Genomic DNA, 60948 nt, shown 5'->3' with positions numbered 1-60948 from the left:
AAAACATTCGGACCGGCGCGCGGGGCGTATGCAGTGAGGCTGCATTAGACCCGCGCAAAAGTGGAGTTTTTGTTTATGTCTTCGCTTTTCTGATGCCGGTGGGCTGCTGTGCTCTCGGCTACGCAAATCTTGCGAGCAGAATCAGCGACATCACACTTTTCGGAGTCACCAAAGAGGTAAATTCGGCGTGTATTGTGGATGCGCGCAATGTGCCGAAGAGGCTGGCAGCCAAAGCAGCGACATGGTCTGTTCTTACTCATGACATTTCCCATTCTCGAACTTCTGCTGTTCTCCAAAGCGCAGTCATACCGTCTACATTGGCAGTCCGCGCTAAATCGTGCCATGAAATGATGCTGTTTACCAACCATCTGCTATCACGCAGCACCAGCAGAAATTTGGTCAAGTGAAATAGTGCCGGGGGTGGGGGCAGAGGGAAATTTTCTTGCTGCGAAATATTGTCATGTTTTGAGGAGGTAAGTAGTGTATTAAAAACACAATGAATGCCTAAACTTCTTAGGCGACGCGAAAGAAATGTTTCGACGAAGGATCCGCGATAGCCGCCTGCCGCCAGATCGACAACGACAAGTGTGGTCTTATGGGGGGATCTGTTCAAGACGAACGAAATTCATTGCTTGTAAGTGCAATAAATTTTTACCTTGATCAATTATATTCTGCCTTGAGGATGCGGCAAAACAGAGATGCTTGCCGTGCTCATTGTTGCGGCCTCCCGACGCTGGCGTATGCAGCGGGCGTACAAGGACACTAACTTTAACTATCATGAAATAATGACTACCGAAAATTATTTCAGTGCGCTGTTGCGAGCGATACGCACTAACCATATGTGGCTGCTATGTTACTCTCACAATGACGATGAACCATTTCGCGATTTCACTGGGGAAAAAGGTAACGAAACAATCGGTCAATCATGTAGAGAATGACATCATCGCGATATTTTTATTGGAATAATTTTTGGCTTTTGCTATTCATATTTTTGTTTCGTTGCTGCTCATTTTACTTTTTAATTCTTTCATGCTTTACCTTTCCTTTTTCCCCTCGACATGAAATCATGTGTACGGTACTGTCTCCGGGCGACGCAAAGGGACAAAGAACAGGGAGCGTATACGCTGCCTGAGGCACCACGCTTAGCTTAAGCGGTCCTCGAAAGCAACAATGAATGAGCTTTCCTTGGTATGTGCCCGAACACAAAGAATCTTAAAAAACATCCTTGGAATGCGTCACAACAGCGCCAACCTTCAGAATGACTCGTTTAGGCTGTTCTGTCGCGCACTGCTTATCCGAAAACGTCGCCCTTCAGTTGACCTTACGGTAAACGAAAGTGTTGCGGAGGTTGTAGATGCGGAAAGCTACATGGAGGTGCGACGGCCACAGCTAAGATAGCTAGACCCCCACCTGCAATGTAGGCGGTGAGTGACGGCCCGAACCAACGGCACATCGTTCCTTTCGGGCGCCCCGGCAGGCCGGGCCGTCGGCGCAGACAGACTTCCGGGGGTGACGCGAAGACACGTTCTCCCAACCGCCACCGCACTTTGCGGCCACCAGCAGGCGCCACCCGTCGCGCACGTGCGCTTCGTGACGTCACGGTGTTTACATACAGGGAGAGGTCCATTCGGGGCTTGAAACCTAAGGTACTCCAAAACACATTAAAACGTACCTTTAAAACGTTCTTAGGACGGTCACTAAGTTCGTCGAATCGTGAGTGAGGTAACCTTCTCATGGTTATTTAAGTAAACAAATTACGCCCACCTCCCCTCGCCGGAACCCTGGTGTGATGCGACGCTGAGGGGGGTTCAGGCGCAAGCGGAGAGCAACCGTCGACCGAAAGGCCGCCGGAGAGCGGCACACCGGTTATATGCGCAGCGCGCCCGAAGGAGAGGAGACCGCGGAAGAGAGAGTACTGCACATGCGCCGGCGCCAGTGCGTCTGCCGCGGCTATGACGCAACACAATCCAACACAATCCACTTTAATCCAATCCAAGCCAAGCCAAGCCATTCGAATCCAATCCAATGCCCCTCGGGAGAGAGGGGCATCGGAGAGGAGAGGGGTCGTCAGCGACGGAGAGCACAGCCACAGCTCGCGCGGCGAGGAGAATGGCGGAGGGGCGGACGCCGACGACGACAACGCCGACGACGCCGGATGCAGGGACAAGGCGAGTGAATGAGATGCAGTCACATCTAATATTGCTTTTTCTCGAACAGCAGGAAGTTCCAAAAATTCGCTACAAAATTTTCCACTCGTTTGCCCGTGCTTTCGTTGAATATCTACCGTTCTTTGTGCCACTTCTAAGGTGCATCATCACGTTTAGAGACAACCATTGTCTTTGCATCGTCTGCTCACTGTAAGTGCCCGCACCTGCAGTACACTCATGTGCCGTTACAATCGTCTATGTAAATCTCTTTTAAATGTATCCTATAATGCACCTGCGGAAAGGAATTGTACAAGCTGCTGGCTTCAGCAGCTCCTTTGCGTGTCGCAACTCCACCGTCTAAACGTTTAAACTGTGAGAGTGTACCTGAGTGGTTAATGAAACGCGTTTGCCACTTTTAAATGCAGAGCATTTCAGTAACTCACGATGTCACCCGGGTTGACGTCCGTAGTCCGCATCGCTCCCCCTACACTATATAAAAAAGTAATACTTACCAGCGCCAGGTTTCGATCCCACAACTCTGCGGGCGGAACGCAAGGTACATGATTCTCTAACCACTGCGCCACAAAACCAACACAGAATGGAACGTTATGAACGCGCCTTATATCCTTGACTCATTCAACCGTCGGCCACAGGTGCGCCCTCTCCCCCGCGTCCTCCTCGCCCCCTCTCCGCTCGCAACACCCTCTCTCGCCGCGTTCGGTTCGGGCGCACAACAGGTGGGGACGTGCGCAACACCCTCTCTCGCCGCGTTGGGTTCGCGCTGAGCAACAGTCCGTTCGCGCGCAAGAACAGGTGGGGGCGCTCGCATTGCGCTCTCTCGCCGCGGTCGGTTCGCGCCTAAACCACATTTGTCGTTCGCGCGCGCTCCGGTCGCTAACATCTGTGGCGTGCTCCCCGTTGAGTTCAACAATATCCCCAGGCCTTTTCTCTTCCCTCCTTTGTTAATAAATCACCACCACCCACCACCCGTGATCGTGACGTCAACATCACGCGTTCGTGTGGTGGCGCGATTTCGGCGCTATAACACTCTCTCGCGAGGGGCATTGGATTGGATTCGATTGGATTGGCTTGGCTTGGCTTGGATTGGATTGGATTAAAGTGGATTGTGTTGGATTGTGTTGCGTCATAGCCGCGCCACGTTGCGTCATAGCCGCGGCAGGGGGTTCACGGCACGTTTCACCATCGACTTCATCGACAATGTCTACGCTGGACGACAACAATTACAAGAACAACAACCAATACGTAATCCATACGACTTGCAGGCGTACCCCCCGCGGAAATGCTCTGCATTTGATCGTGCCCCTCGCGAGGGGGATGTTTTAACTGCCGGGCGGTCGCCGCAATTTTGGCCAATTTCCTAAGTAGGTATGCTTGGTTTCACAAACAGGGACGATGGTGGTCGCGATGCACGCACACACGAGCACTCGGCATTTTTGTTCTCACTTTCGTTTTGGCGGCTACAACTAGCATAGCATTCTCTACACGAAACATTGTTTGCAGCAGTACGAGTCTGCGTTCTCCAAAATCGAAGAAGCATTGGCGGAGCACATCGACTGCCGAAAGCGCTTCGCTATAAGCATCGGACGGCTTTGAATCGCGACATCATCGGCAACGTTGGCGAACTTTTTAGATGCGACGCTGAGAGCATCTCTTGTCGGCGGCCCTGCAGAATCCTGCGTGCTTCCGTCTTCGTCGTCGGCGTCGGCGTCCGCACTCTCATCCGCTCACCCCCTCTCCTCTCTGATAGCGAACACTCTCTCGTGAGGGGCATTGGATTGGATTCGATTGGATTGGCTAGGCTTGGTTTGGCTTGGATTGGATTGGATTTGATTGGATTAAAATGGATTGTGTTGCGTCATAGCCGCGGCAGACGCACTGGCACCGGCGCGTGCCCAGGTGAGAGCTAACACTCTCTCTCAACATCTGCGGGTGTGCGGCCCAGCGCGCTCTCACTCCGCCGGTGGGCGGCGCTGCGCGCGGTGCTGCGCATGTGCAGTACTCTCTCTCTCCGCGTTCTCCTCTCCTTCGGGTATGCTGCGCATATAACCGGTGTGCCGCTCTCCGGCGGCCTTTCGGTCGACGGTTGCTCTCCGCTTGCGCTTGAACCCCCCTCGGCGTCGCATCACACCAGGGTTCCCGCGAGGGGAGGTGGGCGTAATGTTTTCCGATTCATTCTGCTTGCACGGGCTGTCACGAATTCGGAACCTGTAGTCCGGGTCAATGGAGTACAGGGAGGTTTACGTAAGACGCGTCTGGGTATAAACCTCGCGGTTCGAAAGAACTCGGAATTAAATTACGAGCATCATAAACAGCAAACTGGCTACACCTAAGGTAAAGTACTAACGCAACTAGAACTTACAAACTAAATTTTTTGCACCCTTTCTGGCCAAAAAAGGGTAGCATAAGTGGAAGAAGGGTGTTGGGAGGCCACGAAACCCTTTTTCTTGAATCTCAACGCCCTTTTCGTAGCTGTACAACCTTTTTGCGTTGAAAAAAGGGTGTTGAACAACTTCAACACCCTTGGTTTTTCGTTGTATGTTAAAAGGGCGTGGAAAAGGTGTTCAGCTCTTAATTAACGCAAACCATGCAAGTGTAATTGCACTGTGAAGTACAAAAGATCCCCTCATACCCTCCTCTACATGTAGTAAAAAATTTTTAAAGCAATAAAACATTGTTCGCGTGCAATGATTGCTCATTTCCATATACGGTGCGCCCACGTGAAACATCAATTTGAACTTTTAAAATTAAAATGACTATGTTTCTATGGCGGAGAGGGTGTTGACCGACTGCAACACACTTGGCTTTCTGTAGGGTGTTGAAAAGGTGGGAAATAGGGGTTCGGTTGCAAGAGAAAAAAACAGCGGAGTTGAAGGTGACCTAGCTTATTCCGGTGTTGTCAAGTTTGGCTACGTTTTCCTAGGCTTTTATAAGATTTGTCAGGTTTTGAAATGTTCTTGCTAGGCTAGGCTAAGTGCTGACGGGTGAGGTCAAGTTTAGCAGTATTTTACAAGGCTGTTCCAGTGTGTACCCCACACTGAAAGACGAGCTGTAGGTCGACCTCCAGCTCTGCTGTTTCTCCAGCCTTGCACAACCAGGCAAGCTGCGCCAATTTTTATTGCGTTTTGGAATCCCAAAAATACTAGTACATTTGAAATGCTATAATAAGAGGTGCGCATACGCACGCACCCCTTGTGCTCGCACTCGAACAGGCCCTTGAAAGCCGGCTTCACTGTTATAATACCCTGTCTGCGGTGGGGCAGCGTTTACAGGCGTTGAAGTTCTTTTTCTTTGTATTTTTTTTGCTAACGCCACCGAAAGTAGCTCAAGCTTAAACATCTTCACGGGTAATAAATTATGCCAATTCATATTGATTCAAACATCGTGAGGTACAAAACATCCTTCCTCTTGTAGAAAATGTTCAGTCCCCTGTGTAAACAGGTACAAAATACCTCCAAAGTTGGAGGTCTCTTGCAACCTTTTTCTCAGTTGGCGGTCTTTTCTTAAACCCTTTCAGCTTGCACCATTTTTTACACCCTTTTTGTTAGTTTCCAACACCATAATGTGTAGCTGTACACCCTTTGGACCCTGCGATACATATGTGGTGCAGGCTGGGAACCTCTTTCCCTCTCACAGTCACCTCCCCTTGTAGGAATACGGGTGTCGTATAATGAACACCCTTCTTGAACGGTGTTGAGATGGCGGAAAATATATGTTTGGGATGTATTAATAATAACTACCTCGCGATTAAAAAGTTTTTGCAAATCCGCATGCTGATTTGTATAAGCTCACATTAAAATGCATCATTACAAAATTAGCGCTAAAAAATCTTCGGGGGGGGGGGGGTCGTTCCCCCTTCAAGACAAAGAGCCACGAGAGGCCCGGACTACGAAACTACCAACCCTGTTCCAGTAGATTACACATACAGCTCACTTTTGTCGCACTATTCTCACACGAGAAAAACATACTCCCTCCCATCTCACAATATCCAACTATCAAGCGTACATATATATCACAGACTTCAAACGGAAGCGGTATACAACCACGCAGTCCTATCTCATATCTCCCCATCCATTTTCCCACTGTCCGATCTGTGACACTCACTACACTACACTACATACCACCTACTCATGCCCCTACCACCCCTATTCCGTCACCTCTCCTTCCCCTGAACAGTGGGAGTCTGCGGTGACCAGCTCAGCACCGGAGCGATAAGACGCCCTGGTACAACGAGTCCTGGATTCAGCAAGGCCCGCGGCCTCCTGGACTTGGGAGGCTGACCTCCATCCCATTACCTCACCCTTCTTACTCAATAAAAGGTTTCTTCCTCCTCGTCCTGGTGAAATGCCGTAAGCCGATCAACACGTCAAAGTGTTTCCACTTACCAAAGTATTGGCCACATGCTAGAATACAACAAATCAACCCCAGAAACATTCAGCTCGAAGATAGAATCCCGTCCCTCGTCCTCGCAGGAGACACGATACCATCGCATTAGGTCGCACCCAATGGAGCCGATTCCACTGTGTGTGACCTAATGCGATGGTACAGCTTCTATGAACGATGTAATAGTGTTCAATGAACAAATAATAACAATAATAAAATAGAGTTTATTCAAAAACATGTATATTGAAATACCCAACTCGCCTATAAGCCAGTTGTTGTTGTTGTTGTAGAACTTTTATTGGGAGAAGAAAGGGGAAGGGGGCAGGGGTGAAAAGAAGCCAGTGGAGCTTGTGTGCGGGGCTGGGCAGCCTCCGCAAATTGAGTTGAACAAGTCAATATAAACCAATGTAAAAGTCATGAAAAGAAAAGAAAAACAGCACGCTGTGCACTAATAATACAAATACGAGGACAAACACAAAAGATCAATTTTTCTGTAGTTACAAAGTTGAACCAGAAAGAAAACCAACAGCAAATTATACAGAGGCCAAACTTCACACATCTATTCAAGGTGCGCTTTCGAGCCCCTCTAGATGACAGACCCTCTGAGGGTAATGCTGTGCTCGCGCCGCCACGTTGCCAATACGTAAGCCATATAGTTATCCAGGTAGATTCACAGTATATGGTTCGTTTATCCACGCACGCACCATGGAATGCTCCAAATACAAAGACAAATCCAGTATTTCCCGCACCACATGGATTCGCCCCATCATTTGGCAGGCACAGAGTAACACCTCCCCACCCACCGGGGTTCTGGACCTTATCTGGAGGTGCTCCGCCTTAATAAATGTACACCACCGTTTTCAGGGCAAGATTACCTCGGCCTACTCACATCGGACCCTCCCGCTCTTGAGTGTGTGGCGGACTACTCAATTGTGAGCGGCCTGTTCAAGGCAGTGGGATGGCTGCGTGTGAACTCGATTTCTCAAACACAAGAAGAAAAAAGCTTCCAAATTTTTCGAATTTTCCTCGAGTACCTAGGCAGTAATCTCTCTCGGTTTAACGACTGATGTTTGGCCGATCCCCTGATTGGGTATGCGCCATTATTTATAAGGAACAACAACAACAGCAAGGTAGGCCGGCTCGGCCAAAGCTTCCTCATTTGTGTAGGATATATCTTTAGCAAACTGGAGCAATGTTTGAATAGATCCAAAATAATTAACTATTCCAACCCCTTCGGCACCTTTTCTTCATTATGTGACTAAGTCGAAACGAGAAAGGGTGTGAGGCCCTGATGAATGAGGGAAAGGATCGTGCGGGCAGGGATTCCTACAGCAAGAAACAAAAGGAATCCCTTCATGCCAAAGGGTAATAATTATACCGGTCTCGTAGGATTCGGGGGTCGAAAATCATTGAGATAATATACTGTCGAAAATCGTTGAGCAGATAAAGACTAATGTTTCTAGCAGTAAAATCATGGTGAGCGTCTGGAAAATTTGAACACTGATTTCCTTTAGATCTAACTTTATATCCACAGTGTTTTTTTAGGGTGCTTGAAAAAGCTGTTAAAATATTTAGGTACCTTACAGAACCAGCGTTCAAAAACTGCTTTCTTGTTTCGGCTGACAGTGCGAGTCGATCGCCTTTCTACTCTTTACATGTCCTTTAGATCTAACTTGCACAAGCCAAGAAAGCACACTATCCTAATTATTTGAAGGGTGCGAGGTAACAACAGCGGTTTACCCGGAATTTCGATTTGGGGGGGGGGGTCAAAATCCTTTTGGAAGGAGGGGGGGGGGGGGCGTGTTGGGGGCCTGGGGGGGGTGTATAAATCCGTGTGTATAAATTCGTGAATTTTTGTTTGGGGGGGGGGGGGGTTGTCCAAATCCTTCTGGGGGGTTGTTAGGGGTGTGTTTGGTGGGGGGGGGGGGGGGTCTGTATAAAACCCTGGGTAACAAGCTGTTTTATATCCGGTGTTCTGGTCTTAGTTTCCAGTTCACCTAGTCTGTCTAGTGTAAAGTGAACATATTCCTCGGACCCCAAAGCGGGACGAGGGAGACATGGGGGAGGGAAGGGAGTGTAAGGAAGAACGTGGCACATAGCTTGAAGGGAATGCAATTTTGTTTTAACTAAAAGATCATACGTTTCGTAGTTCTCTTCGCCTTTGTTCGACGCACAACTATGCGTAATTTGACTATCGGGGGGTGGACGCACTGAAAGCAATTATTTACTTATTCAGCAAACGCAGAAGGGTGTGCTGAATACTTGGTTGGTACACTGTAACCTCAAGAAAATAGCTCAGACATTGGGACTATGCAGATAACGCACTTTTGGCTCTTTCATTCCTCCAGCTTTTCATTAGTGACAGCGGACTTGATAAGCGTTTTCCACATTTCCGGCTGAAGGCGGGGCAAAACACCGTCCCACAAGCAGCCTTCGGGACAGCGGGACCACAGCCGCAAAACCGGGACGTGTCCTGCCTAAATCGGGACGTCTGGTCACTTTAGGAGCACACTACACAGAAACTAAGCCCGAACCACGTGAGCAGTCGGGCTTAGATTCTGGTGAGGGCTGACACCGGCTTTATGAATTATGGTCCAGTTTTCCCTCATGTTAGTTGCAACTGAAACTGCAAATCTTTACTTTTCGGTAATGCAATGAGTAGGTATCGTCGAAAAGAAATTTAAAAAAGGCGCGTGTAGCATTGCCAGGCTACCAGCCATGGAGGAAAGCTACCAGCGTTTTCCCTGTCCATTCAACTGCCACTGCCCACAGAAACAAACAATTTCACTGCTCATTTCACTAGTATCCAAAATCAATGGCAAATAAGGTGTCAACATCCAAACTACCATGTGAACTATTTTATAAGGCGGAAACCCGATGTTGAATACGTAAACGATTTCTGATGAGAATAGTTGGCCAACAACCAGGTTGAAATCGTTGACTGTTGTCGCGGATTGACACTGTGGCGCGGCAGTCGCATAAACCAAACGACGTCAGTTCTGGCAAGAAGCTGGCATCAATTACAAAAATCAGGAGTAACAGTCTTTAAAAACTGATAATACGTGTTGAAATATTTTTATTTAAAAACTGGTTAGTACAATAGCAGGTGTTCCGACTTCCTTTAGCATCCGGCAATGTTTTTTTCAGTTTTCCTTTCACAGTTCCTCAGAAGCCATCGTCATCATTGCCGCGCGGAGTGATACAGTGCTGCGTGACTGCGTTGCTGGTCTGCGTCTGCTTGTTTCTTGCAGCGGCACGCGCTTGTTTTCTGCGATGCTTCGCGATCTACGCCAGTGAAACACGGAAAAGAACTGTAAAGTGTCGCCGGATCGCACTTTGCTGCCAACATGACCCAGTACCTACCGCCGAATCTCTTGGCGCTATTCGCACCTCGAGATCCCATCCCATACTTGCCGCCGACGGACAAGTTGCCCCATGAAAAGACCCAGGGGACGTATACCGGCGTTGCTCAGTTTTTGAATTTATTCGAGGTGAGTACACTGTGTACTGCGAAGGGGACTTAATGCCCCTGTTAAATGGCTCGATCCTTTATTGCTACTGCTTTGCTGAGCGCACGGAGCTGATGCGCGGCCGAAATCGCCGCACATCTGTTAAGCCTACCTCCGCGGCGTGTGATCGCAAAGTCACAAAGTATCTCCCGTACTCTTTGATCAACATTCATTGTTTTCGTAGCGGTCGTATCACACGAACCCCCTGCCGCTCTGCGCAATCAATACGCATTGTGTCCGCGTCGCTAGAAGCCCGCGAAGCCTCTGTAAAAGGCGGAAGTTCTATCCGTTATAGAACTTGCCCCGCTCGAAAAAAATCGGATTAATCTTGTTAAAGAGAGAACTTTTGCCTCTGTTACGGAACTGGTGCTGCTTTGCAAATTTGGATGAACTCCGTGAAGCGCAGCGTGTGATTTTTGCCTAATTTTATTTTTCTTTCTTTAGGATCCAAAAGACACACCACCTCCGACCCGTGTCGAAACCCGAGAAGAGCGAGTGGAAAGAAAGGTAAAGTGTTGCCGGCGTGCCGTGGCTGCTGTTATCCGGTTATCATCAACCGGAAGGTCTTCTCTAGATTCATTGCAGTGAATTGGTTGTAATTTCTGTGTCTCGTTTTTCAGAGAAGAGAGAAGGCAGAACAGGTCGCCTACAAGCTAGAGCAAGACATTGCGCTATGTAAGTGTTTGTCTTTTCTTGTATGTGTTTGTGTATATGTGGGCTTAGGGACCACGTGTGAAGTTCGTTGAAGTGTACTTGATGTAAAACATTTAATGCAAGGTATTTCGACAACCTCGTTTAACTGCAATGTTGGTTCAAGGGAACCTTTCCCGTGCTTAGCTCCCAATAGCTTTGGGGAGCACTTTCGACGATGCAGTGTTGCTTGCCAAGGTGATGCTATGCCAGCCGTTATTGAAACTACAAGGCGCAAACTTCTGCACACCGGTTTCCAGCTCGTTGAAAAGAGAGGGGTCGTGACAAGCTCTAATCTTGATTGCTATTTAAATTGGGATAGCTCTTTGTCTGCTTTTATACTTTGTAACAACACGTCAAGCGTTCCAGAATATACGCAAACTTTAATCGTGCAACTGTCTGTAAAGGCGCCTGTGCTGTGCAGAATTTCGGCAGTTAGTCCCTTGTTCGTTTGCCCTTGAGGGCTTCACTACTAGTGGACTGCCCATGACACAGCACTGTCTCTCACTTGCATGTTCTGGGTCATATGGAGTATGATAGTACTTGTGTACACTGGCATTTTCGTGCATGGTCGCTAGGCAACAAGCTTTCACTACACCTTGTACTAAATGCATTGTGCACAGCTGGACCTTGTGGCATTGGCTAAAGGTGGGCTTCAGGGGTAAGGTATCCGTTTAGTGTAGCTGCCCATACTGTGCTCATACTAAAGGCTGCTACATGTTTGTGCTGCCAAGCAAGCATTACTAAACCTCAAACATTATACTTTGTCCTGGCTTCATGCAGCAACCAGGCTGCCAGCAGGCTTTTGTTGTGATCACTTGGGCATTTTCAGCTGGTTATTGTCAGCACCAGGTTCGTGTCAGTGTTAAAAATTGCTTGGACACATGCTGTCTACCCCTGTAGACAACATGTGTCTCTGGCAGTGTAATTTATAAATCATGGGTGATATACAATACAGGTAATTGCAGGCTGTGTAATTAACATTCATTGCCAGGTTGGTTGCTGGTGCCTAATGAGGCCACTGGAGCAGCTTTAGGTGGTAATCAAGGAATTGGTTGGTGCTGTTAGCTTTTTCATCCACACTTGGCTAGGTCAACTGTGGCTGTTACAAGCAGCTGATAATAACAGTTAACTAGGGCAGTTACAGCTCTTTTAGATGTTCATAGCTTAGCGGAGGTAGCTGTTAATTTAATGCGTGTGCGGTTCTTTTACGCAGTTGTTAGCAACTCCGCTAGTGCAGTTGTTGCCTTTCCTCACTAAAAATACCTTGGCTGTTTTGGGGGGCTTAGCTTCCAAGAGAAATTTTAGCTTTTGTGTCCATGCGTCTTGTGAAGTGCTTAGAGTTGCGCAAAATTTGAATTTTCCTCCATTTGTGCAGGGGACCCGTACAACAATGCAGCGGGCACAATGGACCCGTTCAAGACCCTCTTTGTAGCCAGAATCGTAAGTCGGGCCTCTGATTGCAGACTTTTGTTCTGTGGTGGTATTGTTAAGAAGAATCCTGCTTTTTTGGGTGTGAGGGTGCATTTTATGCCTTAACCGTTCGTGTAGTTGTTCTGGTGCCTGGAAGAGCACCCCCATTACGCAGACACTCTCTATCACCATTTTCACTGTACCAAGCGCTCTCTAACTAGGGTGGTCTTAGAATGAGAGCTGCCAAAAAACGAGCTGGTTGAGAATGACCCACATATGCTTACTGTCTGCTTGCTGCTGATGGGTTTACACAGTCCTTAGTGTTTTTGCTCGTGTATCCATGGTCCGTGAAAGCGGCTTTTCAATGGCAGCACTGCATCCAGTATGTTATTGTTGGTCTTCCTTTTCCCTCAAAGTACCGCGTGTAAAAGTGATTGAACTGCATGTGTGCAATGCCACTGGTTTGATGAAATTGCTGTTATTGCAGTCAAAATTTTATAGACAACAAAATCTGTGCATTGTCATAATAGTATTACATAAGTTTAGCCCTTTCGGCCCTGGCGTCATCATTTGACTGACACAACACGTAATATCCTCTAGTGCCTTAAGAACAAAACGAAAACTGCTAGTTTTCTGTGCAAGGGTTGTTCAATGGTGCCTCTTGCGATAGACATCACCATTGTTGAGTTTTCACGGGGCTCGGTGATATGAAACGGAAGCTTCAGTGGACGCAGGGTGTGACGACAGGGCAGGTGAGGAAACAGAAATTCCGGTTTGTCAAAATGTCTGTAAATCTGTAAATACTTGGGTTACCTGCTTTATATTTTTTAAGTGCGAATGCACTTCTTAAGCGAGCCTGAATCGTCCGCCGCCGTCGTCCGCATAGCAACAGCTGCGGGTGCGCGCGCTCCTCGTCTTCCTCCTCGTCTTCCCTAGCAACGAGGGGAGATGGGCGCGCGCTACTCTCCTCCTCCTCTCTCCGCTCAGTGACTGTGGGTGTTGGGCGCCTCCTCTCCACTTCGGGCGGGAGAGCTCTCGCTCGCGTAGCGGGCGCTCCGCATTCCGACGCATGAGGGCGCTCGTGTAGCCCTCGCCGTAACGGCGGGTGCTACTCTCCTCCTCCTCTCTCCGCTCAGTGACTGCGGGTGTTGGGGGCCTCCTCTCCACTCCAAGATCACGATATCCACCGTAATTGCGCAATCAACAACCGTGCATTCGCACTTACACACTCTCCCCCTCGGGGAAGTGCGAGGGAATTTTTTTGTGTAGTAACAGGATGTCATAGGTTTTACGGCAACAAGAAAAAAATTCTTTTTTACAAGAAAGAAAAATTTTAATTTCCTAATGACCTAAATAATTGTCAGGCCTGTAAATTAGTAAATGCTTGCACTACTAGCATAATTTCTTATTGCTGTGCTTCTGAGATTCAAAGCTGTACGAAAACATGCAGCAAAACAATTTTCGCTTAAAATAAAAAATTGAGGGCTGGTTAGTCAAAAGTACAAAACATGTGTCATCTTTTTTTTTTTTTTTTTTTTCTCCCTTCCTTAGTTTGCAGCTTTTAAACACTTGTTCTCGGCCTGAAATACGTCACCAACCAGCACTGTCCTGTCAAGGCTTCAGTGCAAAAGGTGTTGCACTAGTGGCCTGATTTCAAGCTTCCCTTCCGCCATCTGTGATGATGGCAGCTATCACGGACTTGAACAGGGGTTAAATGAAATTGGGTCACACTAGTGTGACGTTTTTCACCCTGTGAAGCACACTTGTTGCTGAGACAGTGTTCGACCATCTGTCGATTAGGGGCAGACCACCAGCAGAGGTTGAAAGGAAAGCAATAGGGTGGAAAGTGGGATGAGGAGATGGGGGTGGGGGGGGGGTAACATGAGGGGGAAAGTGTATGGGGGGGGCGGGGTTACGACCAGGGGAGAAGGGGAAGTAGGCAACTTCTGTGAAACATACTGCCTTGAAGCGTATTTCCAAATGCTTCGCTGCACAGAGGACCCACATGACATATTTGTTCGTGCAATGGAGAACGGTAATTCAACATTGTCAGTGGCTGCGCCCCAAACCTAAAGCGAGCTAAAACATACCAAATTACCATTATTAACAAAAACAACACGTAGATTTGAGCTTAGTAAAGAAAATTAAATTTAGGAAAAAAAGTTACGCGATGAGAAAAAAAAAAAACCTAAGAGACAGACCCGCTGGGACTCGAACCCAAGGCGGGAGCACCAGTACTCAGTATTTTACATCAAGGCCACAGAGCTCGAACGGTGGGCTCGCTTTAGCAGGAGCTCAAAAGAATAGCGCGCAGTGACATTGCACGTCAAGTGGGTGCTCTGTGCAGCGAAGCGTTTGGAAACGCATGAGTGGGCTCTGGCGTGGAGAGCCTGCCATTCGTGTAGCTGAAGTCGACGCCCACCGCAAAGCAAGGTTTGCTGAGAACCTCAGCGTAACAAAACACTTTCCAGCGGCTCCTTTGAAACGATTTCTCTTGGACAGCGTTTCGAACGTGTGATTGGCTCTTGGCTGCACTTTGAATTCATGTTATGAGAAAGTGTAATTGTCAGCCACTCTTTCTTCTAGCAAACAGATCATACCACCTTGCAATCAGTGACTTTATTTCTTTGAATCTTGATCTTGCAAATTTTCTTCGCTCCTGCTCTGGCTTGAGCCTTTGTAATGGTTAAAGAAATTCTGCACTCATCGACCTGTTCTCGAAAGTAAAGACTAAACTTCCAGTGTCGCCAGCAGTATCACTGGAAACGATTTCCAAGTTAGCCGGATAATTGGGGCAAGTTCCCGCAAAACTGCGCTGTAAAAAGGTGTCGAAAGTGGAGGTCACAAGTTTTATTCTGTGCCAATCCTTTCTGCTGGGCAGTTTCTAAGAAAATTGCATGCACCTGACTTGGAAATTTAAATGTACTCACTGACCACAGCAAGGAAACCACAGTCTCTTTTTTGTTTATTCTTTTTCTTCCCCCTCAATTAGTTTCTCATGCCCGTGGCGCAACAAAGCACACATATATTCGCATATTTCTTGTTGGTGCTTTGAACGGCACGGTGCATGCTCGCACCACCCATGTCAACTGAGCCATGATCTAAGTTGTAAATAAGAGTGGCGAGATTTAAAACCTGAGTGAAGCCATTTTAAACTGGACCACCTAGCATGGGCCCAGGACTGAGCCCAAGCAAAGTTGGCCTAAAGGCCGTTCTACACGGTGCGAATTTACCTGTAAATTCGCATCTGCGGCTCTGCTCGTGCGGCGAAATGATCTATGTTGGCTGGTGCCAAAGCTATGAAAGGAGGACGTTTCAGCCGCAGATACGAACTCGCAGGTAAATTCGCACCATGTAAGCAGTACCTGCTGTCCTAGTGGCCAGAATGCATAAGAGGCCTCTTTTAAGAGGTGGCAAATACCACATCCGGGAGTATACTAGCATATTTGTAGAGTATGCCATACATAGTAAACCTCATTTTATACTTGCTAGGTTAAATGCGATACTTTTATTATTCAATTGCATTGCCCAGTTCATAGCTTTGAACAGCAGCAAGTCAAGCAAACGTGGCCAGTGCAGCCCAAGATACTGCGCCATATAGTTAGCCTCGTGGCAACATGTTTCAGTTCCCGCAAAAAGAAAAGGAGGCAAAGAATATGACTTTGAGGACTTTGTTGTGTGACAACCCAGTGAATACTCTCGACACACCTGTGCGACATGCTCTCGAAGCAGATGGCCCAGCTTTAATTACCACTTGCATCAGACGAAAAATTGAATAGCGCTTTTCGATATAAATTTCTTGGGGCACTTTACGATTGTCGACACATAGTCTCTCTCTCTCCAGCCACCTTCTACCTCCTTGTTATGGGTAAGGTCAAAAGAATAGAACTGGCGATGGAACCCCATCTAGTAATCACACCCTGGGTGGTTTCGAGTTCTGAGGGCCCCGTGCTAGGTCCGGCAGGCAAATGGATAATTGACATGCGACGCTATTTTTTTGTTTTTCCTTTCAGAACTACGACACCTCGGAGTCAAAGCTGCGGCGAGAGTTCGAGGTGTTCGGAGCCATCAAAAAGGTGAGGCAGTGGGGTTTCTGGACCCTGAACGGGGGGGGGGGTCTTTCTTTAACTCTCTCATTACTAGGCCTATTCAAATAGCATCACTGGCAGTCGATGCTTATATTGCCGATTTCAACATCATGTCGTTTCTTGTGCACCCAATGCGCCCCATCGGTTAGTCTAATCCTGTGATGCCCAATGCATCGTATATGATATGCATTGAGTCCCACATACAGTTTGAAAAATGGTTCTCTCTCCATCATAAGCACTCCCGGTGGGTCTACACCGATTAGTATGGGTATATGATACATTATATACCTATTTTGACATGTCAATATACATATACCAACTTTTAAACAGGTATATGCTACATTGTATACCTACATTGTATATGTAGCTAGACATATACGTACTTTTTATGGGTATATGATTCATATTTTAGTTTGACAACCTCGGGAGAAAATTTTTTTTTGCTTTTGTTTCATTGTTTATTGTTTCTTAGTGTTATTTTATCACAATTTATAATGCAATAAAGCATTAGAATTTTTATCTATTGTCATTATTTGGGCATTACAGGGCTAAGCATTATAGGGCTTAGAATCAGCTTAAATTTTCCTGCTCCGGTGACATTGAGAATTTGGACGGCGTTTTTTGCAAGCTGATGTGTGCATGTGTTTTCGCAAAAGGGAGCGTGGCTGCTGCACTTGACAAAATGGCATGCCGCTCGTGCATTTACCATCAAATTTTCTTGATCAAAAGGCTCCTAGAAAGTCAAATAGAGTTATGTGTTCAGCTTTGCAATCTGACAGCGTTGAGAGCTTATAATTACTGGAAAATAGCACCAGCTATTCACTAGTGAGCTTGGTTCGCAGAAAGGATAGTTTTATTGTGCCAGAGCTTATTTCTGAAGGTCCCCTACATGTCTAACAAGCGGAACTGTCATTTTTAGCCAGTTTTCTAGCAGTTTTGGTTTCGTTCTTGCGTTGTGAAATTCATATTTGGCACTACTACGCAGTTACCCTACTTCAGGCCAATTTTCCATGGTGCCTCCACCGCCCACTACTGTTCACTGAAAAAAGCATGCCACTCGAGATTTCATTTCACCTACGCCTTATTTCTGCTATTGCAGTTTCAGCTGAAAGTCGAAAGATAACGCCAAGCCATTCAATATCAGTTCAGACAAGGACAGTACTTCCAATCAGCCTTGGAACTCTGCCAGCTGTTCTCCGGCCAGTTTCATTTCTGTACGTGGGTATTGCCGGACGCCTAGTGTCACTTCTTAGTAGAACTGTCTATTTTTGACAGTCTTCAGGAGTCTTGGTATTGTTTCTTTCCAAAAATTTTAGGTGGCATTGCAATGTAGGAGGCTCGTAGTGCTGAACTCTTGTCGTTGCGTGACGGCTGCTTGGTAAATGCTTTCGGGGCACGATTCTAGCACGTCACACCTTATTCCTGCAACCAGGGCTACCGTAGCGAGTCTGAAGAGGATAGTAAGCTGCAAGTGAAAGTTCTGACATAAGTGATGATCCGAACGTCAACAAGCATTCACCACCGAGTCTGGTTTTCAACTCCATACAGATTTCTTTGCATCGCTTGCTTGCCTTGAATCTTGTGTTGGCCATACTCATTGACAAGGTGTTTTTACATCACATGAGGACTAACTGGTGCCTCTAATAATGTCAAACCACCAGATTTCTTCCAGAGAGCCATCCGAAAATTGCACATATGAAATGGAGGTTGGGCTTCACCACAAGGCGCAGGCTGCACGCGGGCTAACTTTTTTTTAATATCGGATAAATTGTTCCGCGCAAGTCAATGTTTCTTCCAGGATGGGTTTTTGAAATGTTTACCTACAAAATGTATGTTCTGAACTTTTTCTACTATTGATGGTTTGTTATGCAACTTCTTTTCTTTTTAATTTTCGTCGACGTCTGTATGAAAATTTCGACTGGGATCATTTTCGCAATTATTAATTATAAAAATATTAAAACTGGTGTTGGAAAGGGCTTTGAATTATATGCATTTTATGTCCCTAACCAATCAGTTTAGCACAAAAAATTAATGATTAAAAATTAAAAATTGACCCCTAAAAATTGGTCAATTTCCCACCGTAATGAAAGAGCGAAGTGATAGGAAATACTACTGAGGTGTGGTTTATTGGTTATATGATTTGTATGTAGGTCATTTTTATGGTGTCGGGAGGGGGAAGGCATCAGGTGAACAACTGTACTTGTGAATAGAGAAACAGCTTGTAACTAAGCAGCCTGATAACGCAAAACATTTTTCATAGTTGTCGTTAATACCATGCAGCAAATGAAGTCAAATGGATCGCGCCGAAATTTAAGGCAGGAGGAGCTTACTCCTGGGTACCTTGAATGTGCTGAAAGGGTCAAGCAATTTAAAACCTTGCGTTTCTTGGGGGTAAATCTTGGTTCTTGAACAACAAAAGCAAGAAACAAAATACAGCTTCAAGGTGTACATTTGCAAACATATATTTCTCGTCGCTTCTTCTTTTCTGCGCTTTTTATTGCAATATTGCTTGGTCTGCATTACCTTCATCAACTAGTCGTCACTTTTTTGTTGCTATTCAATGAACACAGTGTTTCGTTGCAGCGACACCAATCAAACCACACCAAAAGGGTATGACACAAGAACTCTAAAAAAAGAAATGGGCCATGATGGTACTAATATCCCTGCGCTACTCGTATTTTTCCCACCATTTTTTTTTTTGTATTGTTCCTGTAATGCCACACGATTGCAGCATTGGAAAGGAAACAATCTAGAATACAGTTGAACCTCATTATAAGAGACATGGATGTAAGAGACAAATGGGTATATAAGAGACACTATTCACCCACATGGTTGCCTGCCCTATCTTTCCCATTAAATTGACCTCTTTTATAACAGACATCGGATGTACAAAGTTGGTTATAAGGGACAAGTCATCCTTGTACTTTAATCAATAATCTCACTTGTAACAGACATTTTAACTTGAGATGCAGTGCCACCAGTCACTAATTGCAGTTGCTTCCATTGTGGAAACACAGGTGGACGACAGACGCCTGCAGTCGCTATTTATTATAACTTCAGCAAACACACAGTGGTTCAGTCAGTTATGAAATGACGATGAGAAGCCCTGCCAGTGGAAATGCAACCTGCGGAAGTGGTTGAAGCTTACTGCCATTCATTGGAGCGCGACCGCACATGTGGGCTCTCCCATCCGCGTAGCTCCCAATCAAGAAGCATTGCAGATGCTGAGCCCTGCAAGCATGATGAATAGCCTGAGCACACAGCAGAAGAAGCTGTGCGCTCTGGCTATTCATCAGACTTGTGAACTTAACATCTACGATTCATCTTGCACAAACAGTGAAAGGAAAAAAGCTTGTAGAATGGCTTGTAAAAAACAGTGTAAATACAAATTCACAACTGTTCCATAAATTCTGGGGGCCAAACATAAATTAGAATGAATCTTTTGCAACATGCGTTAGTGTTCTTTTGAGCTTATTTTAGTGATACAGGGCCCCTAATTGAACTAGGGTCTGATTAGTAAGTGAAAACATGGTTCCCTGCTTATAAGAGACATCTCGTATAAGAAACACAAACTGCTCCCCGGTATGTCTCTTATAAAGGGGTTCAACTGTAATTCAGAGAACCTCTATGCATGCTGAGGAGAATGGGCGTAGTTGCAGCAAAGCTGAGCAAATAAGGTTTATCTCAATTACAGCTGTTTATGTAAGTTCTTTGTTATTTTGTGGCCACTTCAATAAAACCTGTGCCAGCTGCCAAAGAACATAACGACATCTGCAATAACCAAAAGAACAGCTCTCCCTTGACCTTGAGGCACACTGTAGCAAATTGGCCTCTTATTCTAAAACAAGCCTTTTTCCACAACTTCCTCTGGACGTTTGTTGTGCTACAGAAACTTCAGTCTTTGCTTGGAATCAATGGGACGATGACAGTTTCCCCTCTTTTCTCCCATGTAGACCATTGCGTGAGCAGGAAAAGGCAGCAGCGCATTGCGTCGACGTAACGAATAGATTCCCAGTGGTACCCCTCAGGTGTTGCTTTGGTGCTGTGTGGAGCCAAATTTTAGCAAACATTGGGAGAATCCTGAAAGGTAACGACTTAGGGAATTGTTCGTAGCGTTTAATGTTTATCAGTGGTTCCGAATGTTTGCATCGTGTTTTCTGGCATTTTCGTACCAACATGTACCGGATCTTTCCTGAGTTTTCACCTGTGGAATTGGTCGGAGGGCATGTTTCTTCTGCGCGAACACCAGCTTGTCATCTTGCTAGCTCGGTGCAATCCCATGCTTTTCTCAAAGCTTGAAGCATAAATGCTAGTGAGGGATAAATCTCATGCTTGCTCTTGGCTAGGCTTGCGCTAGGTCTAGACTTTTTGGTGGTAGAGTTGCGCCCCACAGGCTGGGCCATTTTTCGCACAAATCGCGTGGAACCCGGCAGTTTATTATTGTTGTTGGGTACTTGCTGGCTTCTTTCCTGGGTTACTTGAAATGTGTAGAAAACTCTTAGAGTGCGTGCTTCCCTATCTGGGGAAATTACCGTAAAATTCCGAGCAAGCGCCCCCCCCTCAGCAAGTCGGAATTACCGGCAAAGTGGAGGGGGGGCGCTATCCCGGAACGGCACCGAAATTCAAGATGGCGGCGACAATTTTTTACGAAAAAAAAACGCAGTGCGCGTGGTTTTAAACTTTCATTAGGAAGATGAACTTTATTAAGCAAAAGATGTTACTGTTAGTTACTTTGGAAACCATTGAAAAACTTAGCAGCACAAAAAAAAAAGTTCGCAGCACTCTGCTGCCCGTCTTCGGGTGCCACGGCTTGATCTTACTGCTATTCGTCACTTTCGAAACCATCGAAAGACTCCTCAGAGTCTGTAGCAAAAAAAAGTTCGGCGCACTCGGCTTCCAGTCCGCCCTGGTCTTCTGCCACCACGGCTCCGACATCTGCCAACCCGCCGTGCAGGTCGCCGTCCTCGGAACCATCGAGTGCGTTTGCAATGCCGCGCCCCTTGAAGGAGCGCGCCACTGTTTCCTCCTGTACAGCAGCTCACGCCTCGGCAACAAAATCAAGGACCTGCTGCCGCGACGGCTTCTTAAAGTTGCCTTTTGGCGTCGTTTCGCCATCGCAGGGAGTTCGCAGAAGTCCGGAAGGCGCTTACTGCCTCCGCAGATTCCTCGGGCGTCCTCTGGCTCTCGTTCATTTTCACAACATATTCAGACAGGAGACGGTTGCTAACGGCGCGTCCCGCGCTTCTTTCGCTCTCTAAGAACTCGAACAGCGCATCGTCCACGTACTCGCTGAACACCGAAGTTTTGCTGCAGGAAATTGCCGAAATTCTTCTCCCATTCCTCTATGCGCTTTGGGTCGAGCTTGAACTGTCGAGAGGTCTGCTGCAAGTTTTTCCCCTGCTCTCGGTGCCATCTGATCACCTCAATTTTCTTTGCAACTGCGCAGGAATGCATGACCCACCACCGCCAAAAGAAACAAATAGCGCGTAGCGTCCCGGATGCGAAGTTGAAGTCGGATTGGATTGGATTGGATTCTTAGACTGGATCCGGCAAGCCAGTGTTGCCTGCACGCGGTGCGTAATAACTGCGCGGGGGGAGGGGGGGCGCTTTCCCGGAACGGCGCGGAAATTTGAAATTAGCACTGAAGTGGTGGGGGGGCGCTTGCACGGGTGGGGGCGCTTGCTCGGAATTTTACGGTAAGCTGTGATATTCAAAAGGAAACAAAAGTCACATTAAAATGTTGGCTCAACCAGAAATGAGCTGTCCGAGTAGGTGCATGGAAAGTGCAACGGGAGCACACTCACTACGGTAATGACTTGTTCAAGGAGTTTTAAGCTGTTTCGTGTAGTCTTTATTTTCTTTATTCGTGTAGTCTTTATTTTCTGTAGTGGGGCTGCAGGCGAGCTTTGCATTATGCCACATTTCTCACAACCGTTAAGTGTTGGACGAATTGGAAACGTTGCGAGTTTGTGGCCTAGATTAAAAGCAACGTGAGCGCGGCGTTTTCGTGCACGGTGTTGAAAAGCAGTTGTGACGACCCTCTTCTTACAACAGATCACTGCGGTTCTGGCAATCTCCTCCATAGAAACAACGCATTGACTGTTCCGGTTATGCTGTGCAAGAGATTACGCAGTGTGCGTAATTCGAGGGTGGCTCGTGCTAAACTGGAAATTCCCATGCTGGTTGAGAAACCAATGTCCTTTCCGCCTTTCCTGCTGGTTTCCTTGCCTCCTCGTCCTATGTTTCTCTTTTTTCTGAGAACATGCTATTGAAGTAACTGAGGCAGGATCCGCAAATCACGTCACATCAGCAGCCTTTACTTCGGAACACGCAAAAAATAACGTGAGCACAAACGGATGGTAGTGATTGTAGATGATGAAGAGGTCACATGGCCTCATCTTTTTCCTCACTGCTTTATCCACCACACCATCTCTGCCTGTGGTTTTCTTCTTTGTTCTCTATTGGAGGACAGCGGATGAGGTTTTTTTTATCGCTGTACAAGGTGCCTGAAAACAAACATGAACCGCGCTTGTGGGTAACATCCAACCAACTGATGAGGTGGGAAAAAAATGTGAGCAACTGCCCGTTGTTGCGTCTGCCAGTCCCTGCTTCTGTTTTCGCCAATAACGATCGTCACTGACTGAAAAAGCATATTGGTGCGGGCTTGTCGGTGCATTACTGATATTAAACAACAGCGCTTGAACGGGACAAGAAAGAGTGATAAGACGAGGTGCTGACTAACAACCACGAGCTTACTTCTCTGTGGCACCCGCCACGGTGGCTCAGTGGCTAAGGCGTTGTGCTGCTGAGCACGAGGTCGCGGGTTCGATTCCTGGCCGCAGCCGCCGCTTTTCTGGTGGAGGCGAAAAGCAAAAACACCTGTGTGTACGAGATTTCGGTGCACGTTAAAGATCCCCAGGTGGTCAAAATTAATCCGGAGCCCTCCACTACGGCGCGCCTCATCGCCTGCATTGCGTCGGCGCGTTAAACCCCACAATCAATCAATCAATCAATCAATCAATCAACTTCTCCGTGGCGCTGTCGATTAATATCAACGGACGCCGTGCGTTTTCCTGTTCCGTAAGTAAGGACTCTCTTGCAGCTATGGCATTGGCACCTTTTTGCACACTCACCTGACTGATATGCGATCAAAAGGTGTCACTCAACCTGCTTAAAGAGGTGTGTGAATGTGCTGCCCAATAAAAAAAAGCCGATGGAGGCACCTAAGCAGTTCTTAAAGGGAAGGTGAGGTGCTTTCCAAAAAAATAAGTTAGACGCGAGATCATGTAGCTTTTCACATTCTGAATTTCGATATCACATTGAAATTTAGCACAGGAGAGTCTCAACTTCAAATGCCTCGTAAAACGCGCGCTCTTTGCTGAAGGAGACGCACGCTTCCTCTCTGACACTTCAGATTGGTCGATTTGGGCTGTAGGGGGCATGCTTTTCACATGTGCGCTGCGCGGTGTGCTTTCACAATACAGCCACCTTGTTATAACAGGCAGCCCCGACCGTGCGGTAGTTGGGTCGTAATTATGTTGCTTTTGGCAGCCGTCGTCAAGGGCTTGTGTTAATAAATCGGTGGCCTCATTCACTACGACATGATTTATGCACTTCCTACTGGTTGGACAAATGCAGTACTATACGCATGCTTTGCTCCTACGTTTCTAAATCTCGTAAGAATTGCTAGGCCCCTTTGCTTTTGAGAGTTTCCCATCAACGAATTTCGTTGAAGCACAGAAAAGCCTCAACAGTGGCCAGCGCATGGGCATAGCATAGAATCGCTTCTAAGATAATGGCAATGTAAGTGCAGTAGAATCCCATTGATAAGTTCTCGGTTCATACGATTTCCCGGTTAGTACGCTCTCAATTCTGAACACTAAAAATTCTGGATGGTACGTTTCTTACCAGATAGTACGTTTTCCCTCACTTTTTTTTTTTTAACGTATCAACGAGGTTCTACTGTAATGCATCTTACTTTGTAAGAATAGTTGCCTATTACCCAGAAGAGAAGTTCTATATTGGAACTTAGTTTTAGTTTTGGAAAAAGTTGGGATATTATTAAACACAGTAGTAAGGCCTGCACCGGTAATGTTGTCCTTGCGTTTCAAAAATTAAATGTTTTGTGAGCAGACGTGTCTTTTCTTTTTTGTCTTTCTCTTTTTTTTCTGGAGGATGACAGCAAAGATCCAGGACCAAAGGATAGCTGTATTCACCACTGACCCTATCCCTAGCATAAAATATGAACATTCATTTCCGCCGCTGACAACAAAACAAAACAAGAAAACGAAAAACTTATTAGAGCGTTAAAAACAAAGCAGTCATCAAGCCCAGCCACCTTGACTCACATTTTCATGTTCTAAAATGCCCCGGCATGGTAATATTCTGTTTAAGAACATAGCAGGTGTTTGACGTTCATGCATACTTCTTGAGCATGAACAGGGTGTCTAGCGACCGGGAAAACCGGGAAAAGTCAGGGAATTTTGCGCCACCGGGAAAAGTCAGGAAATTGTCAGGGAATTTTTCAATCAAGTAGTACCAGTCAGGGAAAACCACTTCGGGGCCTGCCCCCACAGTTTCAGAATAGGGGAAACCAGTGTTGGGGGGCCCCAGAAGTTACCGAACGCAACGCGTTCGCACGCAACGAAAGCGTGAACCGCATGAAACGTTTTCTGGTTTTTCTGCAAACGAAAACGCGCCGCGCACGCCTGAGGCGCGCTGACGGCGCCGCGAAAACCACCCGCACGGTGCGTGCCGAGCGGCAGGCGCCGGCAACATGGCGGCTGCACCGGCCGCTGAGTAGTGTGGTAGCTCCACGACCGCTTCTAACCGCTGTTTAAAATGCTACTCAAGGCACTTGCTAGTTCAGGAAAGGAGCCACCGCAGGCACGAAATCGTCGACGCGGCCGCGAAAACACCGCGCACGAATCGCGTGCAGAAACTCGCCGTGCGGTTCACGCAGCTCGCAGCTGGATCTAAAAACGTTGGTTGCTGGTTGCACTTGCGCAGAGGGGCGATGTAGGTGGTGTCCAAATCGCACGCACAACGCGCTTTTTTTTCCAGCGAATTTTAAAAGTTGCGCTTTTTGGGAGCTAATCTTGAAAGAACTTTCTTATGACATCAGGAGCCAGAATTCCTTAATCAAAAAGGAACATGTCATGGTTTAGCGTGAACCGCCCGGGGCGTTTTCTGCTCGCGAAAATGCGCCGCGCACGTCACAGACGCGCTGTCGCTGCCGCGGAACCGCCTGCACGCTGCGCGCGGTGCTGCCGGCAACAGAAACATGGCGGCGGTTCGACCGCGAAGTGGTGACGGGAGCTCGATCGACCGCTTCTCAGAGCTCTCTAAAATATGCCACACAAGGCACGCACGAAGTTGCTTGTGAGGTAAAGGTGCTTATAATGTGGGCGAAAACGGTACTATATAACATCATCCGCGCCGCTACTGAAAGCGCTCATGCAATACCTGCCGGGGTGGTAAGCCTAAACATCTCTTGCGGACATACCTCGGCAAAGTTGGCGCGGCTCACTCAAACTCACTCACAATTTTTTTTTCGAATCACCACTCACTCAAACTCAGACTCAATGCTGAGCAGCACATCTGCGCTCACTCAAACTCAAACTCACATTGAGCTCAAAACTCAGAACTCACTCGGACTCAAAACTCACATTGAGCTCAAAACTCAGAACTCACTCGGACTCAAAACTCAATTTGGACTCAGAACTCAAAATGTACTCAAACTCAATTTGGACTCAAAACTCAAAATGTACTCAAACTCAATTTGGACTCAAAACTCAAAATGTACTCAAACTCAATTTGGACTCAAAACTCAAAATGTACTCAAAGTGAACTCAAAACTCAAAATGTACTCAAACTCAAAGTGAACTCAAAACTCAAAATGTACTCAAAACTCAAAGTGAACTCAAAACTCAAAATGTACTCAAAACTCAAAATGGACTCAAAACTCAAAATGTACTCAAAACTCAAAATGAACTCAAAACTCAAAATGTACTCAAAACTCAAAATGAACTCAGAACTCAAAATGGGCTGAGAACTCAAAATGAATTCAGAACTCACATGGCCTCACAGAGATTGAGACAGTCAGAGAGTGAGAGTGAGAGTTTGAGAGTGTGAGATTGAGAGTGTGAGATTGAGAGTGTGAGATTGAGATTGTGAGATTGAGAGTGTGAGATTGATAGTGAGAGTGAGAGTGAGATTGAGAGTGAGAGAGTGTGGGAGTGAGAGAGTGAGTGTGAGAGGGAGTGTGAGAGTGAGAGTGAGAGTGTGAGTGAGAGTGTGAGTGTGAGTGAGAATGAGAGTGTGAGTGAGAGTGTGAGTGTGAGTGAGAGTGTGAGTGAGAGAGTGTGAGAGTGAGAGAGTGAGAATGAGAGAGTGAGAGAGAGAGTGAGTGTGAGAGTGAGTGTGGGAGTGAGAGTGAGAGTGAGTGTGGGAGTGAGAGTGTGAGTGAGAGTGTGAGTGACAGTGAAAGTGAGAGTGAGAGTGTGAGTGTGAGTAAGAGTGTGAGTGGGAGTGAGAGTGAGAGAGTGTGAGTGAGAGTGTGAGAGTGAGAGTGTGTACCTTTTGCTGTATACCTTTTGCGATATCCTCATAATTATAACCAGAAAGCATTTTCATATTTGTCCCACGTGACCCCCTCGACGAGACCTTTAATTTGATACCCCACACACCCTAGCAGGGTCATATGGAATTCATACCAGTCAAACTAACCATGACTCATGACTGTAACCAGGACGCATTATTTAGGTGTCCGACGTGATTCCCCTCACTGGAACCTTCAATTTGACGCCCCACATGCTTCAGCGGCCTCACCTTGAATTTAACCCCATCTATGACTCATAATGACTATCTCATAATTCGAACTACGAAGCCTTTTTTTTATTTGTACCACGTGACTCCCCTCTTCAAGACCGTAAATTTGATACCCTACACTCCCTAGCGGGGTCACTTCGAATTTTACCCCAATATAAGACTCGCCATGACAATCTAATGGTTATAACCAGGAAGCATTTTTGTATTTCTCCCACGTGATTCGGCTCATCAAGACCATTGATTTGATACCCATCACATCCTAGCGGAATCAATTTGAACGTTAAACCAATCAATGACTAACCATGACTATCTCATGATATAACCCTACCACATTTTTGTCCCACGTGATTTTCCTTATCGGAACCTTCAATTTGATACCCCGGACACCCAGTGGCATCATTGTGAATTTTAACGTAATTTATGACCCATTTTGACTATGTCATGATAATAATCAGGAAGCACGTGATTACCCTCATCGAGACCTTTAATTTGATACGCCCTAGCGTCATGAACCTGAATTTTAACCGAATCTTTGATTTACCATGACTACGTCATGATACATCCATATCTCATGTTCGTCCCGAATGATTCCCCACATCGAGACCTTGAATTTGATTCCCCACATGCCCTCGCAGCGTCATTTTGAATTTTAACCCAATCTATGACTCATTATGACTGCCTGATGACTACAATCAGGAAGCATTTTTTTTATTTACCCCGCGTGATTCCGTTAATCCGGACCTTTCATTTGATACCTTACACGCCTTAGCCTCATTAGTTTCACTTTTCACCCAATCTAATGTGGTCATTATTCTGTCTTAAGGGGCGCTGCCCAGTCAATTCAGCTAATTCATTTGAAACAGTAGAAAGGACAGCCCCCGCCCCCATTTCCCCCCGGCTCTCACCTCTTCCTTTGTGACCCCTAGTATATCAAGCCGTTAACAGTAGCAGGCGAACAACCAGCACGCCAGCGCCGCCGTGGGCTTTCCCACCACCCTTTCCCACGCTCTTAGTGGATCCGTCAGGAGGAAAAGTTAGGACAACCCTTTTTTATGACCTCCCCAGTCAATTATCACTCACGCGCCCAGCCGCGAAAATTAGGTATACAGCAAGTGCTTATGGCCATAAAAATTCAACAAGAAACTAAAAAAAATCAGACACCACCTCCCTCCCAACCGATCATGCAGATCGCGATTGGTGCCATACCCGCAGGTAACTTGAATTCCGAGCCCACAGTGACGCATGAAACTTAACAGCCAACCATAGCTGCCTGCTAAGCTACTCATATGTACTCAAACTCCAAATGGACTAAAAACTCCTATTTACTCAGAACTCAAAATGGACTCAAACTCAAAATGTACTCAGAACTCAAAATGGACTCAAACTCAAAATGGACTCAAACTCAAAATGTACTCAGAACTCAAAATGAGCTCAAACTCAAATTGTACTCAGAACTCAAAATGAACTCAAACTCAAAATGTACTCAAACTCAAAATGTACTCAGAACTCAAAATGGACTCAAACTCAAAGTGTACTCAGAACTCAAAATGGACTCAAACTCAAAATGTACTCAGAACTCAAAATGGACTCAAACTCAAAATGGACTCAAACTCAAAATGTACTCAGAACTCAAAATGAGCTCAAATTCAAATTGTACTCAGAACTCAAAATGAACTCAAACTCAAAATGTACTCAAACTCAAAATGTACTCAGAACTCAAAATGGACTCAAACTCAAAGTGTACTCAGAACTCAAAATGGACTCAAACTCAAAATGTACTCAGAACTCAAAATGGACTCAAACTCAAAATGTACTCAGAACTCAAAATGGACTCAAACTCAAAATGTACTCAGAACTCAAAATGGACTCAAACTCAATCGGACTCAAACTCAGTCGTGATCACTCGGCTCAAACTCACTCAAGCTCAAACTCACCATGCCACACTAGCCTCGCGCTCACTCAAACTCAAACTCACGCGTGAGTTTGAGTCCAAATGAGTCTGAGTGAGTGGACTCATGAGTGAGTTTGCCGACCTCTGCTTGCGGAGCCATCCGGCTGTCTCGAGAGCTTCGAAACTGGCGCCGTGAGGCGTGCGGCTCTCCATTGGCGCAAGTCGGCAGGCTCCTCCCACTGGCTTGCGCGACGCGCGTCATTTTCTGAGCGAGGCAGAAGCTGCCGCGCGCGCGAATCGTCGCCGTGGGCGTCAAAAAATCGCACGCGCAACGCCGACGCGCCCGAATCGCGTGCAAAAACCCACCATGCGGCTCACGTTGCATGTAGAGCCAGGACAATAAAAAAAAAAAAGCAAAAGGTGCTCGCTGAAGCACAACTTGAAGCTTCTATCCCGCAAGATGAAATAAACTCTCTGAAGCCGTAACAGAGGCAAGCAAACCCCAAAAACTGAACAAACAAACTGAAGTTAATCACAGTGCATTTTGAGAATTTGGGCACTTGCAACAAATGTGTTTTTCCTTATGATAGAATGTGTTTTGTATATGCTTTTTATATGCTTCACGGACCATTTCCACAGAACGGCGCCTGTTGTATAGGTCAGGGAATTTCGTTTAAAATGGTCATGGAAAACATGGAAAAGTCAGGGAAATTGAATTAGGCAATTTGCTAGACACCCTGATGAAAATCATGCAGATAAGTGCTACAAACAACAAAAAAAAAACAAGGAGCATTGTCTCTGTGGCGAGCCTTCAGAGGAAGCACTGTGGGAAGCGGACGCTCCGGCCGGAAGTCCATCTCACGTATTCCAGGCCGATTTGCATCTGCGCTCTTCACTCTTCTGGCATCCCACTCCCAGTGGGGTCAGAGCGTCAGGCCAGTTTTGTTTGCATACTGTGCCGATTCTATTGAATGAATTAATTAATTCGTTGTGATGAGAATTGAAAGGAAAATCCACCAGCAGGCGTAATTTGTTACACTTAGGGGTGGACACCAGAATGCCTATTAAGGGGGGGGGGGGAGGGGGGGAAGGAGGTGACAGATTCATAGAGAAAAGATACAAAGGAGAGAGAGAGGGTATTAAAAAAGAAAAACGCACGCACACACACAGGGAGTTTTAAAAAAGTCCCGAGTTCATTCAGTCTTGTACTGCAGGTACTGCAAAAATATTTTGTTCACAGGAACAGGAACTATTCAATGTGTACTTGCTGCAGGTCAACTTTTGATGAATGTAACACTACGACTAGTGTAGAAGTGAAGTGTGACCGAGTTTGCCGTGGCTGCATTATATCTCCAAGTGTGGCGTTGCGTGGTGATGCTTCCATATGTCATCGGCAGCCATGCTTTGCTGTCTCAGCTGGTGATGTAGTTTTGGCCATCTAGTGAAATGCCTGTGAGGCAGCACATCCGTTACAGTATTTTGAACTGTAAATAAATTAAACTGTAATGCTTTTTTTTAATTGGCAGCTTAAGTTAGTGCTACGTCATGTTCTTGGGGATGGCTGAAATACTGCAAAAGAAACTGGAATGCTCTCATGCAGATCCCCTGAAAGCACTGGTACATGCCTTTTGCAGCAGTTGGGTCGTATTATTAAATTAACAGATTTCTGTGATAATCAGTGAATGACAAAGGATATCACTTGGTACCGATCCCCATAATCAGTAAGGTTAGTATTGGTAGGTAAAAATATCCTACATTATAACATATTTCATTTTGTATGTAACTGCATTTTATTATTTGTATTTGCATGCATTTGATGCAATTTGCAATAGGTTTGACGGTTTTATTTATTGATTTATTTTTATCTTTAATGCTGTTCAGCTGAATTTTACAAAGCTCTATCTTGTGTTACTTTTTTGAGTGGAACAAGTACTAGTATTTTCTATTTGAATTAGATTCACGTGCGCTTTATATTCACCGCCAAGCCATTTTATTCTTTGACACACTTACTTGAGGGCAACAGCATCAGGTAGAGTTTGGTCAGCCCTATTTGAGGGAATTTTACAAAATCACGTGAAAAACTGGGCATTTTGAAATGTCAGTTTGATAGATGCCCTGTAGTAAGCTGCGTGGCTTTGTACTCTTCTGACATTTAACGCCAGGGAGAGCTCAAACAATGACACTGACACAATGATTAAACTCGCACAGTGACAGTGTAGGTAACTGTATATTCTGTTGAACTTGATAAATTAGGGGCTCAAATGCTATGGGCACAATGTCATAGTTTGCACTGTGTAAGCATAGCTGGGCCTAGGCTGGTACAGGACTTTACGAAGACAAAACAAAAGTTTAGTTTGCTCAAATGACTGTTTCGTGCCAATAACAATGGTGCCTACGTTTACACAAACTTGAAACAGTAAGTCTAGATTATAAAAGAGGCAGATGGAAGTAGTGGCAACTCACCGGCCACCTTCTGACATGGTGCTTATGACATCACAGCAAGTTATTTTTGCGATTGGCGGTGCCACCAATACAGGTGACTGTGCGATTTTAGTGGTGCCTCTAGTTTTGTTGATCTTACAATGTGAATGCTGAACTGAGGTTGACACATTCAAGACTGAGTAATAATGCCCCTATTTTGTCGCCACTGACGTTTGCTTTTCCGGTGGGTGCAGAAAGTGGAAACGCCCGTGTCTCAAGGTTTCGGCACACGCTAAACGTCTCTAGGTGGCCAAAATTAACCTGGAGCCCTCCACTACGGCGCACCACAGCCAGGTGTAGCTTTTGCGGGTTAAACTCCACAATCAGCCTCTAGTGATGTTGTCTAGTGTGAGAAGTGAGTTTTTATTTTATAGTCCTAGTCCCTTTTTCGTTTAAAACGTCTTTTGGGGCTGGAGTGGGGTTTAATGATACCAAAAGCTAGTCCTTTCTCAAGTAAAATGAGGTTGCATTGCGTCTTCATGGTCCCTCTAAAATGTACACCCTTCCGGTGTTTAGTGAGGGAAGCAGGGCTTGGGAAGTTGACAATTACAACCAGGAAGGAATTCATTGCAGATAAAGACACACGTCACTTAGAAGAGAGCTATTGGCGATGCTCCCAGCCTAGCCTGTTTGCACCTGTGGTAAAAAAAAAAAAGTATGTCCTCCTCATCGTCATCCTTGTTTCATCCTTGGTACAACAGGCTGGCCGGTTGTGTTGCTCAGGGGTGAGACAGCTGCGCATATTGCGCACTTTTGATACAAATCTACTTTCCTGCGCCAGGCTGCTCCAAAAGCTTGAAAATTGCAAAAATTGCGCCAAACTGCTCCAAAGCAGTCTGAGAGCCAAGGATTTTAACGCTCCCGCCAGTTTCAGTGGGGAAAAATCTTTACTGACGGCATAATTTTCCAGCACCCCCAAAGTGATCTTGTTTGTAAAGGTTTAATTGATTGATCATACAATAAATAACCTGCATGAAATTGTCCCCAAGGTAGTTTTTTCGAAGGTCACCATGTCGGGTTGCACATGTTATATTCTGTGAGTTTTTTTTTGTTTTTTAAGTTTTCCCATGGAAAACAATTGCAAAGTCCCGTAGAAAAAAATGTTTATGTGTACTCAGGCGACAAACTACTGGTGAAAATTGATGAAAAGACGGCAATTTTCGGGGCGCCGTATCTCCAGAACGACATTACTGGGCGTCGCCATCTTGGTGTGGTGAATATTGGAAAACATGGCCGTCGGGCGAAGCAGTTGCTCGTGGTTCAGGCAGAGTGCTCTTCGCCAATTTCTACTGTGGTTTTGGTTATGGGGGTGGCTGGGTTTTCATTTAGTCGTTTGATCTGTTGAGGGAAGTTGCGTGACTCGAAGAACGGGGGTTCATCAAAAACAGCCGTGTTTCGGCCTCGAGTGAGAGGCGCGGTGCGTGTTTGAAGTGAAATTTCGGACTCATTGCGGTGTTATAATAAAACGCTGAGTTTTTGCTGCCTTTGACAGCGAGCTTGCGAGTGGCGGAAATGAGACGATCGACACTGCAGAAGTGGCGGTGCAGGCTACATCGCCGCAAAATGTTCAAGCAGTGGCCGATAGCGGGACGGGCTATTATAGCATGCTAGTAATAATGGTTTATCTATCTGAAGTGATATTTAATGCCACGAAGGAGGTGGCTAAACATAACAACGTTATTCAAATTGCGATCGTAGTGAATGCGCACCTTAGGGGTTGAAATGGGAGGGCTGGTGGGGTGCGAAGATTGTCACCTCACTTTGCGCAACTTTTGCCATGCCGCTACAATTGTGTGTAAAGCCGAGTCTGGGATTACAAAAATAATAATTTCAGCATTCACATGATAATGAAAATGCCTTACGATTGCTTAGTTTTTCGATTCAATGTTTTCAACGGCACTCCATGCTATCTATGCATAGAGCCTAAGAATTTATAGATGGCTTGTAAAAAGGTAGTGCAGTTCGTGCCTTGTGATACTCTAGTAGAAAAACCTTCATTGAAAGGCTGTTTCAGTGTTATGTACGTTCAAAATCCATTAGAAAGTGCACTCCCCCCTTCCCCCCCCCCCCTTCGAGTTGCCAAAAATTTGATTTTTAGGCTCCTAAGGTGACGCAATAAATGTCATCATTCTGCTCCAAATCAAGGTTCTTCTGCTCCAAAATCGAGATTTCGCTGCTCCAAAAACTGCTCCCAAATCTGGTTCAGCTGTCTCACCCCTGGTTGCTGTACTCTTTGTTATCCATCCGTTTTCAAAGCACTTGCTTGAAGCACATGACAAATGCTTTGTCGCAGACCAAACCATATTGCGAGCGCTGACCTCACTATCAAGCTTGGTTGACTCAAATCGCATGGTGTATGCCGATTACGAATAGCATGGCATAGTGGCAAGGTACCAACATGAGCATAGCCTACGCCGACTATGCCGAACCTGCAATAACCATCGCAACTGCCAGCAGCGCCGCAGTTTGGCAGCTTGCGAATGTCGGCATGGCTTGAATTATACCTGTACATTTGTAATTGTTTATGACCAATGGAAGTTAACGGGCAAAGAAAAAGAAAGATGTTACGTGTTTCCTTGCAAGCTTGGATGCGTGCTTCTCGTTCTGGGTGTGCACATGACCTTTGGCACACCCGCTCAGTCGCTGTTTGGATAATCTCTGCTGGCTATTTACGGGAATATGTTAACGCTACTGCCCCAGATACTGGCATGTTCGTTTTCTGGAGAGGCCGATCAGTCTATTTAGGCTAACTTCGGTCTTCAGTATTCCTTTAACTTGCACTCAATTATAGTGGTGTCTGTCTGGGTGGATGGTAAGCTGGTGTGTTTTTGCGTGTGAATCCAAATTGCACAGATTACAGCACTGAACACGCATGCTACGTAGTGCGATGTGGTTGAGTGGAGGCTGTGCTGTGGTTCGTATGCCCTAGCCGGGGTGTGCAAATGTCCCCTTCCTTGCAGATTGTGATCGTGCACAACAAGATCACGGGGAAGCCGCGGGGCTACGCCTTCGTCGAGTATGAGCACGAGAGGGACATGCACTGTGAGTAGGCACCGGCCTGGCGTTGTTGCCTTTGCCTTGCTCATTACGCGCACTGTGTGGTGTGAGGTAGAGTGGGAGACAACTGCGCCCAGTTAACACGACCCTGAAACTCCCGAGCATTAGGTTGGTGATTGCACACGTTCGACTAAACTGTGCATTGCCCATACGTTGGGCTGCATGCAAATTCGCGACACTGGTTCCGTGGTTCAAATTGCAAACTTCGCAAAAAATTCGGATGGGTTCTACGTGTAATGGGCCTGAGGTCGGGGAATTTGGCGTTACGTGTTTCAGTGGCCGCAACTGTGAGTTACTTGCGGGGTCGTTTTAATTGGGCTGTCTCCCACGTCTTCTGCAGCTGGGGTTATCGTTTCATTGGTCTTATAGCATTAGGTAGAAACACAACACCGTCTCAGATAAATGCTGCTGCATACAAATGGATGCAATGGAGTGTACAGCACATCTCGGGTTGTTGTGTCTTGGGTGTGTGTGGTGGTACTACTGCTTGTGGCGCGTCCAAAGAGAGAGAACAATGTGCTCCCCCCCTCCGTCTTTGGTAAGAAGGGGGAGGAGAAGAGGTGTTCGTCACGGCCCCGGTTCCCACGGATGTTTTCGGCGCTGCTGCTGGTGCTACGGCCGACGGAGGACCTCATGCTCCCCGCCTGCGGTCGATTGGACTGAGGACCATCACACACGAGGTCTTGTGCACACGGTCCGAACACGACCAGTGCGCTTCTTCCTCTCTTTTTTGATTCTTCCTTGACGCAAACGCATTGTGAGGGGAAGCAAAGGTCATGCTTGGTTGGGGAGTTGATGTTTTGCTTCTCTTACAGTGGGCGAGATGACAATGTTTTTCGTTATTTCTTAAAGCATATTTATGCATCCTAAGATGTGGGGGAGGCTATTGGAGTGGAGGCAGTTTGGAGGTGTTGAAAATTTTAGTGCTAAGGCATTCAGCCAAGAGGTTCTCAGGGGGAGCCTGAAACTTGTCTCAACAGTCCGGAATATGTACTGCCTTTGAAAGCACCTCCTGTGCAAATCTTTTTGATGTATAAATAATTTCCAGTTATGTAATTGTCTCCACGTATTACGACCGCAGCATTGCTGTCTCTCTTCCCCGCGCACCCTACAGAGCAGGTAGTAATAAGGGTTACATCACCAAGTTGTAATTACCTATACTACTTCACCATCCTATGCCTCTCTTGCTCTGTCTCTGTTTGGTAGAAGTAACACGTTGTTTTAGTGCTGTGCAATATTCTGCTTCTTGTGCCAGGGCACAGCACGGCATGCCGTTGCTGCCTCCATTGGGATAATGCCAGGAGGTGCACTGACATGACCTTTGCTTCCCCATTTGTCGCTACTCTACCGTACTTTGCTGACATTGTTGTTGAGTGTGGCTTGCCACAGCTCCAGCCAATGGCTGTGAATAGCAATGAACATCCACCTGTTATGTTTGCCTGCTTGGTTCTCTTGAAAGGGCAAGGGTTCAGGGGTTCAATCTGTCTGAAGAAGTTCACTGTACCATTCAAACTGGCACATGGCTCATGGTGTTATGATGCCATGGCAAAACATATTGAGAGTGTCAGTGCCAGACTTGTGCACGACTGCATGGAGAGGGAAAATAAAACTTTGGGTGTAAATATTTTGGCACATGTCAAAGATCCCTATGTAGTAAATTAATCCATAGCCCTCCACTATGGCACACCTAGTCTGTCTTCAATGCATACCCCCAACCCCTCCCTCTTTAATACGAGAATATTAAATGGTCCATTGAGCTAAAAAGCTGCCGTCCAGCATCTGTAGCAAAGAAGCTTCTCCTAAACCAATGCAACTATGACTGACACAGCAAAGAAAATAGAAGTAAAGCAGTAGAGTTCAAAAAAAAATTGAGAAAATTCGGGTCTGGATGGGAATTGCACCGAGGAAATGCGAGTCAAGCATGCATACCCTGCCCCACTACAGCTGCATGGCTCTAGCTGACCAAAGGTGGTCCTAGTGGACGCGTTGTTGGCTTTCAACTTAAAGGTGTACTGACACGAAATTTCAAAGCTAAGATAACTATGTAAAATGCTTTCCTTTTTATCAGGAGATATCTCGCGGCAAGTTTCAACAGCAACCGTTCGGTGTAACATATTTTAAATCCGTTTTAACCTTTGCCCGCGCGAGAAAGCCCAGAGCAGGCCGACATGACATCGTCTGCTACTTGTCCCAAACTGCCGATGTCGAGGCCCCCGTGACGAAGCCGACGCGCTGGCTGTGGTTGGCGCGCGCTGCTCCGGCGTGTGTACACGTCATGTTTTTGGGACTCGCGTCATGCTGCCCGGGCACGTAGGGACGGCAAAGACCTCGGCCGGTCTGGGCGCGCGCTTGCGCTCGCTCGCGTGCGCATCCAGAGCGGCAGCGGTACGGCAAGAATGGTGATGTCATGTGGTACCTCCTGTCATGGCGGCCTCTCGGCATTCGTTTTGTCGAAACCGAAGCTGACACGAATAAACTACGCCGTAAATGAATGTTTACGCTGCGCTCGACCGTCTAATGTGTCATTCTATGATTAGTGGGCTGGTAGGCAACGCATAACAGCAAAAAAACGTAACGTGAAAATTTCGTGTCAGTACTCCTTTAAGAATGTGTGGTAGGGAAGTACCGACTCCTACGTGAGTAATCTGAGCTGAAATGTGTGATTGTACGGTGCTGCCGCAAGATATCGTGCCCGAGCAGTGCAAGCACAAGGGTGTGCGCTGACCTGACGTTGCGCCTAGCATGATGCTTTGAGCTCTTAACATTGTCAACCGGTATCCGCAGCTTGACATTGCGTGGCGCGTTCTTGGGCTCAGGTAGCCTCATGTTGAGGCTGAATAGTAAATGCCTAACACACCCACTCAGGTGAATTGGCCAGTGACGATGACAGTGTTGTTAGACAATGTTGTTGGAGGCTCTTGGCCGGTTCGCCGATTCCCATTTGACTGCATTGTATGTGCAATTCGCAGTATTGTGACTACATTGCGGTTCAAGCTCCAGGCAACCATATTGTGTTGCGATGTTCCCATGAGTCAACATTGTCTACACTAAGCCTGACCATGTGGCAAAAGGTGCTGTTCATTGCTGGCACATTTTAGGCGGCCGTTGTTTTAGTTGCTGTGGCAAGTCCCCGCTCGTGTAGGGATGTTTGCGCCAGTGTACGGGAGGGCGGGAGGAAGGGTTTTTGGCAGCGACTGTTGTGAGCAGAGTGGTGACTGGCCGTCTTATGTCTTGTCTCACCACAGACTTGGCGAAGCCTGATGCAGGGCGCCTACTCTATGTCGTGGTCGGGGTCTTCTGTAGTGTCTCGCTAAGTGGAGCTTTGGTTTGTATCTGTGGTAAGGCGTGTCTGGGTAAGGCTCTTTGCTGTCTCCCTCACCCTCTGATGAACGCTGCAGTAAAGGAGCTAGCCTCTCTCTCTCTCTCTTTCTCTCCCTGGAAGCGCGCTGCAGTTATGTCCCCCCCTGCCCCACCGTTTCGTTAGCGAGTACGCGATGACAGGTACGCCTGTACTGTTATGCCAGGGGAAGGTCAGTGTTTAAGCCTTGCATAGTACGTTTGAGCTTATTTTAGAAGATTTCACTAGGTCATCAGGCAGGCAACACTTACTGCAACCCACAGTTTTTATGCCCTTTACTGTATAGAGGAGATGTCCCGTGACTGTCTGAGACTCCAAGCACGAGCGAAGTTTGCCAGATTACAAAATCGAGCTGCAGCATTAAGCCCGCTCTATATGGCATGAATCTCCGTACGAATTTGCTCCTGTGGCACTGCTCGTGATGCAAAAAGGTCTATGCTCGTTGCTCCAGCTAGTTACCAGTTGCCAAGCAGTATTGATTGGGGAAGTTCAGCTGTTCCGAACATTTGGCAATTTGCCGCAGAAACGAAAGTAGATCTCTTTGCCACACAAGTGGCACCGCGGCAGCGAATTCGCAGGTAGATTCGCGCCACCTAGGACGGGCTTTAGGCATTTCTCTATAGTACAGAAAGCTAGTTAAGGCCACCAGTAACTCGTTTTACTTAAACCAAGTGGTGTGCTCTAGCCCTTTGCAGTGCTTGATACCACACAAGTTCCTTGCAATGACGGTGCACAGGTAAAGGGGGCTGCACATTTTTTTTTCAAATTGCTGAGCTGCTGGTGGGTCAGCTCCACTTCTCTCCGACGTGCAATTTTTCTGTCTGGTTTTGCACTAGCAGGATCGTGGTGGATTCTGCGTGAATTTTTTTTACTATAGACGAAAGGTCCAGTTTTATTTCCAAGCAAGTATTACAAACTGTATCACTAACTTAGTACACAGCTGCTAATATAGGTTCCTTTATTAGCCTATAAGAAACAAGATGACAAGGGACGTAGGGCCACCTTGTTGATTCAGAACCCTTGGATCGTACTGCTCGGTAAGCAGTGGTTTCGGTAACCTTGTCTCACTTGAATATGCTTGAGCTCTTGTGAAAATGCGGGTACCATATTTGCACAATTCTAACGCACACCCCCACCCCACCCCACCTCTCTGAAGTTTTTTGTGCACGTTACAATCGCACACAAAAGTGAAATCCAACTTAATTCAATCCAAAACAATCCGCTACCATCACGTGCGTAAATTTTGCGGCACCTAAAACGTCTTTTAAAATAAGTCTTCCACCAGGTGCACGGCTTAACGTGGCGTCATGGTTTTAAATCTGCGCGGTACAATCGGCGGCAGGCTATATTTTCTAATTTCCCCACTGTAAACTAACCTGTGTGTTACAATCAGGGGCGCTTTAGAATCGTGCAAATACAGTAGTTTGTGTTGTTTTACACCGTGTGGGAACATTTTGGGTGACATGGTTGTATGTGGTGAGTGTACAAGCTCGAAGACTGGTGAAGATACGGCTTGCGTCGGCTTCGGAGAGAGTGAAGACAGCCACTGGTCTGACTTTTGTCTCGAACGTGATTGTTCCTAGAAAGGAGTGTTGAAACTCCTGTTTGTTATATATATATATATGTATGGTATGCTGTTTTGGTGAGTGTTCTCTTTTTGTTGTTTTTGTTGGCTTGAATAAACATATTTCCCACATAATGCTTCTCATGTTTGTACACAGCCACACTTGACAATGATGCGTTTAAGTTCACTCTGTTGTGCTTGCGAATTACTGCCCTCGTGTCTTGGTATCTGGAGAGCGGATTGGTTTCTTTTGTTTTGTATGTGTTGACTGGTACGAAAGTTTTCCTTTCTTAGTAATGCTTTTTCCCTTGTTGCACCATGAATACTACAGGTGTTCAGCGTGCCTTCGCGAGGGAACAGGATCATCGTATTGTGGGCACAAATGCTGTTATGTGTTGTTTGCGCATGTCTGTTCTGACCATTTCTGGTATATTCTGTTGTTTCGTGTGGGACATTGCACGATAATCTCGCTTCACTTGGAGTAACTGGATAAAAATGTTTAATGCGGTGGTGCGTGTTTCAGATAAGTCTGAAATTTGTTTGCCTTTTCGCTTCAGTGGGCAGGGTTTAAGTGACACTTTTCAGGCTAAGGTACCACCCAGCACGTGTCATGTATGATGTGATAAGAATTGAGTGACATTTCGCATTGGAGGAAATGGCGTGTTTGTCTTCAAGCGTCTGCTGGAGGCTTATTGCTCAGCAGGACAGTTGGACATAAAGGGAATTCTCAACTGTTATATTGACTTTTCTATGTGTGTGTGTCTATATATACATAACTATAACTGCTGTTTATATATACACAACTATAACCGTATGGGGTTTATTGCAGTTTACAAAGAATGAATATCATTTGTGCCATCTAGCTTGCACCTAATATACAAGTCAGTTTTGCACATACACCGAGCAAAGGTCTCTGATATCGCTGCAATGCAACCATTGCTTTGTTGTAAATTTGGTTTGTGCACTTGTCACAAGATTTTTTTCTTCTTCTTAAGGAGGCAATATGGGTGTCACAAAAGACGAAAGGAGGGTGTATCCTAGAAAACAAATTGACCTAACGAATGCAGTCGTACTTAACATTAATTAATGGCTGCCGCTCAACTGAGGCCTCTATGAAACATTATTGGGCCCGGGGAAGTTGTGTTTTTGTTTGTTACTTCACTGCAATGCCTCATCCCGCGAAGTGCGCAGGGAACTGGCTTGTAGTGAACGGCTCTACGCGTGTTTGATGCCGCAGTAATTAAATGCATCGGGGGATGACTTGTAAGCTCTTCCCTCATATATAAATTGCTGCCGATCATTGTTCTTGAATTAAGGAGTGAGATAGTAGTGTAGAAAAGCACGTCAAAATTTTGTTGTGTGTGGATATATATATTGGAGAACGTTGGGAGGTCCAAAAGGGTAAGATGCATCGTGGGAAGTTCCAAGGGAGAGGGATGTTGTGAGAGAGAGGGAGTGGGTCTTGCTATTTGTTGTCACTAACCGGAGTGGCGGTAAGTTCCAAGCGAGCTTCCGGTAAGTACTCCGGTAAGTGAGCTCCACCGGGAACCGCACCCGAGCACGGAAGCTGCAGCTGCCCATTTCCTTTCTCAAAGATGCGACGCTAAGGTCGGCAAACTGGATTGGCTCAAGCAACCAAGAAAACTCGCATCTCGGCAATATTCTTGAGAGATTAGGGGCTCTAGCACGGCAGGCAGGTCGTGCAGGTCGTGCACTGCAGCCATTCTTGCTCGGGGTGGGCGGGTCCTTTTGCTGCGCCTGTGGCCGTGCCTGTGTTGAGCGTGCGCGTTGTGGCGTCGTTTTGTCAGCGGCCTACAAGCACGCCGACGGGAAGAAGATTGACGGTCGCCGGGTCTTGGTCGATGTGGAGCGGGGAAGGACGGTCAAAGGCTGGCTGCCACGGCGACTGGGTGAGTGTTTCGTCTCTCTCCTCGCTCTCCTTTTGGTGCCCTTGAACGTTTCTCTTTCACATCGCATCCTTATTTTACTCTTTCTGTGCCCTGGCAATGGCCCAACGTATGTGCAGGGGTGAGACAGCTGCGCATATTGCGCAGTTTTGATACAAATGTGTTTTCCTGCGCCGGGCTGCTCCAAAAGCTTGAAATTCGCAAAAATTGCGCCAAACTGCTCCAAAACAGTCTGAGAGCCAAGAATTTTAACGCTCCCGTCAGTTTGAGTGGGGAAAAATGCTTACTGACGGCATAATTTTCCAGCAGCACCAGGGTGATGTTGTTTGCGAAGGTTGAATTGATTGCTCATTCAACAGAAACCCGCATGAAATTTACTTGTGTAAGTTGATGAAAAAAAACGACAATCCTCGGAGCGCTGTATCTCCGGAACGACATCACCGGGCGCCGCCATCTTGGTGTGGAGAAGATTGGAAAACATGGCCGCCGGGAAAAGCAGTTGCTCGTGTTTCCGGCAGAGTGCTCTTCGCCTATTTCTACCGTTGTTTTGATTATGGGGGTGGCAGGGTTTACATTTAGTAGTTTGATCTGTTGCGGGAAGTTCCGCGAATTGAAAGACCGGAGTTCATCCTAAAACAGCGAGGGGCCCGCGAATTTGCCGTGTTTCGGCCTTGAGTGTGAGGAGCGGTGCGCGCTTGAAGTGAAATTTTGGACTCGTCGCGGTGTTATAAAACGCTGAGTTATTGCTGCCTTTGACAGCGAGCTGGCGAGCGGCGGGAATGGGACGATCGACACTGCAGAAGTGGCGGCGCAGGCTACATCGCCGCAAAATGTTCAAGCAGTGTCCGATAACGGGACGTTCCGGGCTCTTATTGAACGCTAGTATTAAAGGTTCATCTATCTGAAGTGAAATTTAATGCCAAAAGGGAGGTGGCTAAATATACCAACTTTACTCAAATTACGATCGTTGTGAACGTGCACCTTGGGAATTGACATGGGGGGGGGGGGGGTGCTGGTAGGGTGCGACGACTGTCACCTCGCTGTGCGCAACTTTTGCCATGGCTCTACACTTGTGTGTAAAGCCCAGTCTGGAAATGCACAAATAATAATTTAGGCATTCACATGATAGTAAAAATGCCTTACAATTGTTCAGTTTTTTTCAATTCGATATTCTCAACGGCGCTCCACGCTATCCATGCATAGAACCTAAGAATTTAAAAATGGTTTGTAAAGATGTAGTGCAGTTCGTACCTTTTGATACTCTGGTAGAACAGCTCTATCGAAAGGCTGTTTCAGTGTTATCTACGTTCAAAACCGATTAAAAAGTCCACTTCCCCCCCTCCCTGAGTTGCCAAAATTTTGATTTTTTAGGCTCCTAAGGTGACATAATAAATGTTCTTCTGCTCCAAATCAAGGTTCTTCTGCTCCAAAATCAAGATTTCGCTGCTCCAAAAATTGCTCCCAAATCTGGTTCAGCTGTCTCACCCCTGTATGTGTAGTTTGCAGTTGGCAGTTCTACTGAGCCCAGGCAGTAAGTTTATACCAACAACAGTTGAATGGGCATTGAAACTGTCACGAAATGACGAATTTATTCCGTGTAAGTGCAGTAAGCGCTACTTGGGAAACTAAACTCCAGGGGCTCCCTTTTCTGATATCTTGCGTGGCCTGTTTGTGGAACAACACATGCACCTCGTAGCGCATGTGCAGCTCCAGCATATAAAGCCAGAATGTCCAATTCCTGTCCCCTATCTGCACATTCCAGAGCAGCGTCTTGATGAAAGGTGCACCACCAGCTTTCTAATGATAACGAATTAGTAGTTCAATTGCTGAGCGAATTAAGGTACAAAGAGTCTGCGTTTTATGTTATTGTGTAGAAGGCTTGTAACAAGTGCACTGCGGAGCACAGCGCTGTTCATTGGCCGGTTTTAATTCTTGCAGGCGCATTTGGTGTTAGGTTTAGCACTCCTAGCAAACTATCTCAAGTGGAAATTATAAAATTACATTTGACCAATTGCCCCCCTCTTTCTATGTATCCTCTGAGTGCCCTTGCCTAAGGGTGTGTGCAGCATTCGATGCACATGGAGCAAAATTTACTCTAAGTTGCCCACCTTCATTGATTTCGAATACCATTGGACGACTTGGTAACCAGAGTTTCGTCGCCACAGTGCTGCCTTCAGCGCCTGCACCCTGTGCTGTGACACACCTGAGGAGTTTGCACTTGCGTCTAGAGGGAACAAATGCATTGCTGTGTAGCTCGGTGTTCCATCCTCTTGACCAAGGCGGGTAGCATTCTGAGGCGGTGAGGCACTGTGGGGGCATAAAAGTGAGCGACAAGGCTGGTGTCTGATATTGACGCACAAACAGCGCAGGGCAGAAGCAGTTGGAGGTCTATGGTCTTTGTGGATAAGCTGGTGATCACGTGAAATCTTGTTCCAGCCACAGTGCAATGCCAAAAGCACTTTTAAAGAATGTTGTGAGTATGCCATGAGAGAGGGAGGGTTGGAGGTGGTGAGGGCCAGTTTTCTTTGGTTCATCTGGGGTTCTTAGATACTGACTAGATCTGGCTTGCTGACTGCCGCCAGTGGCAATCCAATGGTGTGACCGGTTTGCGGGGTAAACACAGTTCTACCACGTGGCATGCTGTCCTTTTGCCTAGACAATGCCAGACATTGTTTGGTGTGCTTGCAAGGAACTACAGGTTCTGGGAACACAGCAGGAGAGTAGGGTGTGGTCATATCTCTCTTTGCCTGACTTCTTTATCTACCCCTTCTATTACCTTTTTCCTCCCGCGTGTGGGAAAGGAGCGGCGTTAAAGTGGTGTCTCTGCGCGTTGCAGGTGGGGGCCTGGGTGGCACCCGCAGGGGTGGGCCCGATGTCAACACCAAGCATTCCGGTCGCGAAGACTCTCGCATGGACGACCGCTACATGTACGTACTTTCAACAGCGAAGCTGTTTGCACGTGAGCGAACACACGCGAGCGCGGGCCTCGCGGCGATCGCCCGGCAGTAGCAAAACCAAGAGAATGCCTAGCGCTCGTATGTGCATGCCTCGCGACGACCGCCCAAGCATACCCGCTTGGGTGGATTGGCCAAGATTGGCAAAAAAGAAAAAAACCTCCAGCGTTCACCATAATTGTGGCAGCACTTGCTCGGAACGAGAAAGTCTTGTATTCGCCACAAGTGGTGTGTGGGTAGTCTGAGGACTCTTCTTGCGTATCGAGCGGTGCACATAGAGTCCAGCACTGATAATATAATTCAGACATTTTGTTTACCATCTCTGTCAGGTGCCAGTGGCAACACCAGGCCGTACTGCCTCACTGATTCCCATGTAGAGCTGACGGCCACTGTGTGTTTCTTTGCGTACAGTGCTGAGGATGCATTGCGTGTGCTTACTACTGCACGCTTGCGACTGTGAAGGCAAAACAGAAGCACCTTGGCAAGCTGGCCTAGTTGGAATCGATTCATCTTTCACATTCAGCGCACGCAGGTTTTGTTACGGTGCATTTTTTAGGCTGAAGGTGAGCCTACACGATAATGGGGTGGGGAATCAGACTGTGCCACATGCTTGGAAAGTTCAGCACATTGGGTGGGGCAGAGAACCACTTGGCACGCTCAGTGGATTTAAGCCTCTAGGCTTAAGTGGACTTAAGCCTTAACATTGTGGTGACGTGTGCACGCATCTGTGTGTGGAGGTTTAAAGTGAATGCACTTTAGTAGTGTGATGAACAGCCGACTGACTGCCTTTACTTTCTTTAAGCTAGACTAAAAGTTTTGCGACCTGTGTACCCATTCATTTTCAGGGACCGAGACGGTCGAGACCGGGAGGACCGCATGGTTCGTGGTGGCGGAGCTGACCGGGGTGAACGGGAACGCCGGCGCAGCCGCAGCCGAGACCGGGAGCGCCGGCACCGCACCAGGTGGGTGCACGACTGCTTAGCCACGGTTGATGGCCTCCTAAATGGCCACAGCATGCTTGGTATCTTGCCAGCAGAGGCAAGCAGGGAGACGAGAGTGCACGGGATGTCCTATAGTTTCATCTAAAATGATACAGGCTTCCAGAGGGAAAAATGTTTTTGAGCTCATTTCGTGAGCCCATCGGTCATCTTGAGTAGCACTTGTGGAAAAATGTCACATAAGCACCTAGGGTGATAACACTGCCTGACATGCTGTTGCCTGTAGAAAAAAAGTCAAGGTTAGGGGCAAAATAATCTAAACTGTCTTCTAATCTCTCTCTCTCTCTCTCTCTCTCTCTCTATATATATATATATAATATATATATATATATATATATAAATAAATCTGTCTCCCTCTCCCCCTTCCTGCTTGGCTGTCTTCAATTCCTTCTCTTTTTTTTTTCTCTCCTTTTGAAGCAAAGTGATTTGCTACTTGTATGGGCTTGCATCTTTTGCTTCCTAAATGCACTCTTGAAGGAGGATTTAACCAAGCTTTAATGGTCAGCATCTTGAGTTTTATGAACTGTACCGCACTGTAAAAACGTCACGAGAGAAGTTGATAAATGCACACACAACTTACATGTGGTGTACATAAAAAAAATCTTAGCAGTGCTAGTGTTTTCTTCATGTGAGGGTTGTTGTTGTTTAGATGAGTTTGTATAACATTTTGCTTCTTAAAAGGAAAATGAGCATGACAGCGCAAGCTATGAGGACAATACCAATGAGGACAACACAAAGAAGATGATGACACAGTGCTTTTTTCTGTCATCCTTGTCGGCAGTTCGTGCTTTCAAGAACCAAATGTTTTCTTTGTGTTTCCAGTTCTCTCGTCTGCCCTGTTGTGTTATTCTTCAATCAGTGCTACACTCGGTGACAACTCAAGAACGGCACCGGAAGTGGCCGCTGTGCCTTATCACCGTAGCCGGATGTTTCTCCGCGCGGCGCAAGTAGGGCGTTACTGGGAATATTTAGAACATGGCGTGAGCCGTTCCCGTGATTTTTTGGACTTAATATGCTTATAAACGACTCCAGTGACGACAAACAAACTGCGTGAGACAAGGCAGACGATATCACGCATTCATAGCAAACCCCTTTCAAAACGCGCGCGCACTGACGTCACGGGTCCGGCACTTTGGCGGAGTGATACACTACATGAGGTGGTGCCGTTCTTGAGTTGTAACCGAGTATAATGTGAAACCATTCTTGTCCATGCAGCAAAGACGATCGGCGTGAGCGGCGCCGAGACAAGCCCGATCGCGAGCGACCAGAACGGGACCGGCCAGACCGAGAGCGGCCCGACCGCGAACGCCCTGACCGGCCCGACCGACCTGACCGCGAGCGTCCTGACCGGGAGCGGCCCGACCGGGAGCGGCCCGACCGAGAGCGGCCCGACCGAGAGCGGCCTGACAGGGGCGACCGCGACCGCAGAGACCGTGGTGACAGGGGAGACCGAGACCGTGCCGAGGACGGCACGGGTGACGCACCCGTGGAGCGCGAGAAGCGTCGCCGGAGCCGCAGCCGAGAACGGAAAAGGAGGCGAAGCCGCAGCCGGAGCCGCGAGCACAAGCGGCGGCGAGACCGCAACGGCGAACGGGGACCGGAGATCAAGCAGGAAGACCAGGACGGCGGCTTCAGCGAAAACCGGTCCGAGGGGAGATCGGGCGGCGGCGAGGGCAACTACGACTCTGGAAATGCCGAGGATTATGGCGGCCCGGGTGGAGGGGGCGATGGCGGCTACAACAGCGAGAGTCAGTCGTCGTTCACCAAGTCAGAGAGGGCGGAGGAGTATGCCTAGGCGGCCATTTTGTGGTGGCCTCATCGTGCCAGCCTCTGCGGCGTTGGATGCCTCCCACTCTTCTTTTCTGGCATGCAAGGAGCAGAAGGATTTGTTTGTTTCTGCTGTGTCCTGTCTTGTCTACTGTCAAAAAACATCCATCGTCATTCCAAGCATGCCCCCCCACTCTGTTTTTTTTTTTTTTTTTTTTCTTTCTTTTTTTCTTTCTATACATTCTAGAACAGGCAGAGCACTTTTTGTACTTGCATTTCAGCTGGCAGGAACGTTCAAGTGATGCCATCAGCTGAGCGAAAGGTACTCTCTCTCACACTCGTGCAGGTGTTAGTTGCGCAAACGCTGCCTGCATGTGGCTGGGTACGTGGTGGTAAGCGAGAGTTTTTGTTATGAGAAGCAAAACCGGGCTTTTTTTTTTTTTTTTTTTTTTGGCAGAATGTAGGATTTCCATGCTTCATTTTCATAATCGTCTTGTTTTTTTGCAAGGAGGGTTTTGGTAAGTAGGGAGCCTCTGTAGAGGTAAGTTTGGTTGACCAACAGGTGGAGATGAGCCCGTTTGCAGGACTGGTTTTTTGAAAGGAAATCGTGAACTTGCCCTTGTGAACATTGCCACTTTGATGACTTTAAAATTCGTACTGGAGACAAATAAAATCCAATGGCACAGTTTTAATGGTCTCAGTGCTTCTCCAATACCGTTCCCCTTACTGCCTGCTGAATAAAGCATGGTGTACGATACAGACAGGCAGGTTTTTTTTACATTTGCGCTGCCAATGTGTACCACTTTTGGCATCGATCCAAAGAGAGTGAACATCTGTTGCCCGCAGGCTTCCCTAAGGGTTTTAGGTGCGACTGCATCTCATTCACTCGCCTTGTCCCTCCATACGGCGTTGTCCGTCTACACCCCTCCCCCTACACTATAAAAAAAAATAGTTAGCGGCGCCCGGTTTCGTTTCCACGACCCTGTGGGCGAAACGCGAGGTACATGGTGCTCTTCCCACTGCGCCACAAAACCGAGACACAATTGAATGCTACGAACGCGCCTTATATCCTTGACTCATTCAAACTACGTCAAGAAGCTACTGATACAACGCATGATGGGGCAATGATTAACACTTGCAATAAAAGAAAAGAACCTCCCGCTTACAGCAACAATGATGGAGTAAAGGTCGTTGCGACAGCGAAGCCCCAAGCATACAACTTGGAGAGATTGACCAAGATTGGCCAATAAAACATAATAATAATCGTAAAACATAATAATCATACGCGTTCGCGACACGTTTCACGTGATTTCAGAATCAATCCAACGGAAACACCAAGTGAACCCCACGATGCGTCGCATCTACACAGGGTTCCCCTCGCGGGGAGGTGGGCGCAATTTTTTTCCTGCAAGCTGTGTGCACATCTCTCAATAGGAGTAAAGCCATGCTTGAGAAATATTGCGCTCTGTGCATACTGCCAGCATCACGAAACGTTGGATTTTACCTTTCTATGCGCGATATCGACTACCCCAGGGGCAAGCAGGCTAGCTGATCCGCGTTGGTGAAGAACCTTTGCTCTAGCAGTGCCTACGTGTTGCAATTAATTTGTTTTAAAAAGGTTGCATGCCTGGAAAGTTTGAATTAAGGGAGAGAGAGAGAGAGAGAGTAAACATTTAGTTCTTAAAATTGGGTGAGGGTAAAAAGGGTGTTAAAAGAAGACGGGCAAGGGCGGCCATCCTAGTCCGGTAGGCCACGTGGGAGAAGCACGTTTTCACAAGAAAAAAGAAAATGCCATGCATGTGGGCTCTTAATATACACGGTGACCAAACACTTTTTACCCCAAGCCATCAACCAGTGAATAAGCACACAACAAAAGCACCAATTATGCTCTGAACGTCCTTTTTTCTGTTGCCCTTTCACGTAAGTAATTGTACTCTGGGCTGGTGTAATCATCTGTACTGTAGGTAGGCTAAGTTTGCGTTCTACTGTGGGAGCAGTTCATGCCACACTTGTAGCAAATTGGCAGGTCTTTCAGTAGTGTCCAAGACCTCGACACTGTGGCATCAACAATCCCGCAATCGCTTGCTCGGTGCTCTCAAAAGCAGTATTGGAGTTGTGCCAAATGTGACGTCAAGGCTTGGCTAGGCATGTTTGCTGTACAAGTACGGTGGTACAACCATTAACTTCAACTGTGCTCCCTGAGGATGAAAACGACGACGGTGGCTGTCATAGTGCCCAGCTGTAGCGAATAACTGAAATGTAAGTGAGGCACTGTAAAAGTGTTCGCTAATCTCGGCATCAAGTATGTGCCATAACGCTTCTTGCTTCCCTGGTCCTGCATTTCTTCAATGAACTTTTTTTTTTTTGTGAGAAATGAAAATTCAGAAAAACTTGCACTCGGGCGCAAGACTTGAATGGCAAGCTGTTGTAGGTGATCATTGACAGGCACAAAGTTGAGTTTTAGTATCGTCATGGTCGACGTCGGAGGCATGACATCTCGGTGTACTTATGCTGAGCAAGGCCAGAGTGAGCCCATCATTTTGGTCGATGTTTTCGTACACCGCTCTGCAAGTGCGATTTATCGTCTCTAGCAGGTGCTTTGCACGCCGAGCCTCTCGAAGTGTGACCTCTTCCTCGGCCGTGCAACTTTTCGTGGCCGGGCCATGTGGAGTCAGTGATCACCGACAACAGCTTCAACATTCAATTTGCAGCTCTTCTACGGTACAGAGCACATGTGCACGACGGCATGAGGATAAACGAACGAGGGGCGTACGCTATGTCGTGTGTCTTTCGTCCGGAGCAAGTGTTGCCGCGATATGGCGAACGCTGGAGTTTTTCTGTGGCCGGTGCTGGCCAATCCTTCTAAGTGGGTATGCCTGGCTTGACGAACGTGTGCTCCAGGCACGCAGTGAGTGCTCGGAATTTACTTGGTACAGCCGAGTCTTGTTAATTCAGTCGCATAATTCGAACTAATTGATTGGTCCCGGCCAAGTGCGTGTGTTTCAATGGGGGAAAACTCTCGCTAATTCGAACCTGAAACGTGTTAAAGTTAATTCGAACAGTATTTCTGCACGCACTACTTTTCGCGAAATTCGAAGCCGAAGGCCAAATCAATGCATCACTAGCCTCCCCAGCTTCCGAAACCCGTAACTGCGTGCTCTCTTCGCGTGCACTGAAGCAGCTGGCATTAACCACGCGACCTTCGCACTATGGATCGTGGCCCGGAACTGCACGCCTGCTGCTTTGGGTTCGCATTTCGAACTGAGTATTGCGTATGCCATACTTTCACAGCACATAATTATTGAAAGTGCACTCCGAAGAACATTCAATACCGTCTACTTTATTGCACGTTTTTAATACTGGTAGCATGCACTGTACCGCCAATCAAAGGGACCCCCACTAGTTTGAACTCCAGGTAATTTGAAGATGTTCTATCCCCTCAGAGTTTAAATTAACAAGGTTCGACTGAACCTTCAACTGCGGACACCATACACAAACACTTTGCTCTACAGCTTCGCGGTACATAATGGTGATGAATACATACAGAAAACTGTTAGCGCAGGTTTTCTCATTTTGAAAAATCCTTTGTCCTGGCCTTGTTGGCATCGTGTATTGTCTTTGAAGAAAAGGCAGTGCCTTGTTTCGAGCTTCTTCGATCAGAGAACTAGAGTGAAAATATCGAGTTCAAATAAAGAAAAATAAATGGACTTGGGCTTGCCACGTCGTTAGAATAATAACCGTGGACTATGAGGGTGGAGCAGATACCATGAGATGAGTGTAGAAGAAGGAGGAGGCCAATCACTCGATGGAGGAACGAAATAAGGAATTTCGGACGCTAAGAAGTGCCTCGAGCAGCACGGGACGAGTGGTTGGAGTTTGGGGAAGGCCTTCATATTGCAGTGGTCTTAGTGGTCTGTTGATGATGATGATGAGGTAGGAAAAACATTCAGAAGGATAAGGTAGACACTTTCTGTCCAAAGCTCGTTCTGTCTTGCCCTTAGGAGCTTGGGCTGTTGGCGTCTAATGTCGTCGGCGTAGTAATCGTCTTCTCATGTAATCGCGGTACTAAAACACCGGGACACTCATTTACACCTAGAGCTAGAACATAGTGCGTACTAGAAAAACACCGCGACACTCATTTATGCCTCGTGCTAGAACGCTTCGTGCTTCAAAGACACCAGAATTTTCATGTCTGTTGGCAAAAACGCCAAAGCACCAAGAGTACACTTGTACACTGCATGCTTCGCCCCTTGCCAGGTTTCACGTTAGTGCAGATGGCCCGGTAGTTTTTCTTTACTTTCAGAGATGAGAATTTACTGACTAGCCCAACTCAGTCATTCTTTAAGTGGGCATTCTAATGTCCACTGAACTCCAAAACAGCTTCCTCTTTTTTCTAGCACCACTTTACTCCTTTCAGTTTGTAATCCCATAAGAGCAAAAGGCACCAAGGTAGGCAGAATGGGGACTCGCGCATTCACTAAAAATTCCCTCACCTCGATCATCCTCGAAGCTCTGGCAGTGCCCCACACCTACAGTGAACACAGTGTGCATTGTACAGTGTACAGTGAACACAGTGTGCGTTGCATCCACAGGAACATACCGTATTTGCACGATCCTTAACACGCACCCTTTTTTCCTAAAATGAACCTTCCAATTTGTGTGTGCGTTACAAGGGCTCAAAGACGAAATCGGCTTCAAAATAGCCAGCAGCATTGGCGTGGGCATAAAATCTTCCCAAAATACAATTAAAAATATGCGCGGTAGAAGCAGCGTTACTTTTTTTTTTAATTTTGCTATGTAAACCTACCCGTGCGTTGCAACCAAAGGCGCGTTAGAATGGTGCAAATACGGTACTTGATACCCTAATGGCTGCCTATGTGAAGCCACCTCTCCAACCCTGCAGCCGGTGACTGCTAATCTATCAAGTTTTGTGTAAGCAAACAATCGTGCATGCCACCACCACGAATGATCACCTGAAGGCCACTGCACATCATCCCTGGCTTCCTCATCCATTTGGAACGAATAAACTGTTATACTACTGCTACTACCGTGGCTGCAACTCTTGATAAAGCAATTTGGAAAGCTTCATAGCTGACCAAGTTGGCACATTCTCGCACGTTGGGCTACAATGAACCAAAAATGACTTCACATCTAGTTCTGCGCACAGAAACGAGGCATTTCAGGCAGAGAAAAATCCACACTGAATGCTCACTCGAGTTTTGATGACTGTCTTTCATGGCCTATATGGGAACCACACTTGCCTGCCTACCACTGGCACGTGAAGACTGGGATCTTGTAACCCATCAACCACAGCGGTCCTTGTGCCATCAGCAAGGCATCGACAGCTTCGCTTCAAATGCCTCCATTGCAATATTTCCCTAGGGGAGTAACAAACCCACAAGTGTAGCTATGCTCCCTTTGTTCGAGGCATTTTAGAGGTGGTATGTCACATACCAGTTCAGAATGCTAGCAGGACATCTGGTGATGGCACTCACACAGCCAACTGAAAGAAATCAAATGGCAAAACTATGGTTATCTGGTCTGCTCAAACATCACCGCTTTTATTCTACGGCACACAACTGAATCAGCAGCTAAACAGATTGACTGTGGCTTTAACGCAGCGCAAGCAATGAGGAGTGCTGTAGTGGAGGGGGGGTCCGCATTAATTTTGACCACCTGGGGATCTTTAACGTGTGCTGAAATATCGTACACAAAGGCTTGGTAGCTAAACACCAGTGGCTGGAGGCTTCCTCCCTTGGCAGCAGGAAGAGAAACCTACACCTGCGAGACCATTGCACCCTCTAGCAGTGGGTCAGAGAACCTCCAGCGAGGTAATTTCTAGACCCACTGATAGGGGCCACTGGCAAGTCTGGGAACCTGCTCGACCCTGCACTACTTACACCGACAGCAGACAAAAAGGGCTCAACCTAAACAGCTTTGTTAGAAGTACCAGACATAACCATCCAAAGAGTTGTCCTCCTAAAAGGCTCGACCAGTGGCTTCTGGTTAACCAGTGCTCAGCAAGTCAAGCCTCTCATAAAACAGTCCAAGTTCTCTTTTTCTACACCTTTATTAATTTGTCTAGCTTCAAAACAGTGCCGCCAGCAACAGCACCTCTCCCCCTCAACACTTGCCGTCAGAGGCAGGTCTCTGCTCCGGTTTCTTCTTTACCTGGTGGCAAACACGGTGGAATGTGAGCGGAATTAAGTTAGGGTGCCAATCAGTGAGCGAAATGAACGACCCCAGGCCTTCAAGGGTGTTGTTGTCTACTGTCCCAGAGACCTGCCACAGAACGACCAGAAAAAGAAAGGCTACAAGCTTCAACAAGAAAAAAAAAAAAAAAGTGGGAAGAAACTGAGCCTCAACAAACTGCAGCAGGTGGTGGTGGTGGTGTCTTCGGGGGGGAGGCAGGCAATGAAGCCTCAGACAAGGCGCCATTGGGGCCACAGTTTGCTCTCGAGAGTCCAGCTTTTTGTTGCACGCGTGGTGTGGGTCCCTAGAAGATGAAGGCCTTGATCTCGTCGTAGAGGACGAGCACCAACGCGCCTCCGGTGCCACGGATAACGTTGGAGAAGGCTCCCTTGAAGAAGGCGGCGCCACCCTCCGTCTTGTAGATCTTGCCCCAGCAGTGGATGGTGTTCTTGTACATGAGGTCAGCCTTGGCACGTCCGCTCTGCATCATCATTCTCCTCCGGACAGTGTCGAACGGGTAGGACATGATGCCAGCCACCGTGGTCACCGTCTGGGCGATGAGCCACGAGATGACAATGGGAGTGTTCTTGGGGTCCGGCAGCATGCCCTTGGCCGTGTCGAAGAAGCCGAAGTAGGCCGCCCGGTAGATGATGATGCCCTGGACAGACACATTGAAGCCTCGGTACAGGCCCATGAGGCCGTCCGACTTGAAGATCTTGGTGAGGCAGTTGCCCAGGCCGGTGAACTCCCGCTGCCCGGCGCCCTTGCCGATGTCAGCGGCAAGCCGGGTTCGGGCAAAGTCGAGAGGGTAGACGAAACAGAGGGAGGTGGCACCAGCTGCACCTCCAGAGGCCAGGTTGCCGGCAAAGTAGCGCCAGAACTGGGTCTTCTTGTCCACACCGCCGAGGAAGATCTGCTTGTACTTGTCCTTGAAGGCGAAGTTGAGGGCCTGGGTGGGGAAGTACCGGATCACGTTGGCCATGTTGCCACGCCAGAAGCTGAGGAAGCCCTGCTCCTTGGGGATGCGCACGAAGCAGTCGATCATGCCTGCAAGGATGAGATACGTCACACTAAGCCAGAAGCAAACAAAATGAAACTCCCATTCAACAATCAAAGCATCAATTTGAGCAAACGTCCCACCAAATGGGCATGCCTGCCTTTGCACACTAACAGGAGCTTAACATGCACACTTGGTCCTTGTTAACATGATTCTCCCGCCTCCGAAGCAGTAGAGGAGCTTGTTTTCGGCAGGACACGCTGAGGTTTCCACCTTGTAATCGACAGCACACCCGGTACCACGAAAAGGTGCCACCACGTCGAGACACCAAACGCCGAATTGTGGTTGCACAAACCCAGGCCATTCGTTCAGTAGTAGCACAACATGCATCCATGCCGTTTACGCAACACAAGACAAGCAGCAAATCAAACGTCAATTTCTCAAACGACAGCCGAATGCGCCATCTAAAGCGCAGTGCCTAGGATAACCGGACAGAGTTTGTTTTAAAATGCACACACGCGCCGCCCTTGCACGGCTTTCACAGTACACTGCCGTGTGAACGCTGCTAGAAAGCGGCTGCCCGGCCGGATTTTCAATGCACGAGCGGCTGCGCACTTGAGTTAGTCCTGGTTTGAATGCATGCGCAATGAAGGATTGCTGGTGAATGGCCTTAAGGAGTGTACGGTAGATAAAGTACAGAGAGACTCGTTATGGCTACGCCTTCTGAAGGAACGAATACCCCCCCCCCCCCCTTAAGGTCAAAAACACGTTGAATGACCACTACGCAGCACAGAATGCACTTGCGGTATTGTCAAAAATCTGGGCTTTCGGGCCAGTTAAGAAGAAACGCATCGATAAAGGGCCACAATTTCAAATGTTAAAACTCAAAGAGCGAAGGGTGGCCGCGTTCCGCAGACTGTTCTTCAGCGTGCCGGCATAGGGCTAAAAAAATGTAAAACGCCGCCTAAAAAAAGTGGACGATAAGAAGGTAGAAATGCTAGTCAAGTAAGCTATTGAGACCAGCAGTTACGTTGTGCCCATGCCGTCGCACACATGTTCCCAATAAAGAAATGCATTAGGCATCCGCGCCGGTGACACGCTAAGGTCATTCATTCATTTGGCCGGCACCGTCAGTCGCCGCTAACGGACAACATCAAAAGCAGAATTCTGCAGCGATGCAAGGCACAGCCGCATTCAAGCGCAGTGCGATTTAATACTGCCGAGAGTGATAGGACGGAGAGATTAATGTCGCCCACTCGGCGAGAATTAAAGGGAAAAAGGCTTCGGGCGATGTGGCTGCGCACACGATTCAAGATGGCGGTGGTACCGGGTCTTTTGTAGGTCAGCGCTGGGACGGTAATCGGAAGGGCCTCGATTCCGGCGGAGTCTTACCTTTGTAACGCTGGGCTTCGGTGATCTGTGTGGAAGCATGTTGCACTTGTAGTAGAAGCTTGACACGCTCGATGGGGGCTACGGCTGTCTTGGAGATGGCAGCGGCCACGCCACCGGCGACGAAATCCTTTGCGAATGAAACCGGATCGAAAGCCATGTTTTTTGTGGTTTAAGCCTGCTGTCTTCGATGGCACCGGAGCAGAGGATCGGAGGGTGGAAGGCTTGCCACTTTTATGTGACGTCCACTTTTGGTCCGGGACTGCAATTCACAAATAAAATAAAAAAATTGTAATCTTTTGCTGAGTTACGTCAAAAAATAAATTAAATATTTTAGTACAACTTGCATTTACCATAAATAGGGTTAATTTTTGTTTTAATTTCGACCAATCGTAGGTGTAACTGAGGCTTTGTGTGTTACTTACATGCGTCACTGGTTCACGTGTATCGCCGCTTCGATGACGTCAGGACTGGGCGTTCATTGGGCCGCGATGGGTGAAACCGAGAGCCGGCAGCATTCGTCGTGTGCGGTTTTCTTGTGTCGGCGGCTTTCTGCGAAGACACGGACATGAAGTACAGCTTTCTATTACACTTCACGAAACGCAGAAGTTCGCTTGCAATTCGCCTACCAGTACCGACCAGCGCCCACAGTTGAACCGAACACTCGAGGGAGTTTCCTCGCGTGTCAGCGCGACACACGTGAAAGGCGCCAAATTTGAACTTGTGCTTTGTGTGCGTGTAGCGCGCTGTGAAGCCTCGAGACATATTTCGTATGTTCGAACGCCGTCTTCTTCTCTGTAGTCTGAATTCCTTGTTGCCTCAGTTTTTAGTGGGCCGTTCGACGGCGTTCGGGTTTTCAAAGCTGACGTGGCATCGTTTAGAAAGTGTGGCGTAATGGTGTGAAGGTCGATTACCGCCCCCCCCCCCCCCCCCCCACCATCATTTTCTTCTTTCCTGCGGGGTTAGAGATCGTTTACAGTACGGAGACCATAGTAGGGCCAGACGTGGCGTTAGTCTAAACCGCAGCTGGGCAGGAACACAAATTTTGTTTTTTTGTTTATTTCTAGTGCCAAACGTTCTCATCAAGAAATGCGCATTGTTCGTAACCTGATGCCACGAGCACAGGGAGTGAGCTATCTGTATGGGAGGAATGTCTGTTGTGCATTTGTACGATTTTGGGTTTTTTTTTTTTTTGAGCCCGTATGGTAAATGGCAGGGGCCCGCTAATGAAGTATTTCTTTTGTCTCTCCTACATAAGCAGTCTGGAACAGTATTTTTATGAGAATATAACCAGTCCACTTTGTGTGTGTGTGTGTGTGGGGGAGGGGGGGGGAGCCACAGAAACTCAGAAACTTTTCGTGAAAAAGGGAAGGGTGGGGTTAGTATGCTTTCGCGCAACCAACGTGAAAGATTGTGTTGGCCTTGCTTACTTCATCAGTCATTGCGAGGCAAGTGTGAGCAACTCATTTTCAAGCACTAAATTATTACAGCACTCACAAAAGCAGGCCAGAGAATCAACATATTTACGTATTAACAAATTAATAGTAACACATGAATTAACATATTACTATAAATTATTGGCGGATCCTGAGGGTGTACAGACTGGGTGTCCTGACCCCTCTCTTAATTTTTCAATTTATACCCCCAAGAAGATGACCCCTCAGGTCCCAGAAAAAGTCAAGTTGATGATTTTTTTCCATTTCTTGTATTTTTGCTTTTCCTAAATTTTGATGAATTAAAAAGGCTGCTCCTCATCATTATCCTCCCTTGTTCCCCGTTGTTATAAATGCCTTGTTCGGGGGTAGTGGCCACAAATACATTTCAGTGCACAATCGAAATATTCAACTGGCCTTCAGCTTTTAGTGAGCAGTTCCAGCCCCTGCTCATCATAACTCATTAACAACTACTCCGAGAGATTCTTGAACGTTGCTAAAACTAATTCCAAAAACTTATTTAAATGTGAGACTTTGTTTGTGTCAGGTACAGGAGAGGATTCTGCTGTTTATTGCGGAGAGATAGAAACAATACGGCGCAACTCTACTAGGCAGCAACTTTCGGTGAAGAATAACACGAAAATCGCACAGCGCTCTGCAAAGTAGTTCTGCCGTGTTCATAATCGTGGTAAAACTTTGCTGTTCTATTATGAGTTGATAAGTTTGGTCCATTTCTATGAGATTGTGGTGACGTTATGGCTAACAAGCACTACTCCTCAATCCAGCTCGGGCGGAATATTGGCGACAAGCGTGACGTCATCTTAGGGCGTCGATTCGACCTTCAAAACCCAGGAGGGTGTAGGGACGAAGTTCGTCAGCAAAGACATGTCCCTCAACCAAAAGACTGCCAGTCGCGTCACGCCGTCAATTGTCGGTGGTAGCTGCCGCGATTTTTTTTTTTTTTTTTTTACAGCAGATGGGTGTATGTACTAGGCTAGGTTTCCATACATTTTTCATGGTTCTGACACCGTAACTTCCCATGCCCCACATGCCTTTGAACCGCGAGGCATTCTATAGCGCTCCGAGCAGCGCCGCAACGCGTGGGAGACGGATCGAAGACGTTGGAAATTGCAGGGCGGAACCGGATCGCGAATCAAATCGTCTCAAGCGGCAAAAGTACGGAGCGCGGAAGCAAAGCATCTCAGGGGTTCAAATGGAGATCAATGCTTTCTCATTGAGAACCCTCACGAAGTGCCTAGGTGTCCTTGGACCGTGGATTATGTGCGGTGGCACCACCCCCCTGGTCGTAGTCGGTGACTTCAGTGTGGGTGTGTCGGGGCCGAAAAGGGACCGATAACGCGTTTCGTGCTGTAGACATTTAGCTTGCAATACCACACCAATCCGGCCCAACCGACCACCCATCGGCGTACGTGCATCGAGTACCATTAATCAAGAATGTGTTTACAGCAGTGCATTGGCTGCGACAAAGCCATTGTGGCCTTCGCTCGCTTTCTGCACTCGCAGGGCGGATCAGTGGTCTCGAACTTTTTTTTTTTTCTTTTTGGACAAGGACAGCTGTTCCATCAAAGCCTAATTAGGTTAAGGTCGCCATGGCCATATAGTGCTGAATACTTTTTTTAAGCAAGAATCTAAACGTGGCCGAACTCCCACTCGAGATGAAGCAGGCTGGGGAAGCCCAGTCGTGGACGAGAAGGAGAAGGAAATAGTTTTTTGTGCAGGAACGCTTAATGAGTGTGCGCGAGGTTTCCTCTACCGCCGGCGCCTCAGCTTAAAGAGTACACAAAATACTGCACGAACATTGAAAAAGTCGTGAGCACGACGGGTGAGCCGCGGCTGTTGACCTTGTGAACGAAAGGTCGTTTCAGTGCCTGACGATGCTTAATCGTAGTCAGAAGGATTTTTCGCGTCAATTCTTTACCGTAGGCAGTACACGAGTTCAAAACCATATATCCCCGAATCGAATCAGCGGGCAAAGCAGTGGAGAGCGCCAGATGAAAACGCTCCAAATAAACCAAATACCATTTCGTTGACAAAATTCAATTTTGTGGGGGGACGGCCAAGGGATGATGCTTGTCGCCTTTTCGCAAGATTGCGCAACAATTACAGATTAGTATTATGGATTGTTACTGTACTGTTCGAAAAAGAGCTGGCGAAAACAAATTCAGTACCCTTCCGCTCCGTGAAAAAGGATGACTAGCGAATGTGGGTGAAGTCCACGGAGTGCAAGAAACAAAGCAGGTTTGTTTGTAATTTGCGACTGAGCATATACTTCCTAGCTATTAGGTGGATGAAACTTGGAAGCAGGGGTTTATCCAGAACTTTGATTGGGAGGGTGGGTGCCAAAATTTGCCTTGGTGGGGGTGTTGGGGGGTGGGTCGAAATCCTTTTGGGGGGGTCAGGGGTGTGTATAAACCCCTGCTTGTAAGGACTAGTTTTATTTTACCGGGAAAACATGGGTTTGTATCTTTCCCTCTTGCGTCGCTGGCATCTTACTGTTTGTAACACACAAACCCAAAACACTCCCTCGACCACGGACGAGAGCAGTCACGAGGCATCGGTCCGTGAGGCGTCCACGTTCAAATATCCGATTAGCGTATTTAAGGGAATGTGCAGCGCAACGTAAGACGAAGGACGGTGAAAAGAGCGCTAGCCCAACATCAAACCTTATTAGACTCCCATTAGCAAAACGGGCGTGTCGTCGGTGAACGCGTGAAGCCTGGCTTAGACGTGAAAGACACCAGCCAAAACGTCGTTCCGGAAGCCCTTCAAGCTGGACGCGGAAAAAACATTGGCCAGAACTATGAGCCCTTCAGGAAGGAAATGAAAAAAACACGTGTGCAAAAAATGTCAGTTCTAGCATATATTCCCACGCACACGATATGTGGAAACCAAGGCACATACAGCTTCGCTTTAAGATGCTGTGGTACATATTCGAGGAGGAAAGTTCCCGCCATAAAACCACCCCGTTCGCTAATCTATTGACAGTTGTCTGTTCAAAATTTAGTCGGTAAGCATTCGATTGCGTGTCAGCGCTATCGTAAGACTGTGTTGCGGACGCGCGGTGGGTGGTACGCGCCAGTAGCAATTCGCACTTCTGTTAGTTCAGTCCTGTCGCATTTGTCCAAAAACACAGTTCGGAAGCTGCGGAAAATGCGTTGTGACGAAAGGCTTCGGTACACACACGGCTGGACGGAAGGATGCTTGGACTTTCCGCATCTGCGATGCGCACACAAGCCTTTCTACACGGTGCGTGAATGTCTTGTCACGAGGAGTAAGATAAGATGCTTTCGAAAGATCCATCCGAACATAAACGGACGAGATAGCGCGTATAAGGACGCTACAGTCAACGTTGATCAAGTAAAAGGGTCGACGTTGGCGATACCAGGCTCAACGAGCAGATGATACGAAGATCATGCATGTACAGCCGGGGACAAAAGTTCCCCGAACGCTGTTTCAACAATCCAAGTTAATTTCTGTACTGCCTGGTGGGGGAGGTTCATGAAATCCACCTCGCCTGCGGAAAGTCCTAAGTGAAGCAAACTGGAAGATGTTTGAAAGATCGCCTCAGGGAGCTTGCGCAAAATTTAAAGAGCAATAATGTCGCACATTTGACCACGCATTGCGAATCCTGCAGACGCTGGGAGCCACGATTTTCCGAAACCAAGCTACTGGGCACAGCTACTTCCCACGTGGGAACCCTGAGGGGATGCAAAGCCGTGGAGTAGTAGGGTGTTAATTGGTTGTTAGAGTAAAGACACGTGTAGTAGCGTATTAAATGTCTTCTTTATTTATCGAGTAGTGGGGAACGTTTTGCGGCTTCTCGTTCTCGAAGCGAGGAATCCGCTGTTCGACGCTGGCGTT

The 60948-nt window shown here is 47.2% G+C and overlaps 2 protein-coding genes across 2 annotated transcripts; one reads left to right on the top strand and one right to left on the bottom strand.

Annotated features, from left to right (window-relative positions):
• Window positions 1–9734: 9734 nt before the first annotated feature.
• Window positions 9735–47479, top strand: LOC144137633 (uncharacterized). The gene is made up of 10 exons (XM_077669574.1): window positions 9735–10039; window positions 10502–10564; window positions 10678–10732; window positions 12126–12190; window positions 16174–16236; window positions 34411–34492; window positions 41238–41339; window positions 44173–44263; window positions 45136–45252; window positions 46504–47479. The coding sequence occupies exons 1-10, from the start codon at window positions 9896–9898 to the stop codon at window positions 47081–47083; spliced, it is 1362 nt and encodes a 453-aa protein (XP_077525700.1). The 5' UTR covers window positions 9735–9895; the 3' UTR covers window positions 47084–47479.
• Window positions 47480–53106: 5627 nt separating this feature from the next.
• Sesb (stress-sensitive B) lies at window positions 53107–55860 on the bottom strand. Its single transcript, XM_077669575.1, has 2 exons — window positions 55637–55860; window positions 53107–54294 (listed from the first exon to the last, which is right to left on the bottom strand). Exons 1-2 carry the CDS (start codon window positions 55791–55793, stop codon window positions 53552–53554), a joined length of 900 nt encoding a protein of 299 aa, XP_077525701.1. The 5' UTR covers window positions 55794–55860; the 3' UTR covers window positions 53107–53551.
• Window positions 55861–60948: the final 5088 nt, after the last annotated feature.

This window comes from Haemaphysalis longicornis, unplaced genomic scaffold, assembly GCF_048455015.1.
Source record: "Haemaphysalis longicornis isolate Haplotype H1 unplaced genomic scaffold, Haemaphysalis longicornis Haplotype H1 scaffold_43, whole genome shotgun sequence".
Lineage (NCBI taxonomy): Eukaryota > Metazoa > Arthropoda > Arachnida > Ixodida > Ixodidae > Haemaphysalis > Haemaphysalis longicornis.
Note: the sequence above shows the minus strand (reverse complement) of the source record. Positions and strands in the feature narration are given on the sequence as shown.

Bases quoted from the DNA above. Each gene is read 5' to 3' on its own strand.
- LOC144137633 (XM_077669574.1), top strand. From the start codon at position 9,896: ATGACCCAGTACCTACCGCCGAATCTCTTGGCGCTATTCGCACCTCGA. The intron at 12,191-16,173 runs GTAAGTCGGGCC...TTTTCCTTTCAG, and splicing joins CCCTCTTTGTAGCCAGAATC to AACTACGACACCTCGGAGTC. The intron at 44,264-45,135 runs GTACGTACTTTC...ATTCATTTTCAG, and splicing joins CGCATGGACGACCGCTACAT to GGACCGAGACGGTCGAGACC.
- Sesb (XM_077669575.1), bottom strand. From the start codon at position 55,793: ATGGCTTTCGATCCGGTTTCATTCGCAAAGGATTTCGTCGCCGGTGGC. The intron at 54,295-55,636 runs GTAAGACTCCGC...TCATCCTTGCAG, and splicing joins CGAAGCCCAGCGTTACAAAG to GCATGATCGACTGCTTCGTG.